Genomic DNA, 72,089 nt, shown 5'->3' on the forward strand with positions numbered 1-72,089 from the left:
ATCCTCTTTTCATCAATCAAAGCTAGTTCCTCATATCTCTTCTAGGCTCACTCATTTTCTAGGATCTTAGCCTCTAGCATCACTCTTAAGGATTTGACCTCTTGCTTAATGGATAGCACTACTTTAGTCTCATACACTAAAGAGAATGGGGTTGCCCTCGTGGATGTTCTTGTAGTACTACGATAACTTTAAAGAACATAAAGGAGTTTTTCATGTCAATCCTTATATGTTTTGAATAATTTTTTTTTTCAACTAGAACCTTTCCATTCATATGGAGACTACACATTCCTGCATGTACTTCTTTCATTTTTTGCTCAGCCTATTTTTCTATCACACATAAGAGTTTGTAGAATTGCCCCCCAGCTAAAGTAAGTTGAGTGGCTAATCTATGAATTGTTGCTCTATCTCTTTTGTAGGCTTATTACGAGTATTCTCTCACTTCCAGAGACCTCCTTATGTCTTCATATCATTTTCCTTCTCCCTCTAGGTCCACATGTGCTACTATTAATCCTTCATAGCATGAAATTTTACTCCTCATTAGGATAACTAGCTAAGTCAACTTTTGATCACTCTTTTCCTTTGTGGACATCAGCGTGGCTTGGGAATCAGCCATCTAATTTTAAGCTCGAGGCATGTGCTTCTTGATACTTTGTTAACAAGGCTATAAATTTATTTCTTTCTTCTTGGGTTAAATCTTCAACTAACTTAATGTCTTTAGGATTATTTGGTGTACCCAAATTAATAGAGATTGATTTTGATGCATTAATAGAAATAAATTCTAAATGATTATGAATGCCATGCATACGCCTATTAGAATAAACATCAAACAAGTAAGTAAAAGGATTGGTTCTGTTATTGATCTTTGCCTCAAAATCTTTATCAAGTACATCAGAATTGGAAACATCAGTATCACTACTGTGAGCATTACAAAAGACAAACTCAAACTTAAGAGTGTAACTTTAGGTTCTTGGCTTCCATGGAGTCTTTAGATCAATGGTGCTGATTTTCTGTTCTAATTCTTTCACATGTGATAACCCCTAATCATATGTCAAGGTAATTGCCCCCTCTTTCAAGAACTTTGGAGATTTTGACTCTTTTTCCTCTTTAGTTGGCTCATAGCCCAAACCATACCATGTGATCTACCCCTTCATCTCAAGAAAAACCACTAGGCCATCTATACTTTCTCTTAAGCCTATGCTAGGAAAAAACTTCATCCTTTTCTTCATAGTAGCCACCTTTAGATCCATCTAGTTTTTATAGATCCCAACAACTTGAAAATCAAACACTAGTGGAACTGAACCATCTAGTTGTAATGCAACTACCTCCTCTTCAAAATTGATCAAAACATCTAAAGGACCCTCATCATAGCTAGAATTATCACAAATATCAACAACCATTATAGACTGAGATTCATTGGGCTTTTGGATGGGTTGGATAGGTTCATTGGGCTTTTGGATGGGTTGGATAAGTTCATTGGGCTTTTGGATGGGTTGGATAAAGTCAATAATTCTGTTAGGGTTATTTGGGGTGATGGAGATTATGTAAAGACCTGGTGTAGGTGGAAATTTTGGCTAGGCATGAGGCTTTGGGTTGATTTTCTGGGTCAATTATCCTTTTGGCATCAATTAGGTCTTAGATATCATGCTTAAGTTGAAAGCATCAGTCGGTGTCATGACTGTGGGCTTGGTAGAACCAGCAACATTGGTTGATATAATAGCTAGGTGGGAGTGGATTTGGTAGTGGACTGGGTGCTAAGAGCTGTAGGAGGTCTTGAGCTTTGAGACACTCCAAAACTTCAGATAAGGGTTAGCTGAATTGGAAAAATCTCCTTGGGGTGTGAGACACAATTTGAACCTCAGTAACTTTAATGCCACTTAATTAGCCTGTCTCGGGGCCTCTTTCTAAAGTTGACCACAATTTTGTCTTCTAGCTCAAACATTTTGGCGTTCAATATTTCATCAAGCACGGCCATAGTTTCTTCCATCTTAAGCAGTGCAGGTGAAATCCTTACTAATCTTTTCCCTTCCATAACCTAAGTGACCTGATAGGAAGTCTTTTTTGTGTGTTTCGAGGCTATGTTTTCTCAAAAAATAGGATTTTAGGGTTAACCTAAACATGCTATGTGCATGAGTGCAAGGCATGAATGGACCATTTTTTTCTTTTTTTCTTTTTTTTTCTTTTTTTTTTTGCCTTTACTTTTAAAAAATCAAAACCGAACCATACCAGTATAACCAAAATTGAACCAAAAATCGGACCAAAAACTGAATCAAAACCGAAAAAAAAAAAAATCTCCAAAACTGAATCTTCGGCCCCTTATACCTTCAACTCTCACGTGCAGGAAGAAAAAAATTCTATCCTAGGCTATGGTACACTGGACACACCAACAGGGGGTGGTCCAGGACGATCCTTCCCTCACGAACAAAGGATTTATATCCTTAAAGTTTAACCATAAGTAAGCATCCTCTTGCTTAACATGGGTTTTGACATGGACTTGGGCCTATATACACATTGGGTTTATGCATAGGCCTAGGTTCATCTCAACTACCACTAGAACTTATGGTTTGAACAGTAAGGATACGAATCCAGCACAACAAAAATCTATGGGGTACCTAGGGTTGAAATCTATGGCTCATGGGTTTTATTGGGTAGGAAAAGGGCCACCCATGCGAGAGCTTGTCCATTAAGCACAACGGCCAGAGCTGTGGCTCTTTTATATACTCGAGGGTACGAGCATGGGGTGCTAGCATTCACCAATTCGTCATAGCTCAAGTAGAACCATGATCTCCTTGGCTAGCACTAACAGGGCTAAAAGGGTAAGGGTGATCCGTGTGATAGTGTAGTGCAGTGCAAAAAGTTTAATAAAGGAATAATATTAGACTAATAGAAACATGTTGGAGTAACTATCCATTTAATCCCCAGCGGAGTCGCCAAACTATGGGAGGTGGGGGGCGTGAGGCGAAATATCATCCATTAGAATTATATAAAATGCACCAGGTAATGCCCAGGAAAGATGGTGGAGTCACAATGGTCTCACTTAAGTACCACCTCCTTAGACAGCATTTCCTAGACATGCACTTCATACAATCCTAATAGAATCAAACCACTGGTAAGTACCGTCTTCCCATAACACTACCACGGTACTAAGGATTTATGCCACGAAGGCATAGATAGACAGGAGTCGCCACCCGGGTAATAACCGGGACATATTCAGTGTTTCTTCCGAGGGTCATGGATGGCAACTTACTCCTTGCAGAGTTTCCACAACCGTCATTACCATAGCCCAATGTCTAGGTTCGGTATAGTGGGTAAGTAAGGGGAAGGTATTAGGCACCCCTTACGCCTGGTCTAACCTCGTTAATTCGAGTGCCAGTCCTCTACTAATGTTTCTAGAAGTCTTGTTTATTATTCCTTTATTAAACTTTATCCTAAAAAAATGCAATTCTAATCTTACACACGCAAGTAATTCACAAAAAGGTTGTTGTTTACACACAATTTTCATGCACAAGTAATTCTTATCTATGGAGTTGCTAATTATTTAAATGATATTTACCAGATGACTAAAATTAATTTATTATTGGGAATTTAATTTACAAAAAAATTTAATTTCAAATAACCCTACGTTTCTATTTAACCTAATTAATTAATTTTCCCCAAGTTACCCTAAGGATAATTGAACTAAGTTAATTATGTACATGTGTAATTTATTCTAATATCACATAAGTCCCAAACAATCACAACCTAATAAAGATTTCTAACATGCAAATTTATTTTACAATTACCAAGTATTAAATTAAATTTATTTTACATGCCAATGTTAGTTTAATTTACAAACAAGATTAATTTTAATTTACAAAGTATTTATTTAAATTAATTACATGCAAAAGTCAGTTAAATTAAAAACAAAGTTAATTTTAATTTACCAAATAAAAGTTCTATTATTACTACAATTTTATGCCAATGGTTATTTGAGAAGTTTAGAGCTACTTACCTATTGGTAAATGCAGTTGCCATTGGGGCAAGCTACCCTTAAAAAAGGGTCTTCTCTTCTACTATGGCAATGATATCCCTGGCTTACTCCCGTTTAGCTCCATATAAGCTCCACGCAAATGCCCTCTTTAGTACTTACCTTAGGGCTACTTACCAATTTTGTTTGTAATAAAAAAATAAAGAAACTAAAGAAAATAATAAAAGTACGAGAAACAGAAACTAAACATGTGCAGAGTTGTGTATCCCCTCAAATTAAACATGATTACATGATCTATATGAACATATAAAATAAATTGAAGACAAAGAGCATAAAATTAAAAAATTGTGTGGCATAGATCTTGAAAAGAAAACAATAAAAACTGACCTTCCAGAAATCTTATATGAAAATCTTCTTGAAGAAAAGAAAAAAAATAAGGAAGAACTCAAAGAATCTTAAATATCTCTAAATTTCTTATAGCTCTGAATTTTCTCTTCCTCTTTCCTCCCCATCATCCCCTTCTTCCCTTCTCTAGTAGGGTATTTATAGCGTTTTGGGAGAGAGGTGTGATAGGGTTTGGAGTCTTAGGATGATAAAGTTTAGATAACTTAAACAACTACAATTGCAGAATTCGAATAAGACTGGGATATGGGTGAGGTGTTTCAACCAATAGGAAGACAGGAAAAAATGGAAGGCACCAATAGGGAATGAGGAAGAGGTGTGATAGGATTTGGAGTCTTAGGGTAATAAAGTTTAGATGACTTAAACAACTACGATTGCAGAATTCGAATAAGACTGGGATATGGGTGAGGTGTTTCAACCAATAGGAAGACAGGAAAAAAATGGAAGGCACCAATAGGGAATGAGGAAGAGGTGTGGTAGGATTTGGAGTCTTAGGGTGATAAAGTTTAGATGACTTAAACAACTACGATTGCAGAATTCGAATAAGACTGGGATATGGGTGAAGTGTTTCAACCAATAGGAAGACAGGAAAAAATGGAAGGCACCAATAGGAAGTGAGAAAGAGAGTGGGGCCAAGGAGGAGAGAGATATTTTGTTATTTTAATTTTTAGAAAATAATTAAATGGGTCCCATTTAAAATTCGTAACTAGGCTTTCTTAGGCCCATAGAGCCCAATTAAACTTAATTAAATCCATTTAAGAACTACCCATATTAAATTTAAACAAAACAAAATTTTATTTAAATTTAATTAAATTAATTTCCCCAAAACTTTATTATTATTTTTATTTTTTCAAGATCATGCCACGGAATTAATAATTCAGCTCCATGCCTCCAATTATATCTTACAGTCATATAATTTTTCATCATCGGATTTTCCACGGCCTCAATACACATACTCATCACAAAATAAGGGTTTACACATGTCATTTCAGCAAAGGAGATAATTGTACAACTTGACTTGACATATGAAGAAGAGCCGATAAGGATCTTGGCATGAGAGATAAAAGAGCTCAGAAATAAGAGAATTCCACTAGTGAAAGTTCTGTGGAGACATCATAACACGGAGGAGGCGACATGGGAGAGCGAGGAGACAATGAGGTAGTAGTTCCCTCAGCTCTTCACACTAGGTAAATTTTGAGGATGAAATTTTATTTTGAGGGGAAGAATTGTAACGCCCTCACCTTAGGTAGTCCATATATTATGCTGTTTCAATGACTAATGTTTATTTGGACAGCTAGAATATCTGGAACTACACTTAAATTATAGTGAGGAGATATAAAATGATGAAATAAAGGCTAAGAAAAATTAAAGAAAAATATAAGAAATAAAATGCAATAGGTTAAAGGAGCTGGGACTCCGGTGATTGGTAACCGTACTGGGAAGCAACTGTGAGGACAGTTCCGACCCCAGACCCATGAGGAACCCTATGAAATAAATTTTGGAAACTTAATTGAAGGTTTACTCAGGTATAAATGACATTAAAAATATCAAAGAAAATTTAAGAAAATTTAGTTAATCGGTACAGACAAATATAACCCGACAAGTATAACGAAGAGCATTTTGGTTATTTCAACCCCAAAATTAAATTTTGACCTAAATGTCAATTAAATTGAGAGAGATTAAAATACATAAAATAAATTAAAAAGTGAAATTATGTATAGAAATGAGAAAAGAAAAGAAAAGAAAAAAGAAATATAATTTATTTGTCACACCTTACCCCTCTGTAAGGCATAACATGATCCCGTAGAATACCTAATGAACTACCAAACTTTAACTACCGATAACTCATTAAGTACCCTACAAGGAATTTTAAAATAATTTTCTTATTTTTGACAAGTGGTGAGCATTTTCTAATAGGTATTTAAAACATGTGATTAAAAGTAAATCTAGTTAATATTTTTAGTCCATTTTATTTTTCCACAAATTTTATAAAAATTTTGACATAGTTCTGTCTGTATTTTGAGAAACCAGTTCTTCAAATACCTGTAAAAAGCACTTCTAAAAATGTTTTCTCAACAACTGTTTCAATTTCACAATCAAACTCAAGCCATTTCAACAACTCCACAATCATTTCAATCAATTTCTCAAGTTCAAAATTCAATAATCCTCAAAATACTAGCAATACGTTTCATTCAAATTAAATAAAATAGTTCCACTCATATTTCATTAGAGACAAAACAATTTATATACATTCTTATAAAATTTACATTAAAAGAAATACAAACTAAACTTTATTACAAACTTCATACAAATTTTGTACAAGCTGCTCAAGACCCATTTACATGTCCATACATTTATATGCAATACATACATTAAAAGAAATATTTACAATTAAGGTATAAATTATACCCGATGACTTCAAGTTGATAGCTCCTCATACCTCAGCAGCTCAGTCTACTGCTCCTCTAGTCTCTATATCTGCGACAGCAATAAAAGCTATCGCTGAGTACTAGGACTCAGTGGTGCACAACATACTAAAATAATCTTTATGCAGAAATAAAATCACATTTATTCAAAATTTGCACTGAACTTGCGAGTTAAACACAAAACATAATTTATGAGATTTTAATCCCAAACAATTTCATTTTGAAGTATCAAATCACATTTCATAAAACCCACAGTTAGATCATGCCATTCGAAACAAATAGAATCTCAATAGCCAGAGGCTAAAGAGAAATCACATAACAAGGCTAGCTAGCTCAAATATATGGATATCCATTCACATCCTCTTCTACTGGCACACCTCAACACTTCTCCAGAGAAGGAATCAAAATTCGAAACTAATTACCCCCACTGGTCGTGCTAGTGAGGTGTTCAAATATATGGTCATGACACTGTGGTTTCAAAACTTATCTTAACAATTTGCTAAACATTGTCATTTCAAATATACACAACTAACTTTCCATAATTTAAATCAAAGCATCATAAAAATTGTCATAATTCACTTATTCAAATTATTCAAAACAATATGCAGAAATAATTTACAAAAGTTATACGTTGTGCACAAACCTCAAACGAGTCGTCTGTTGGCCTTGACTCGACTTCTTGGGTTCTATCCCAGTATTCTTTTCCACTAAAACACACAATTTCACAGTGTTTCAGTACCATAACTTAGCATAAATCCAAAAATAAATTTAACTTCACTTTTACCTAGCTCTAACGTGTTAAACTTGACGTTCTTGAAATTTTGTGTTTTGGGTTACTATTCACTATACTATTCAAGTCAAATTATTGACTTTCTAAGGCTTAATAGGTATGAGAATTCCAACTTTACCCACTACCGCATTTTGGTCACCAAACTTGTTGGTTTTGGTCATTTTCTCAACACTAAGTCTTTTAGGCAAAATTGCCAAATTTTTAGTTTTGGTGTCCCTAGTTGTACTGTTTCATTGGTCAGTTTACTGTTGAAATTTGGCAAAACTTTCTTCATAGAAAATGTTCCCTATTTTCTTAAGTTTATTCTCCTTTTTGAATCACCCTAATTGGAGTTTTGTAGCCCAAGTTAAAGCCAAAATACAGTTACTGTTCATGCTGCAGAATTTGGTTCTGCAGATTTATTGATCCAACTTCGTTCAGCAATTTGATCAAGTTAAGTCCATAATTTGGTCTAATTTCCTTCATATGAAATGTTCTACTATGTATTAGGTTTTTATCAGTTTAAGAATCACCTAAATCGGAGTTTTCTAGAGAGAGTTATAGCCATTGAAACTTTACTGTTCATATGACAAATCTGCAGTTCTGCAAGTTCAGGTCACCAACTTTGCTCAGTAATTTGATTGGGTTAATGGCATAATTTGGGTTGGTGTTCTTCATGAAAGTTTTAGATCTATATGTCATCTAATCACTGGTAAAATTTCAGGTCATTATGACTTGCCTAGCTGGAGTTATGACCAAATGAATAAACACTGTTCATTTGGTCAGTTTGTGCAGAGGCATGCTGTGATTTCTCAACTTTGGTCAATTTGTTCACTAGGTTTTAGTCACTTTTTGGGCATGCTTCCTAAATGAAAATTGTGTCATTTAGTGCCTATTTTCATTCCCAATTTGTCCCATACCAATTGGACTTGTAAAATTTCATTTTTGGTCCCTCAAAGTTGACTTTTGGTCATGGTGCATACCCAATCCGAATTTGGCTTTGATTCAAACACTTCTAACACCCTTAATTAGGTCACAAATGGCCATTTCTTTCCTTAAACTATGTCAAATACATCATTTAGCACTTTTTTACATTTTTGGTCTTTAACCCTAATGTTCAAAACCCTAATTCACACTAATTGTTGCATTTACTTGATTCCATGCCTTAATCATAGTCATTCAACTAACTAAGGTTTATATACCCCTTTCAAACCATTCAATTCATGCAAATCATCCTCATAACCAAGCTGGCCGAAAATTAGTTTAGTCCCTCAACCAATTTTTCTTTTCATTTTAAGTTAGTTTCTATGTTCTTGATGCTACACATACACTAATTAAACTAAAAACTTGAAGTTTGCATTACTAACCTTGTTAGGTGTCTTTGAACTTTCACTTCCTCTCAATTTTGTTCAATTTTTTGATGACCAATCTTCCTCTCAAGTGATTAAATCAAGTTTTTATGGGAGAATTTGGGGTAAGGTAGGGTCAAATGGGTGTTTAAAAGCTTGTATTCAAGCTTTCATGGAGGATCAATGGTGGAGTTTGGGAAAACCTTGGTTGCCGAAATCTTGAGGTAGGAGAAGGGTTCTATTTTTTTTTGTTTTTATGTAATTTAAGTCTTACTTTATGTATTTGAATGGGTTAAAAATTGTGGAAATTAAAATAATTAATTTTGACATCATTTTGATGTCATAAGGTGATGTAATTAACTTTTTCTTTTCTTTTCCTTTTTTTTGTGTTTTTCTATTAGTTCTTTAATTTAATTCCCGACTCTGAAATTTTATTTTCTCCGATTTTATTGGACAATTAGGTCAGGAGTAAGCTCTCGGGGTCAATTGACCAAATTGCCCCTCGCTGGTTTATCCCGGTTTGCAAATAATCCAATATTTCTTCTGACTCCCTGACCTAATTATTTGACTGGCTTAAAAGTTCTTTTTCATGATTTTCTCTTTTCCACTGTGTTCATAAGGGTCCTAAGGACCGCAGCATCACATTTTACGGTTCGAAATTTGAGTTTAAAATGACTTCGCAGTCGTTCCCGAGAAGGTCACCCATCGCTGTGATTCTCAGCTCGTTTAACTTCTTATGTTCTGTTTTTCTTATTTATACTTAACTAATTGAACATTACTAATTTTTTGTGTTTATGGCTTATTTAGTTGTCTTAGATGTGGTTCCAATCCCCTTAATTGTCCGGACCGACACCAGTCACCGGAACAGTGAAATATACCAGGCTATACAAATGGGGGTGTTATATTATTACCTAAGCATGATGTCACATCATTACAATTTACAACCAATTAAAATTGAATAACTATATATATAAGAGATAAGAAAGAGTAAAAAGAGACAAAAATGAAATAAAAGTCATCATTTTCTTCCTTATGTCTTCCATGGCCGAACCACACACCTTGAAGGCTTCCACCATTTTTCAACTTGCAAGCTCAATTTCTCTTCCTTTCTCATCCTAAAACTCATAAATCCCTTCACTAAAAATTGTCTCCATACCTTGAGGGAACTAGTGGCAGCCAAGAAAGAGAGAAATATTGAAGTTTCTACAAGCTTGGATATCTCTTGAACAAGGGTAGTGTAAGATTACTCTCCCTCTCTTCTTTAAGTATGTTAATCATGCCTAAGGGAGTGGAAATTGAATGAAATTGAAAGGAATTGTTGACTAATTGCATGACCCTAATTTCGGTCAGCCTAGGGAAGTGAGGGATGTTGAATTTAATTGAATTAAAATTTCAATCCTAGCTTAGATAACATGAAAGATATGATATATGTGTTTAATTGTATATGGTATGCATAAATTGAAAATTTTGAGTTAGGGTTTTGACCTAACTTTGGGGCTTTGGTGTTATTACTTGAAACTGGTGTTGTTAAGACTGATTGTTGCCTATTAGAAGTGCCATGTATGCTAATTGAAGTATGGGAGTTGAAGGAAATTGAAAATTTGGGAGTGTGTTTTCATACAGGTTTTAGGACCAATGAGTCCAGTGGAAAAATTGAGTTATAACTAGAGTTGTGTTACTCCAATTGGTATGAGGCCAATTAGAGATGAAATTAGGATCAAAATTCCCCATTTTTCATGAAGAAACCATGCCCAAAAATTATCTCCAAATTAACCTAAAAACTACTTGAATTCGGATGACCATAACCTAAACCCAGAAAAATGACCAAATGTTCATTTGGCCATAACTTCCTATAGAAAGATCAAAATGACCAGATTCTTATGGCATTGGAAAGGTTAGACATAGAAGCACAACTTTCATGAAGAACACAGAATCCAGAATTTCCTTTAACCAAATTAAATTGCTAGCACAAATTAAGTCAATAAAACTTTCCAGAACTAAACTGCCCAGAAATTCTGGACTTAGGCCTACCCAACCAGTTTTGGCAAAAATGACATAATTTGGTCCAAAAAATTTCAAATGCAATGAAACTAGTTTCAAATTTTTCATAAGACATAAATTTACAATATTGGTGTTTTGATCAAAACCCAGAACCCAAGGAAACATGGTCAAATTGCTAGAAAAACTTGGCACACCAAAACTTGGAATTGGACTAAACTATCACTTGACCACAGAACAGTATTTATAGCATATCTCCCATTAGGAAACTCCAATTGGGATGAGCCAAACTATTCTGGAAACCTAAGAAATAGAGATCCAACTTTGGTTCAGCAACTTCCCCCAAATTGTGAGTGTAAGGACCTTAAAATAGGTGTCAAAGGTACTGACCTAAACCTGAACCCTGATGGCACAGGTTACATGAGTCCAGGCCAGTAAATTGGCCATAACTCATTCTATACAACTCAAAAAATTGTAATTCAAAAATTTGAGTGATCATAAGACATAGGGTAACAACTCCTATGAAGAAATTAGGCCTAAAAGTAGCTGTAACATGTCCAATTAATTAGATAAAGATTTACTTCATAATCTACCTAATTTTGGACTCAAAAAGAGACAATGAACCAGTTGTGGTTATTTGACCATAACTTGAGTTCTAAAACTCCAAATGATATGATTAAAAAAGAAAAACAAAGACAAGACATAGAGGGACAACTTCCATGAAGGAAGTGTGGCCAAATAGTGGCCACATCTTGACCAATTTGCTAGGTAAATACAGTACACCAAATCTAAACCTAAAGAAAGGTTTAAGAAATTGTTTAATGCATAATATGTAAATTAATTACTTAAATTTCCAAATGCATAAATTACATAAAATTGTATGTGGGACCTACCTCCCACTACAAATTAACATAAAATTTGTATAAAGTAATTAATAATACTAATTTGCCCAAAGTATACATAGACTTATGTATATAGCTTGAATACCAATTAGGGACTACAGATTGCAGTACTGCTCACATGAATGATAATTGATAGACAACATATGTCTGAGATGTGTTCTACTGACTTTATGCCTGCCCGTTGGCCATAGTTTCTATTATTATTGCTGACTTTATGCCTGCCCGCTGGCCTTGTGCCTGACATGACCGATGTATGCTTGATAGACATACGAATGTCTAACTAGTATACTTCTGCATATCTGGCCTTTATAATTTGTTATAGTTTACTTGAGCACTGATATGAATTTAAGTAAACAGAATATGAGAGGAATTAGTATAAAAGACCCCGATAAATTCAATAATTTTCAAAGATCAATAAATATGTAAAGGACCAAAATTTTATAAAATTATACATAAATTAATTATGTTAGATTATTTTGTTACTTTTATTTTAAATCATGCACCACTAAGCGTCATGCACCACTAAGAGTCATGCTTAGCGCGTTGGTTTTCCCATCGTATAGGTACTGGAGACCAGCCACAGCAACAGCAACAGCAACAGCCGCAGCAGTAGTGCTCTGATAGAGTTTTGACTAGATCTGCCACAGTCTGAGAGTCACCTCTGCATTTTGTTTTTGGTGGGGCTCATGTATTAGATTTTGTATTTTTGGATCATTGTACATAAATAGAGTGTAATTCATTTTGATATTGTAAATTAATTGTAAATGGTTGTATATGAATCTTTTCTGAATCATATATTTTCTTGAAATTTTATGAGTAACCATGATATGACATGATGACATATGGAATATGAAATAGATATGATATTGATTTTGACAGATGAATAGTGGAACCCACCATATGCTAATATAACAGAGAAAACTTTATCCAGATTTCCACAAATATGAACTGTGATAAAAAGGAAAATTTCCACACATGGATAATATGAATAAAAAGGAATTTAACTTAACAATGTACATGACAGATAAGGTAGGGTGCTCCGGCACCGAATGTGGCACACCTTGCTTGGCTACACTGTAGATGGGTAAGGGGCGTCACAATAACCTTCATATTGCAGCCTTTTATGCCTTATATCATTAGTTGTGAATAAAATGCTTTTACAAAAAGAAGGCTAATATCAGATAATATTCTTTTCTGCCATGAAATTATGCATTATCCAAAGACTAGACACAAAGGCAAGAACTATGGGATGGCTTGTAAGCTGGATGTTAGCAAGGCTCATGAGTGTGTGGAATGGAATTATCTCAATCACATCCTGTAAAAATTAGGGATTTACAACTAGTGGATTTCTTGGATCAAGAGTTGCATTACTTCTGTCTTTTACACTCTCCAACTAAATGGGCATCAGGTTGGATTCATTAACCCCTATAGAGGGTTGAGATAGGGAGACCACCACATCTTTTTTTATTCTATGCAGAGACATGTTGTCATCTTCTAACATACATAGGATTTTTATTACCAGGCATAGTCTAGCTGTTACTCACCTTATGTTTGCTAGTGACTCAGTTATTTTCTCGAAAGTTACTACTAAGGCAATCCAACATATTAGAAATCTCTTATAGACATACTCAAAGGCTAGTGGAAAATCCATTAATTTTGCAAAATCTTCCATTTTCTTTAGTAAGAATACCCCTCAGGAGATTTGGGTAAGCATTTCCCATACTCTTCAGATGGCTAATATTGGTGGTCAACATAAGTTCTAGGATTGCCATCCATAGTCTCAAAATCTAAACAACAAACCTTTGTTGTTCTCTTGGATAAAATTCAAAAGAAGCTTGCAAAATGGAAAAAGCAACTATTGTCTCAAGGAGGAAAGGAAACTCTTCCTAAATCCATAGTATCTACTATGCTAGTTTTATGCGATGTCCTGCTTTAAAACGTCTACTTCTCTCTATCATTCTATCAATAAGTTAATGGCAAACTTTTGGTGGGGGGGGAATCAAAAGATGAAAAGAAATAACATTGGATTTCCTGGAATGATATGTGCCTAGGCAAATTTGTTGCAAGGTTAGGGTTTAAAGACTTAAAGAGTTTCAATCAGGCCTTCCTGGCCAAACAAGAGTGGCAAATCATATCTAACCCCCAATCCCTCCTGAGTAGGGTTCTTAAAGGAAGAAATTTCCATTCCTCATCCTTAATGAAAGCAAAGATGGGAGGAGATCCATCTTAGGGTTGGAAGAGCCTTCTTTGAGGTAGAGAGATTCTATTGAAAGGCATTAGATGGCAAGTGCATAATGGTCACTCTATTTTATGCAAAGAGGATAATTAGATACCCAATTCATTTCCCAACCTTCCTCTGGTCAAGGAGAATCCAAATCCTCATCTTAATTAGGTGGTCCAACTCAAAGACCGAGATAGATTCTAATGGAACATTCAAGCTTTGATGGAGGTCTTTCAATGAGGAAATTTCCAATATAATGTCCATTCCAATTTCTATGGTGGAGAGGGATGACTAATTTGTTTGGCACAGCATGCAAAATGGGAAATACTCTATTCAATCTAGCTATCACTTAACTCACAACATTAAGATTGCCAATTCTATGGCATCATTTACTGGTTCAGGTCCTTCCCAACATGCAACTTTGGCATTCTGGAGAAGAATTTGGAGTATTCAACTACCTCTTAAGCTATACATCTTCTTCTAGAATTGGTTCAGAGAAAGACTTCCTTCAAATTCTTTTCTAAAAATTATAGATTTCCTCATATGCACGCGTAGTGCTCTTTTTATGGTAAAAGGGAAATTTTACTTCATCTATTTTTCTCTTGTCCAACTGTAGTGGAGATTTAATTGCATTCCCCTTTCAGATTGAGTTCATCCTTATTGAAGGGTACATTTACAAAGGATTGCTAGTTGGAGATATCAAACTCTTTTGTGAATCATGAAAATGGTAGAGAGTTGTCCTCACAATATATTTTATTTCTATGGCATGTTTGGAAAAACAAAAACCGCAAAGTTTTCAACAACCAGCCATTACTTTTTCATCAAGTAAATTGTGGTAGCAAATAATCATTTTGAAGAGTTTCAGGAATCACTTGGTCCCCTAAGCCTATCCATCTATCTTCATCTCTAGTCTAGGCATGGTATCCTCCCCGCCCCCCCAACCCCACCCCCACCCCCCCCACCCCGGCTAATTATGTTGAAATTAATTTTGATGTGTCACCTAACTCCAGAAGCAACATGGGTACAGTAGCAGCTATTGCTAGAGATTGTGGTGGTAATCTGCTTAGCTGGTCATGCAAGAAAATTCAGCACATATCAGACCCCTTTGATCCTTGAAAGACTTGCATGCCATGAAGCAATGTTATGGTTGTTGCCAAGGGTTTCATAACATCATTGTGGAAAAGGATTCTCTTTTAGTTATCAGTAGTGTTAATGGTGCCTTGGTTCCTTAGCAAATTTATGGAATTGTTCAAGATGTCCTCTCTTTTACTTCTAATTTTAGTGCATTTTCCTTTCAATTTGTAAGAGAGATAGGAACTAAGCAGCCCATTTTTTAGCTGCCAAAGCTATTTAGGATGATTCGTTCTTGTTAAATCCTATAGCTCAGCACTATTGTGTAATGTCTGCCTTATATTCCGAAGGCTTCAATGAAATCATCATCTTTAGTCAAAAAAAAAAAAAAACTATTGTTTCATGGATCTCTCTTTTTTAAGTGTCAATTATATTTTTTCTTACCATAAATAAATGGGATAAATTACATAAATAGTACCTCAACTTAAAAATATATAATAATAAGGTACCTAAACATAAAACCTTCCTAATTTTTAATTTAAGTAACATAAAACACCTTATCACCTTCAATAATTGATTTCTGGGTTATTTTTGCTGACATAACGCTTGTTAGATTAAGAATATATATATATATATTCTTTATTAATTTGACACTTATAAAAAAAATAATTGTTCTTTCTCTACTCACAATTTTGGTGATTTAATTTGCTTAAATTGACCCTTTAACAACCTAGAAATTGTTTAACGAAACTCCCAATCCATGAAAATATATATTTTTTTAATTTTATGAATGACACGCTAACATAGATAACTTAAAAATTAACTGCTAAAATTCACAAGAGTTTTATGTAACAAATTAAATTTTAGGTACTTTACTGTTACAAACTACTAAGTTGACGTACTATATGTATAATTTAACCTAAATAAATGTTTAAAAATATTAATAAAAATTTAATTTTTTTTTTAAGAAATAACAACTTAAATAATATCAAAAAAGATAAAATTCATGGAAACAGAGGGTTCTGCATGATTTTCAGGGATCCCAAATTGAACCGAAAAAATTGTACTGAATTAGAACCAAATCAAGAACCGAATTTATATATATATTTTTCTATAATTTTTTTAGATGTATTATATACTTTCAATATAATTATATATATTTATATATGTATATATGATTATAAACTAAATACAACTTAATATTATATTTCTTTTGTAAACTTAGGATTATATAATATACTTAATCCTAAATTATATGTGTATATTATATATGTATTTTAAAGTTAAAAATTATATAATTTAAAAATAATTAAAAAAATATATTATATATTAATTTAAATATAACTTTTTAAATAAATAATTATATGAAATTATTTTAAAAACCTAGAATCAAGTAAAACTATACCTAACCATACCGAAGATTAAAAACTATAACGAGCCGAAATTGAAATGATAAAGGATCAAGCTATAATTGTACTAAAATTTCGATTCGATTTTGATTTATAACGTAGATCAAAACCGCACACCCTCTACCCATGTAGGCTTTTCACGTGAAACAAAGAGCATTGCAAGAACAGTAGCAAGCGCATTAGTTGTCAGGGTAATGATCAACAGCTGGACGATAACCCTGCAGAAAGATCCATTTGTTCTGCGGAATTGTTTCTTGTCCTTACCACCTTTTGAGTTTACCTTCCAGCCCTTCTTTCCAATTTTCTTGTAGTAATTGTTGCTATCTTTGTCTTTACTAAACTTCCTCTGCTTGCTTCTAACAGTGCGTGATAACGTATTAGGAATTGGATCATACACATCAGGAGCCCAACTCACATGCAGCTTCCTTGGGGATGCTCCCAGCTTTTCTCTGCTTCCTTTCATGGCAGAGACAAGCTTCAAAGAAAGAAAACATCAAGTAAACTGTCAACAGAAAGTTCTGGGAAATTAAACAATAGTAGGACATGTATTGTGAACAAAGCATACAGGCAATGCAGGCTGTGTGGGTTCCACAGAGAAAAGCAGTGGCAACGTTTTTTCAGGTTCATCATCTTCTTCAGATAGCAATTTTGCAGTTTTTTTTAGAGACTCCCTAACGAGTTCTCCCCATATGGCTCAAGCTTTTCGAGTTCCTCCTCTGCATCAATGGCATCATCTACATGAGATGCACGTGTTTCTTGTTTTACATCTTCTACATGCACAAAATTGCGAAAATTGCTTTCAATTTCATCTACCAGAGCAGCACCACCAACCGCACATCGACGGGAGATCACTTCCATTAATAACACCGCCAAACAAGAAACAGATAAACTGCAAAACAAGAACGTATACGTCGAGTGTTTTACAAAGAAAATCCATCAAAATCAACGATAAGTGAGTAATTGAATTGCTGATAGTCTCAATCAATATCATCAATAGAAAACAAATCAATAAATATTATGGGGGCTAAAAACGTTATGATCATATGCAAAATTGTCCGTATTAAACGCAATTAGATCAAATCACAGGCTTTCCCATATATTCATCAAATTAAATTTCATTGATCAAGAACAAGATGCGCACATAAACCCATCAAACGTATAGTGTCTAATACCACAAAGACACACAAAACCTCTTATGATGTCCCTGAATAGCTCTTATCAAGTCCAACCAAATCATCCAAACTCCATTTCTCAAACCCGATTATGTCGACAGATAGATGCTAATCGTAGAAATCCAGAAAGCCAAAACCCAAAAAGGAACGAATAGAGAGAGAGAGAGAGAGAGAGAGAGGACGAGACAGAAAAACCACAAGAGAATAGAGATTAGAAATAAACGGAAATTGATAGGGGATCATGAGAGAGAATCCATTGGCCTGGATATGGAGAATTTTCTGGGATAGAGGAGAGGAGTTTTGGATGAGTGAAAGAAAGATGAACAAAGGAGAAGTCTTATATAGGAAATAGGAGTGAACTATTAACTTCGTTAACTGAGTAATTCTTAACTATACACAGGAAATCATATATCTCATTTAAAAAAACATGTAAATACATTTTTATTTGTTGGGTGTTTATACACCCTGTGCAGGTAAAAAATTTCCTCGTCGATTTGATTTGTTCTGTCATAAGTATTTTCCTTAAAAATATTTTTATTTTTCTTAAAAATATTTTTAATCAGGAAAACCTGTCACGCTTTATATTAGATATCAAGAAAAATCAATTCCAACTTCAAATGAGCCTTTTCTAATTGTGAAAAAATTTTACAAATCAAAGAAAAAATTAAATAATTTTTTTTTAAAAAAATTTTCTTTTAAAATAAAATTAATTTTTATTTTTTAAATTTTAAAAATACTTAAACATACTTAATATAAATATATATTATTAATTTAATATTATAATTAAATAATAACAAATATTTTTATAAAAAATATTTTTCATATATAAATTAATAATAAAATTTAACTCTCTTATTTTTTAATTTAAAATAATTTAATTTTTGAAATTTTTTTATTAATAAAACAACTTTTTCATAAATTTTATATTTAAAATTATAAAAATATTATATATCTTTTTTATAATTATAAATATTTAATATATATATATATATAATTAAAATTAATTAATTAGATATTAATATCCTTTTCCAAAATATTATAAAATAGTTAATAATCAACAATACGTTTTATTCCTTTCAAAACAAAAACAATATGTTTTATTGAATTTTTATATTTTTATATTATAGTCCATAATTTTATAAAAAAATTATTTTAGTTATAGTTATTTTTTAATTAAAAAAAATTATAACAATATTTTTTCATAATTTTAAAGAAAAAATTATAAAAATATTTATTTCTGTATAATCTTTCACAGTATAAATCATACATAAAACCGTATGTTAAATTAAATTTTGATTTCAATCAAATTATGTAATTTTTAAACAATTAATATAAATGAAAATTTACTTTAAAATACATTTTTATAATATTTACAAGTTATAAATAAACTATAAATTTAAAAGATTCATGTATGTACAATCAAATAAATTTTGTATTCAAATAATTATACATTTTATAAAAATACTAAATAATTTTTACAATTATAAATATTTAAATATATAATATTAAAATTAGTCAGTTAAATATTAATATACTTTTTCAAAATAATATAAAATAGTTAATTATGTATTATTAAATTCTTAAATTTTCTTAATATAGCTGTAGTTTTACAAAAAAAAAATATTTTATTTATAACATATTTTCACTGAAAAAATATTTGTAAAAATATTTTAACAATTTTCAAGAAAAAATTATAAAAATGCTTCTTTTATATAATCTAATATAATTTATTTTAATAATATATAATCATACGCAATATATTTAAAACTATAACTTATTTATAAATTGTAAATGTTTTTGAATATAAAAAAAAAAAACTACCTAAAAATCTAAATATTGTGTTTAATTAAAGTTTACAATCAACTAACGTCACATGAATATCAAAAACAATAACCTAAAATTCCCATGTCAATAATCGGATCAGATTTCTCAACAATCAATTCAAGAACTGGTAAATTTGGTAACTGCTTTTGTCCCCTCAGATACGGCATGCTTTGCAAGTTCTCCGGGAAGCACCAATCGGACGGCTGTCTGAATCTCCCTGGACGTGATCGTCGGCTTCTTGTTATATCTGGCCAATCTTGATGCCTCTTGAGCAAGCTTCTCGAAAATATCATTAATAAAACTATTCATGATCCCCATGGCCTTGCTCGAGATCCCGATATCAGGATGAACCTGCTTTAACACCTTGAAAATATAGATCTTGTATGTCTCACTGCTCTTCTTTATCTTCTTCTTCTTCTTTTCTCCGCCTTCTTTCGAGATCTTCTTCTCCGCCTTTGGTCTCTTCTCAGCCGAGGCTGGAGATTTCTCGGCAACTGGCTTCTTCTCCGCCGGCTTCTTCTCCGCCTTGGGCGCCATTTCTAATCAAAGAGAATTCTAGATTGAGCGAATAAGAAAAAAGGAAATCAATGGATTTTCTGTTTGTTCGGCTCGTCAGGTACCCAAAGAGGCCCAAGGAGATTCATTATATAGATAAGAGAGGTTAGTTATGATTGGATGATTAAGTTTTCACGCGGATTAGTGAGCTGGCTTTGATCTAAATCGTTGAACAATTCAATCAAGTAAGAGAGGAGGAAATGGGCGGTTTAGATTGCTTTTTAGTGTTTAGCAGCTATAAATGTGGAATTTGTTTATAAATTTAAAATTTTATAATTTAGTTTAAATGAGGATTTGTTTAAAATTTTTAATAATTAATTTTATAAAATTTATTATAATTAAATTAAATTTTATTAAATTATAAAATTTATAAATTAATTTTAAATTTAAAATTATATATATTTTAAATGATAAAATTATTTTATTATTATATATTATTTTATTTATTAATTTTAAACATAAAATTTATTTATAAATAAAATAAACTTTATCATACAATTAAATTAAACAGGAAGAAAGAGTCGTACTCTTGAGGATTTTGGAATAACAACAAGTACACGGTACGCGTGGTGAAGGGGTTTTCGCTTATAATTTCAACAGCTTTAATTGCACAGCTAACCTCACAATGGGCCGTTTGTGGGCCTTTTGCATAAACATTGGGCCTGGATAATTGACTTTTATAAAATATAGAAACATTTTAATTAAATTTTTTTAAAAATAAAGGTTATGAATAAAATTTGATAATAATTTTAAAAAAATTATATATTATCACCTCTCATCCATGGAGGTATTCTAAATTTTGTAATTCATATATGTGCAGTATTCATCTATCTAAATATAGGTGAATATGATTTAAGTAATATTTTTATAAAAAAATCCTTTGGAGTGCCAGCAACAAAAAAAAAAATGTTGATTTATAACAAGTTAAAATTATGACATTAACGTCATAATGATTCATTTTATTTTATTTCTGTTTAGAATCATTTTCATGCTAAAATTCAATTTAATTCAGTTTAGATAGTTTATTAATAAAATTATGTTTGATGAATTTGTATTTTTTAACTAACTTTTTATTTTATTTTATTTAATGAAGATATAATGTAACATTACAATTAATAGACTATAATGAGAAGTGACTTTCCCTTTTTTTATCTTAGAAATGAATAATTTTAGAAAACCTAAATGAAAAGACTTGACATAAAAATGATGAGACCGCCACACTTCTTATACTATTCACATATAAGAATATCAACCAGACTACACCCGAGATTGACTTTTTAACTGACATTTACACCCGAGAATAGCAAATTATTTTTTGACTTAATGTTTTTAGTAACAGTTTTTTTTTTATATATATTTTAATGTATGATTCACACTATTTCAAGTAGTTATAAGATTTCATTCAATTAAGGATGCTTTCGTTACTTATAATAATTAAGAAGATATTATGGTTTACATAATAATGAATTTAAAGTTTAGAATAGCGTCATCAAGACCTTAACTCGATTATTAAAAATTTATTTTTAATTATTTGAATCCTTTAAAAAATTATTTTTAATTATCTGAATTTATTTCAAACTCAATTATTATTATTATTGAATGTATTTAATTCTATATATTTAATTAGTAGCCTACATAAAAATTATTTTTTATTAATAATTTATAATTTAAAAATTTTATAATTCAATAAAATATTTAAATTTTATTTTATTTAAAATAAAATATATAAAAATTTGTAAATATTATTAAAAATACATATATATTATGTTTAATTAAATATTTATATAAACAAAAATACTTAAAATGTAAAATCCGAACTCAGTCCAAAACCTATCACTTATATTATTTTTTAAATTTACACTTAATAGTACAACTTCTTAATAATTTATACAATAGAAAGAAGTTACAATAATCAATTTGATTAATAAAATTGATAAAGAGGATGTCTGAAATCATTTAGAAACACTTGTAAGAAGTCAATTAAGGTTATTACATATACTTTTAAACTCAAAGAAGATATGCGACTTAAAAAATATACATTAAAATAACATATATCAATGAGTACAAGACAAAAAAATGCCTGAAAAAATATAAAGGGAAAATTTTGGGGAAAAAATTGACAAGCACAAATTAAAATTGATCCAAACAAGACTTTCTTCTCTTAATTTTCAACATTCACTATAGCAAAGATTTAACATAGACTTCATCACTTTGTCGTCGTCATCATCATCTTGGATTATAGCAAGAATACAACCAATCCATGTAGAAAATTTACCACAATCACATATTTTTGCGATCAATTCATTGACATAAGGGTGATAGAAGACTATATGTAGTTATCTTATACAAGTATGCTTGAAATCACCGCCTCAAGCTCTCCACTATGTAGTCAGCATAGAGATTCCTTCAAAAGGACGAAAAAAAAAAATGAATAGATGAGAATGAAACAAATCAAAAAACAAACAATCGTAAAAACTCTGATTCAAATCTAACAGTGGACGAGTCATGTTTAGGGATTTTGTTATGGGATAGGCAAATATATGGCATGTTTTGACATTTAAAAAATAAATATAAAAAAAATTGAAAAAATGCACCAATTACCAACTAATTTGATGAATGTTAGACACTCATTCCCCTTGGCAAACGAGAATTGCAGCATGCCAAATTCATATTGCTTGCTTTTGGGATTATCACTCTTCATCTTTTTTTTGCAAATTTCAAGATTCATCAGTTTATTTTTTTTCATTGACCAGTTTAATCAACCAAGAAATAACACAGGGAAAAAATAGTTGCTCATCTAGTCTGGAATAAATGTCTTGGCTTATCTGCTCATATAATAGTGAGTATTTGGGCTGGGGTGGGGGATTGGTTCAAAAAGAGGTCTATTACTTACATGGAATGCTGGACTGCTTTATAGGCATCAGAGGCTGGAAGGAAGTCATTAACTGCAACTTCTTTGTTTTCATTTTTCTTGTCTGAACATGTTATTAAGGAAAAAATATATATATATATATTTTACTTTCGTAGCCTTCATAAAAGGAAAAATTCATGCCTAAAACTTTTGTAGTGCACACACAGGCTCCTTGCTAAACAATATTAAAATATAGAGATGAACCCAGTCCGGGTTTGGGCAGGAACTGGATGAAACGGATTGATTTTGACACGTTTGGTCCAGTTCCAGATCAAAACCTGGATTTTTCACTTTTAATTTTTTTTTTTAAAAAAAAAAATTGACTGTTGGATCAAATAAAACTGGATGAACTGAATGGAATTGAAACCAAAACTAAACGAAAACCAAACTGAAACCGAGGGAACCTTTCGGTCTCCAGGGCCTCCAACACTTATGAGCAGAACTGCTCCAAAGCTTAAACAAATACTTCAAAGGATACAATCTTCAAAGAAGCGACGGATCTCAGCCAAGCGATGTGGCGGGAGTTCCTTGATATCATTGTAGTGGCGATACTCAGGATCATCAGCACAAACAGCAATTATCTTGTCATCTTTTTCACCCTAGTTGGTCAATATGGAAACATATTGATAAATGAGAGCACTTCTATCACCCAACTAGAATATTGGAAGACAAAAAATTAACAATAGAACAACTTTTCTGATTTCTCCAGAAGGGTATATGTACCTGATCAATCATTGGCATAACTCCAATAGCTTTAGCCCTAAGAAAGCACCCTGGAAGGACTGGTTCCTGTATACAAATTTATTTGTTTTTTCACAAACAACATTCCACATTAGCGCTGAGCAAGCATGCAAAGCTCTCACATGAGAAAAATGATTATCAAACAAAGCACCTGCATGATAATCAAGACATCCAGGGGATCATTGTCCTCACATAGAGTACGAGGGATGAAGCCATAGTTGTGGGGGTACACAACTGAGGAGTAAAGAACACGGTCAACCTGACAAATAAGAAAATTTATCAGCTGATTGTAAAATGAGAGGGGCATGAAGAAAATGAGTTTAACACACAATTACCTTGATGAGTCCAGTTTTTTTGTCAAGTTCATATTTAACCTTGCTTCCTTTTCCTATTTCAATCACCTGCATCAATTACGCATATTTTACCAAAACCCTTGTCAAGTGAGATTTCAAAGACATTGCAAATTTTATTTATTAGTTGGTCAAAATTTCCATTTATTCTAGATTACAGAAACCTGCATATTCAAATTGAACTGCAAAAGTAATATAAAAGGTAACTGTGCTAAACTAACAAATTTTATTTTATAATCTCATGTTTTTGAGAATAGAAGTCAAAAAGAGCAGAAAGCCAAAGACAAGTTACTTTCATGTCAATCATACAAGTTGAAAAGGAAAGGAAAGAAATAGACATCTTAGCCATCATGCTTCGTTATATTCAAGCTAGTTCTTTAGCATCCAACATACAAGGCAACAGAGATTAAACAAATAGATAATTAATGGGGATAAAGAGCTGGTAATTGTCATGGAAACAACCACTTTTAAATTTCTGTTGACAAGGATAAATTGAGATTCTATAATTTAGTAGCATGAGTATTCCAAATCTTAAAACAGAAAGACAAAACAATATTATCTAATCACAGCATGCACTACTGCAAATACAAGTTCAAAGAACATTGCATGGCAGATGGTTGCTAAGATTCACTATACTTACACAGTTGAATATCTTAGGAGCTCCAGGTCCTGTATTGAAATTGCAATAAACAATCACTAAATCAATTAAAAAAGGAAGGATAAAATATAAAATCTACATGGTTTACCATGAAATTGCTTACCTATCTCTAGATCATGCCAGGGGTGTGCAGCCACAGACCTCCTGGTCATTGATGAAAGTATCCTCTCATTAAGAGGTGGATGTGAGGACTGTTGAGAGACATGAGTCTTGTCTGGAGTCTCAATAGGTGGAACCATATCTGCAACCTAAAAACACTAGGAACAATAATCAGTACGCTATCACATTGGGTATAAACCAACAACTATTAAATATGGATGATTTTGCAATCTAGTTTCATCAAACAGAGCATTACATCCCAAGCAATGATACCTTGTATTCTATGCACAGAGTCTTCAAAAAAAGCCTCTTACACTTAAAGCACTGCATTGAACAAGGACCAGGGAAACCACATAAAAACTACAAACATCAAGTAGAAAAGTGAAGGATGATAATGTCCAGGCTTCACGTTTTCAGGTCTGCCTGATATGGGAAAAAATTCAATAGAAGGTGCCTGTCTTTCATTTTAGGACATTTCATTTGTTTGTATGTAGGTTTTTTTTTAAGTGAAGGTAAGGTAAGGTAATGCAAGATAAGATATCAAAACCCTCCCAATTCACCAATTTAGTAGAGTTGAAAAAGTAAAAGTTTTGAAAGTTTTAAAACCTAAAAAAATCTTAATCTCCCTAAAACATCTTGCTCCCAAACAAGACATCCATGTATTTACTACATTAAAAAAAATATATCTTACCTCTAAAAACTTCCTCACCCACAAACATAGCGAAGCTCCCACCATCATTTAACTCTAGTTGTCTTTCTGTTTTACCTATTTTTTAAGTACCAAAGAAAAATAAAAAGATGTTTGGGGAAAAAAAATTGAATGCCTAAGAGGCCACTTTTTGTAGATCAAACAAGAATAATACATTTGTTTTACATGAGAACTAATCATCTCATTTGCCAATCTCACAAGTTCCTTCCACCCCATGTGTTGCAATGCTTAACACTGCAGCACACGAATATTCTCGACTTAGCCACTTGGCAAATTAGAAGTATTACGCTCGTGAAATGAAAAAGGAAAAGGATATAATTTTCAAAGTCGTGCAAGTCTAAATTTTTCTGAGTCGGTGTTGTGCTTCAAACGCCAAACTTGCCTTCAGTTCTAAAAATCAACGTAAGCATCTCCATAATGCAAACCAAACAAAAAATTAGATTCTTAAAAAATTTCCACAATAAAGTCCAGCCTAAACAATTGGGAGGAAAAAATACAAATCCCACGTCATAAAATCTAACAGATAAAAGGAACACGAGAAATTTTAGAATATACAATGAACTTATTATAGTCATTGATAATGGTGGGTTCCATCACAATGAACACGAGGCCTTAATTCCTCATATATTTGGTAAACTAGCAGGCAAACATTAATCAAGTTCTAATCAAATAATTTCAAGAAAAACAATCACACAAACAAATACACCATCCAAACAGTATCTGAATCGAAGACTGCTCCAAAATACACGGCAAATATAAGCAGGGATCTAGCAAATGATGAAGCTAAGTTCATTACAAATAGAAAAAATCAAAAAAAAAAAAAATCAGACACGTGAGGGCGTGGGGGATTCAATATACACAGAGAAGTAAGCAAATACCCTAGAAAATGAAGATCTGAGTATTGCAGAAGCAGATTGTGAAACTCACCTCTAGCATTAACAGCTTCTAATCTCAAAATCAAACACCTCGCAAACACGCAGATCTCAAAAAGGAGAGGGAGAGAGAGGGAGAGAGAGAGAGAGAGAGAAGTAATGGAGAAGTTAATGATGCGTATTGGGGGGCCGTTTGGGGCAGAGGAGAGGAAAGCGAAGAGCTGTATGCTTTCCCGCTTTCTTTCTGCTTTGCCATTTAAAGGCAAAATGAGTAAAAATAAAGGACAAAATTGAAAATTCATACATTTCCGAATGCAGTGAAATTGTGATTTGCTTGTGGAATTCAAACGCATATTCTTTTGGAGCGAATGATTCATGGTTGCCAGCTGTTTGCTGGTGTGTACGTGTTGACTCCTTATTGGCTTAATTTGGCAATGACTCCCGGACCCACCGATGGACAGAGACGGAGTTCCAAACGGTCGTGCGGTGCACTTTGGTCCACTGCGCTTTCGTGGAATGGACGATGAAAAAGTCTTTATATTATTTTAGTTTGTAGAAACATAAATTCAAAAATTTTATAGAATATTTTAAGTTTATTAAAAAATAATGTATAATCAGTGGCGAATTTTTTTTAAAAAAAAATCAGAATTAATACATAAATAAATTATATAATATATTCAGTATATTAAAAAATAATATATTTAATATTTATATAAAAATAGTTAAATTTTAAATTTAAAAAAATAAAATTTATACCATACATTACAACATTACAAACACATAATAATTTACTCAATTAATTGATTTTAAAAATACATTCTCCATAAAAAAAATCTAATATTTAAATTTATGAGAAATTAATTTAAATAAATATAGAAAATATAATAGTAATTTAAGAAAAAAAAAAGAGATTAATCAACTCCTCTTTTATTTAAGTGAATCTACCTCTTAGATTTACGTGCTTATTAATCTATTATACAATAATTTTTATTAAAAGAAATAGTGTATAATAAATTTATAAAATTTTTTATTATTTATAAAATATGTAATATTTTTCATTACATATGTATAAGAGAAGAAATATATTATAAAATTAATACAGAATTTAATAAAAATATTATGTGAATAAATTACTTTATAAATTGTTAATGTATTTTTTTAGCTAAATTGCTCCAGTGGCGGATTTAGTTTAGAAAATAAAATCAATTGACCCTCATTTAAATATATTAATTCTTAATAAATTTAATTATTGAATCCTCTTTATGATAAAATTTAAAATTAATTAAGACAAGAAAATATTAAGTATACTTTCAAAATTTTACTATAATTTTTTTAATCATAAACTTTTTTAAGATAAAATAATATAATTATACATGCAATAAATTTGTATATGTCCTTTTAATTATTGTGTATATATTTGATAACATTATATTTTTTATTTTTATAATATTTTATTATTTATTTTTTTATATTGATCTCGGAAAAAAAAAATTTCTTAATTCACCGCTAAATTGCTCTATATCTATAATATGGGAGAAGTGAGATTATAATGGATTAAATTTAAATTTGACATTATTTCTGAATAATATCAGTAATCATCATTTTTAAATAATTTATTTTTTATTATTAAAATAAATTAAAACCATTCGACTTTTTAAAAAAAATAAAATCATTTGTGAAAATTTAATTTTAATATATATATATATAAATAATGAATTTTAAAGATTATTAATTCAAATATCTTCATAATGAATCATGAATATTAATGATTAGTAATTCAAATATCTTAATAATTTCATTCTTTAAAATTTTATGAAATACAAATAATAATAATAATAATAAAGACCCAAAATTCTCAAATTGCTTAAGGAAAGAGTTTGATTTCAAATTGGCCTAGGATTCTTTAGCTTATTTTATTTGTAGCCTTAGTAATGGAAAATACTTGGCTCTTAGCTCAAATTAAAAATCAAAACTACTTTTTTAAAGGTGACAGGGGACCTCATTTAAAAATAATAATAATAATAAAAGAAAGAAGAAGAAGAGGAAGAAGAAGAAGAAGAAGAAGGTAAACACATGCACATGAATAGCTCAGCAACAGTACAAACCCATCTCGGGTTGCGTTGGTGATGACCTCACTCAGCTCACATAATTGCGACCTTAAGCGGGAGAGTTATCCTATGCATTTTAAAACGATTCGTTTCTTCTTCAAGGGTCACCAAATTTTTCACTTTATTTTTTTTTTATTTTTATCACATATTTTAATTCTGTTAACTCTAATAGTATATTTGAAAATTTTTATTTTTAATTATGATTTTTCGATCAAATATTAAAAATAAAAGTAACATTTATTTATTAATAATTATTATATCAAAGAAAAAGTTTTTATAACCAAGAAAAAATTTAAAAAATTATCATGTAGAAAATGATTAGTTGCATATATATTTATATGCAACTAATCATGTAATGTGTTTAATTAAAGTTTATATAATTAAAAAATAGATAAAAAATTTAATTTAGAGAGAGTTTAATTAATTTTTTTTTAAATGTAAAAAATGAAAAAATCTTAAATTCGAATTTCTCCAACTACTAATTTTAATATAATTCACTTTTATAATAAAAAAAAATTATTCCCTAACCCATAAAATTAATTATTATAAGTAATTAAATTATCTAAGTTATTTTTAAAAACAAATCTCATTCCCTTCATTTGTATCTTAATATTAAATAATACAAAAGTTAAATTAATAAAAATTAAGTTTAATTATAATTAATTGATTGCTTTAAGATACAAATAAGATCATTTAGAAGTAAATATTAATATTGAAATTTAATTATTACGAATTCGATTTACATGATAAATAAAATGTTTTTTTTTTAAGCAATCAATCAATTTCGAATTCTTTAATTTAATTGTAAATGATTTATTTTTTTTGTTAGTAAAGAGAAATGAATTTCATACAATACACGTAAATGTCTATTCTGTACCTAAATTTTAAAGTAGAATATTTGCCTTTTACTTTGAAAAAGAAAAAAAGAATGGAATGATTCGTATGAGTATTCAAAGGGCATTTAGAAACAAGCACGATATCTGAATGGTAGGGAAAGATTAGCGTCGAAGGAATAAACCAACCAATCACGCCGGATCAAATATTCTATCTTATCGTGCAATCCGCGTGGGAATGCCATTTCATTACTCAACCCTCGCATCTCACATGATTCACTTTCCATAAATGATAAACCTACCAGTCTTCTAGGGGAAATTTTTATAGTTGGTCCTCAATTTTACATCCTATTTTACTTTTGTTGTTTTAACTTTAATTTATTATTAAAAAAATTTAAAACTTTATTTTTATTTTATAAAAATTTTTGAAACTTACAATTAGATTTTTATATTAAAAATTTTTTCTAAACTGCATTATGATATTATAAATATGATTTCAGTGCTTTCTGATGAATAATAAATTCTTTTTTTTTTATTAAAGTAGAATTTTATAATGATATTAATTTTTTTATAGGTCTAGATGATTATTGAAACGGTAATTTTATTTTTTTTTAACTTGAAAATCTTAAAAAGATTATTGTGAAATAAAGTTCGAAAATTTTGTTGTAACAAATTGAAGTTAAAGAAAAAAAAAATGAAACACTGGATAAAGTTTAGAGACAAGCTACAAAAATAACCCATCTCCTAAGAGTGCACAAAATTTTATTTAAATTAAAAAAAATTACTATTTGATTTTGCACATTTGTCGGTTAGGGTCTTGAGGTAATTTGTTGACAAAAAGGTGATTTAAGCTTAGCATTGCTAGTAAACAAGGAAAATTGCCTAGATGCTATTAGGTTAAATTACAATTTAACTATGAAATTTAGTAAAACTTACATATTAATTCTTATATTTTAAAACTCATTTATTTAGTCATTAATATTTTTAATAAACTTATAAATTAGTTTTTGCCTAGATATATATGAGTGTAAAAATGTCCATATTATTATTTTTTTATTAAAATAACATAATATAATAATAAAAGTTTCAGTTAAATTCTTTTAATTCAAATATATAGTATACTTAGAATATTCATAAAATAAAATGATAATATTATAATTAAAATAATAAATATTATAAAATACAAGAAACATTTTATAATAAAATTTAAATTATAAATTTACAATATTATTTTATTATAAATAAAAATAATAAATTAAATCTAATAGACTATTCTTTTAATAAAACAAAATTTCAATTACTAAATTATTTCATATTGAAAATAGAGTTAAGGATAGTATAATTAACAATAATTTGGATGGAAGGACTGATATGTAAGTTTTTTAAAATATCCCTTTCACCCAATAACAACCAATTTTCTAGATGGATGGGGTAAGGTATTAATATATCTAATGCCTAATTTAAATGTAGAAATTTGTCAACTAAAAATGAAAATATAGAATGAATTATTGTAATTTATGAAGTTTTACCATCTCCGACCTTTCTAAAGAATATACTAATCATAGGTGTAACGCCCATTCTTGAACTAGATAATATTGTCCACTTTAACCCAACGGAACTTATGGCTTTATCTTTTAACCTCTTCTTTGAGGTCCAAAAGCGCGCTATCCTGGTTAGAGGTTTGCCACTTTATAAGGCCCTTCACTTTTTCCTCTCTTTGTAATGTGGGACTCGGTTCATTCCTGCCCCCCATTTGGACAAAGTCACCAACAAGCCTTATCTCTCCCAGAAGATCGCTCTAGCCGAAATTTTCCTTTTTCCGTACAGGATGTTACAATAGGAAAAATGGAATTTTCACAATAGCTACAAAGCCCATCACTTTTGTTACATTGATGTGGATTGACTCGAGAAATAGCAATAAAACTTTAATGATTAAATAAGTGGGTTCTAAAAATATAAGACTAATATGTAAGTTTTACCAAATCTAAGGGACCAAATTATAATTTATCTTAATTTTTTGAGAGTGTCTAGGCAATTTTTCCTCTTTACTAACAATGCATAAACTAAGCTCAAGATACTTTTTTGTCAAAAAGTTAAATTAGGATCCTACTTGAAAAATTCAAGAAATCATAGGGTAATTTTTTAAAAAAATTTATCCTAAAAATTTTTAGAAAATTGATTTAATTAAAAAATTAATTCAAATTTTATAATATATTAATTAGACTTGATTTTAATTTTAAAATTAAATTTACTAATTCGATTTGATTTTTAAAGTAATTAATAAAATTAAACTAAATTGAATAAATTATTTTTAATCAATTATTATTAAATTTAAAATTAAATTAAAAATATAAAATCTATATAATATATAAATGTGTGAAGGGGGAAATATTAGTTTTGACCAAATTGCCCTTCATTGTTTATAGTATTTGTAATTATATTTTTTAATATTTAATTTAATTTTAGAGTTTATATAAATTTAAAATTCTTAGGAATTCAAATTTAATTGTCTATATAATTTTAGAGTTTATATAAATTTAAAATTCATAGTTCTGATTGTATTTAAAGTCTACTTAATTAAATTTTTATTATAATATAATTTTAAATAAAATTTTATAAAAATACCTTCATAATTCATATTATAAACAAAAATAGAAATGTATTTTATTTATATGAATAACTTTTTTAATAAATTCTAATAAATTTTGATCTCTATCTTATAATTATTTATGTAAAATTATTTTAATACAATTATATTTGAATTTACATAAAAGAAAAAGAAAAAAAAATAATTTTTGCCAACCAAACATATGAATTCTTTTATTAGCGTTTTTGAAATTTTCATTTAATTTTATTTCTTATAAGGTCATTCAAAAATATTTCATATAAAAAAATTATTTTTCTTAATTATAGATATATTTCTAAAATTCTTAATTATTACATTAATATATAAATTAGTTCTAATTAAAATTGAATTTATAAATTTTATGTAAATAGATAAGATATATATATATATATATATATATATATATATATATATATATATATATATAACAACGGGAAAAAAAATCCATATTCATTGATTTATAAAAAATATTTAATTAGTATGTAATATATATTTAAATTATATAAATCTAAAAAGTTTATATAATATATAATTATATACAAAACATAAAAAAAAATGAATTATATTTATGAGAAAACACATTTGAATAGATAAACATATATTATTGAAAAAATTAATAATTAATAGAATATTTTAAATAATATATAATTACATACAAAGCATACAAAAACAAATTATATATATGAGAAAGAACATTTATATATATAAACATATATTATTTAAAAAATTAATAAATGTAACACCCCTAATTTTTAAATTTATTATTTTGTGGGTAAAAATTAATATTTTATTTTATTTGAATTTTTATTTGAAATTTTTCGGATTTTAGAAATCGAGTTCAATTTTCCGAAAATATAAAATTTTGATAATTTTTAAAAATTAATTTAAAGACCACGTGGCAAAACTAAAAATATACTTGAACTCTGCGAATTTTTTTGAGTTTTTTAGAATTTTTTCAGAATTTTTGGGTCTCATTTTCGATCCCAAGACAGAGTAAAAATTTAAATTTTTGTATCCTGAATCGGACCGACCGAATCGGACTAGCCTTCTTCTTCTTTTTTCCTCTTCCCCGCGCGTTCCCGTCTCTCTTCCTCTCTCTTCTGTTTTCTCTCTCCTCCCTCCTCCCCACGCCGTGTCGCCGCCACCCCAGCCTCCCCACCTCGCCGGCGCGGCACCCAGCTCTTCCCCGTCGCCGGCCGACGCTCCAGACAGCCGAAAACAACGCGAGAAGCTCCCCCTGCGTGCGTGCACTGTCTCGGATTCCCGGCCAAAATTCAGCCAATCCGGCTACCGTTTGGGCCGATTCTTGTGTCTAAACTCATCTACACCTCGAGAGCTTTCCATAAACACTAAGAACATCAAAATCCATTGAGCGGTTTGCCCAATTTTTGTCCAGAAAGTTTTAGCCCATTTATACTTTTGGGCTAGATTTCTCACAAACCGTGAACTCCACGAGAAAACCGAGAGTACCAGAGCACTCCACTTGTCGAGAGCTTCGCCGCAATATAAATTTCAAAATTTTTTGACACCGTTTTTTAGTAGGTCCCACAAAACTTCGTAGTATTTTTCTGAGCACTAAATGAGCTTAGAAAATTTTGTAAAAATTTTGTACTAACCCCCGTGTTGTGGGCTTCGTGTAGGTACCTTCAATTCGAGAAAATTCGATGGTTGCCCGGGTCTGTGAATTTTCAACCAAACAGACAGGCTACCGAAAAAGTCTTAAAATTGGGTCGAGATTTTGGCTAACCTACCGTTGTCAGACGTCCCAAGCGCGTCCCCAGAGTCGGAATCGGTATAGGTAAACCCGAACCTTGCTTTTTCTTAATTTTCTAGTGCTTGAATTAGATTAAAAATTCATAAAATATTCGTGGTAGCTCAGAAAATTATAATTCCTTTTGCATTAGCTTAGTAATGACGCTAAGGACCGCGGGGCAACGTTTTAGAATTTTTAGAACTCATTTGGGTAGTTTTTGCAAAAGGGTTAAATTATGAGGACTAAACTGTAATTTTACATATTATGATTGATGACTGTTTGGATGGGCTCAGGAAAGGCTGTGTGATGTGATTGAGTTGTGGGTATATGGTTTGTGGATATAGAAGTGCATTTTAAGCCCTTTTGCAGGTTGGGTAGGTCCTAGATATAGGGGAGACTCTGCCGGATTTTCGGCACGACTTATGACATCTTTGGTCTTTTTCTTTTCTTGTATTGAGTCAAATGTACTAAATAATTGTAATAAAAATTGTCAGGTGAGTCGGGACAGCCTTCCTCCTCTGCCCAGCGGCCACAGTGACTTCGGTTGAGTCTATGAGTAAAATATTAATTTTAATTGTAATTTCGATATTATTGTATGTTCAAGCATGCCCATGCATCACTTATATATATATATATATATATATATATATATATATATATATATATATATATATATATATATATATATATGTAGTTAAACTCTAGGCATGTTTTATGTTGCATTCACAACTGTTAAAGTGCCATGGATATTGTTTGTGGTAATTTAGAGCAGTGTGCGTGCGTTGGCGTGCATGTGGTATAGTGTTGGACATGGACAGGACGGGTAGACACGGCTTGAGATCTTCGCTGGGACCCGGTCCTTCGGAGTAGACATGGCTTGAGTTCTTCGCTGGGACCTCGTATTTGGTTTATTAAGCGAAAGTCCGGTTTAAGATCTTCGCTGGCATAGGTTGGATTAAAAGGGCTGTATAGGGGATCAGCTCCCATATATGTATTGTTTGATACTCTCGGGTGTGTGAGTGCTCCAAATTGCCTTTTTAATGTGATTTGTATGAAATTTTTGATGATGTTGCATTTCACTCTACAGGGTGCATTAGCTTTAGATAGTTATAGAGATTATGGTTAAAATTGATATTTTACTCTTTGAGTTAAACGTTCACTCCTGTTCATTATTTTTCCAGGCTACAGGAGATTTCTCGTTGAGTTCTAACCTGTCTCTCTCTTGCAAGTCATCTATTAAAGTCTGTAGTATTTGTATAATTCAGTTAACTCCTAGAATTTTTTGCATGTGTTAGAAATACTTATTTGGTTGGGTCTATAATATAATTGTCATGTTGGACCTGTAAACTTATTAAATGCATGTATAATTGGATTGGATGAGGGAGCCGAGCTCCCATTTATTTTTATGATAATTTGATTATGAGGAGGGTGAGCTGAGCTCTCCAATTTATTATATATTGTGTTTACAGGTCGGGTGAGTCAAAAACTCCCCGTTAAATGGTCTATGTTATGACTGGACTCTGTCCGATTGAATTCTTGAAATTGGACCCAAATGGGCCTTAGAGTTGGGTTGAGGAATAGTTAGGCTTACTACAGCCCTCGAGGGCTTTAGGTTGGCCCAGGTCCTAGTGCTGGTTTAGCCCATATGTTGGGTCGTGACAAATGTGGTATCAGAGCTTAGGCTCCAGATTCATAGGGAAAAGTTATCTAAAGTGTTAGGAAGAGTCTAATAGGAGTCACATGAGGAAAATAGGGTCCACATTTGTCTTGCATTGTTATCTTTGCTTCTAGTTTCTGCCTTATATAATTGTGTGTAAATATGAATCTATAGAGCAGTGTAACATGCTGTTTTGAAATTTTGAGGGCTAATGCTGCTGAATTTCAGGAAAATGTGTAGAGGCAGGAGAGCTGCCACTGCACCAAAATCAGATGTGCCTGACAAGGTGTCGGCATAGGATGAGGCGCCTGCCTCGAGGAGGCGGGGTAGGAGGCCTAGAGCAGCTCAAGTAAAAGAGCAGCTGCCACCAGTTCAGGATCAGTCTTTTGTGGCCCCAGGTCCTATGGACCTAATGGTAGCTACTCTAGCTGGTTTGCAGAGAATCATTGGTATGATGGCACAGTATATGGTTCACCCTCCCCAACAGCAGCAGTCCACCGCACCAAGAGGGGAACTGTACAAACAAATAATAAATTTTAAGAAGTTGGTGCCTGGTACTTATGATGTGTCAGATGATGCTTATCAATTTTTGAATTCCTGCAGACAGGCAAGGATGGAGTTGCAGTTGACTGACAGGAGACTTATAAAGTTTGTGCAGCATGTCATGGGACCTATGCCTAGACAATGGATGAATGACTACATATTATCTCGAATGGAAGGTTTGTCATGGACCCAGTTTGTGAAACTGTTTATCAACAAGTTTGTGCTAGAAAGTTTCAGAAATCAAAAGCAGTGGGCCTTTGAGGCCTTAAGACAAAATGGCAGATCTATAGATGAATATGCTATAGAATTTCTGGAACTGAGCAGGTATGCCCCTACAGTAGTGGCTACAGAAAGTATGAAGGTAAAAAGGTTCCTAAAGGGGCTGGATAGGAGGTATGCAAACTTGGCCATGATGTCTGATCAGTCTTTTGATGTGATAGTTAATCGAGCCTGACAGATTGAGATTAGCTATACTGGAGATGATAGTGGAAGGGCAAAGAAAAATAGAGTAGAGGGTTCTTCATGTCACACCTTACCCCTCCGTAAGGCATAACATGATCCCGTAGAATACTTAATGAACTACCGAACTTCACCTACCGATAACTCATTAAGTACCCTACAAGGGATTTTAAAACGATTTTCTTACATTTTGGAAGTGGTGAGCATTTTAGTGAGAATTAAAAACCATTTATTCAAAGCTTAAAGACTAGTAAAAATTTTTGTCCATTTAAATTTTGCCGTAAATTTTATAAAAATTTTGACAGAGTTCCGTTTGAAACTGGAGAAAACAGTTCTTCAAATACCTAAAAAAAACACTTCCAAAAATATTTCACAACTCCCAACCTTCAATAACTCAATCATCTCAATTCAATGCACCTCAAAATAATTTCACAATACAAATCAAGATTTCTCATCTCAAAATATTTAATATCTCCATTCACAAAGCATAAAGCAGGAAATTCATATGTACAAATATTAAATTTACAGAAGAGAATCCAAAATAATATTATTACAATTTATTTACAACTGCTCAACTACATTGATACATACAACATTTTTATATTTACATCAAGATTATCTACAAGGGTATAAAATAATACCCGTACAAAATGGTCAGAGTAGTCCTCGATTTAATGACTCACTCTGCTGCTTTCTCCTTGCTCTTATCTGCGACAGCAAAATAAGCTATCGCTGAGTATAAAAATACTCAGTGGTGCACAATAAAAATTTAAAATATAATAAATAAATCATTCATTGCCAAACACAATTTAAATATTTGTCAATCATATTTCACAAATATCAAAGTTCATAATAACACCATTTTATCAAATAATCTATTAAACACAGTTTAGTCAAACAATTTCATAAACACAGTATTGCCAAAGTCATACACAACTTAAGCCATGACACAAAATTTCCGATCAATGCCGTGTTGTACACCACGACAAAGCAATCTCAACCCCATTAATCAAAATCAATGAGGGAGGTGGCTAGCTAGCTAATGAGTACTCATCCGATCTACAACCTCAACTGGCAAGCTAGAGAGGGAGGAAAATAAACGATCTCAACCCCATAAATGGAGGAGGAATAATGTGGTACTGTCATGCTAAGTGTGAACATAAAATCTATTCAAAACAATTTATGCAAACAATTTATGAGAAATTTGATCACTTTCCAAAGTCACATTTACGATTATAAAATAGCAACACAATACATAATTAATCAAAGAAGTCAAATTTTTGAGATTTAAAATATTTAAACAATTATTATTGTGCACAAACCTGACTGGAGTCGCCTTGAAGCCTTGACTCAGTCTCTTTGAGTTTCCAAGTCTTTTTCAGCTGAAACACATAGTTTCACAGTGTTTCAGTACCATAACTTAGCATAAATCCAAAAATAAATTTCACTTCATTTTTACCTAGCTTTAATGTACTAATTTCGACGTTCTCGAAGTTTTTGTGTTTCGGATTACTATTCATTACACTATTCAAGTCAAATTGTTGACTTTTTAAGGCTTAATAGGTATGGGAACTCCAACTTCACCCACATACCACATTTTGGTTACCAAACTTGTTGGTTTTGGTCATTTTCTCAAAGCTTAAGTCCTTTTTGTAAAATTGTCAAATTTTAGTTTTGGTGCTCTTAGTTGCACTATTCCATTGGTCAATCTACTGTTAGAATTTGTAAACCTTCCTTCATAGAAAATGTTCCTTATTGTCTTAAGTGTATTCTCATTTTTGGATCACCCCAATTGGAGTTTTGTAGCTCAAGTTATAGCCAAAATACAATTACTTATTCACGTGCTGCTCATTCATCTTGCTATTTTGGTTACAGCATTTTTGATCCAAATTCGTTTAGTAATTTGATTAAGTTAAGTCCATAATTTGGTCTAATTTCCTTCATACGAAATGTTCTACTATGTCTTAGGTTTCCATCGGTTCAAGAATCGCCTAAATCGGAGTTTTCTAGAGAGAGTTATAACTATTGGAACTTTACTGTTCAAATGGAAATCTGTGATTTCTGAGTTCGATAACTCAACTTTGCCCAATAATTTGATTAGGTTACTGGCCTAATTTGGGTTGGTGTTCTTCATTAAAGTTTTAGATCTATATCGTATCTAATTATTGGTAAAATTTCAGGTCATTTTGACCTGCCTAACTCGAATTATGACCAAATGAACTAATACTATTCATTTGGTCAGTTTGTGCAGTGGTAGCCTGCACTTATCCAACTTTGGTCAATTGGTTCACTAGGTTTTGGTCAGTTTTTGGGCATGGTTCCTTAATGAAAATTGTGTCATTTTATGTCTATTTTCATCCCCAATTGGTGCCATATCAATTGGACTAGTAAAATTTCCGTTTTGGTCCTTCAAAGTTGGCTTGGTCATGCTGCCAGTAGCATGACCATTTACCCTACAAATTTGACCTCCATTCCAATAATTCCCACACATCTCCTTTGGTCATTATTGATCATTTTTCAGCTCACAATAGGTCAAAGTCATCATTTATGCATTTCTCCAAATTTTAGTTCACAAACCCTAACATTCAAACCCTAACTCATCCATCTCATGCATTTAATCACAATTAGTGCACTTAACCTTAACCATTCAACTAATCAAAGCTTTTAAACTCATTCAAACTCATTAAATTCATGCAATTCATACTCCCTTCAATAGGTCAAAATTTCAGTTTGGTCCCTCACAATCTTTTTCTTTTAATTTTAAGTTAATATCTAAGTTACTTGAGCTAAACACATAAATAAGAAACTAAAATTTTCAAAGTAAATTGCTTACCTTCACTTGAATTCCAATTCTTCAATTTCACTCCCTTTTTCCTTTTTTTTTCTTCAAGTTTTTCTTCTCCTTTTTACTCCCAAGTGATGTATCTTGGTCTAAGAGTGTGATTTTGTGTTGGAGTTTAAGAAATTTATGGGGAGAAACTAGAGAAAAGCAAGCTTTCTAAGTCCAAAAATGGTGGAAATGAAGAGAAAATGAGAGAGAGAAATGGGAGAGAGGGAGTGACGGGTGAAGAAGAAAAAAATTTGAGTTTTAACTTTCTTTTTTTTTTTATCCTTTAATTTTAATTGGTCCCTTTTGTGTTGTATTTATCCATAATTTCCTAAATTTTAATTATAGCTTTATGATGTCATTAATCCTTATTTTCTTTTCTTTTTTTTTATGTCTTTTGTCTTATGGAAGACCAAAAATCAATTTAATTAATTTATTAATTATATGACTTATGGCATCATGCATGATATCATGCATGATGTCATCTTCCTACACCTTTTTAACTTTTTCATTTTCTCTTTTTTTTTTCTATTAGTTCTTTAATTTAATTATCGATTCTGAAATTTTCTTTTCTCCGATTTTATTTGTGATTAGGTCGAGTCGACTCTGGTCAATTGACCAAATTGCCCCTCGCCGGTTCATCCCGGTTTGCAAATAATTCCATATTTCTTCCGGCTCCCTGACCTAATTATTTGACTGGCTTAACAGTTCTTTTTCGTGATTTTCTCTTTTCCACTGTGTTCATAAGGGTCCTAAGGACCGCGGCGTCACATTTTACGGTTCAAAATTTGAGTTTAAAATGACTTCGCAGTCGTTCCCGAGGAGGTCACCCATCGCTGTGACTCTCGACTCGTTTAACTTCTTATGTTCTGTTTTTCTTATTTATACATAACTAATTGAACATTACTAATTATTTGTGTTTATAGTTTCTCTAGTTGTCTTAAGTATGGTTCTAATCCCTTAAATTGTCCGGACCGACACCGGTCACCGGAACAGTGAAATATACTAAGCTATACAAATAGGGGTATTACACTTCAGGTATTCCCCACATAGGTACTACGGATAGCAGAGGCCAAAGTAATTACAGAGGAAGAGGTAGGAATAAGAAGAGTGATTTTAGACACAAATCTCGAGGATTCAGACTAGGATACAGATCTAGCGGTGGTCACAATTCGGGATACAGTAGTTCTGGGTCTGGTTCAGGATCCTCCTTGGCACCCTGCGCACAGTGTGGAAGAGGACATTCAGGACCTTGTATGATGGGTTCAGGAGTATGTTTCAGGTGTGGCCAGCTAGGTCACTTTGCTAGGGAATGCCCCGTGTTCAGCGAGCCACAGATGGGGTCACAAGGTACTGTTGCAAATGTTCCTCGTCAGTTTTATCCTGGTGCTTTCAGCATGGCAGGTAGTCAGTTCAGTGGCCAACAGGGCCGAGGACAAGGAGGATGTGGATTTAGAGGCAGATCAGGAGGTAGAAGTTAGTATCAAGGTTCTACAACGCAAGGTAGGGATCAAGCACGGGTTTTCACCCTAACCCACTAAGATGCTCAGGCTTCTAATGCAGTTATGGAAGGTATTCTTCTAGTCTATTCCTATGAGGCTTGTATTTTGATAGATCCAGGTGCTACGCACTCATTTGTCTCCCCAGTGTTTGCCATGAGATTAGGTAGAAACCCTACAACTTTAGAATTCCCTTTGTCTATAGTTACCCCACTTAGTGACAACATAGATGTAGATATGGTTTTTCCGGGTAGTCCAGTAGTAATGGATGGAAGAATCCTCCCAGCAGACTTGGTTCCTCTACCAGTAATGGACTTTGATGTAATTTTGAGAATGGATTGGTTGGCAACTCATTATGTCACTTTAGACTGCAGGAACAAAAAGGTGTATTTTCACATACCTGGTGTGGAAGAGTTTAGCTTTAATGGTGACCGGAGAGTGGCTCCATATAATTTGGTGTCAGCAATTAGTGCTAGAAAAATGTTGAGGCGTGGATGTCAAGGGTATTTGGCATTGGTGAGAGATACATCTGTAGAAGGTGTCAACATGGAAAGTGTTACTGTTGTTAGAGAATTCATGGATGTCTTCCCTAAGGAGCTTCCAGGGTTGCCACTAGGAAGGGAAATAGAGTTATGCATTGATGTTAAGGCCAGGTACAAACCCCATATCAATGCCGCCTTACAGGATGGCACCAGCAGAATTGAAAGAGCTAAAGGAGCGACTATAGGAGCTTTTGGACAAGGGTTTCATACGTTCAAGTACTTCACCTTGGGGTGGTCCTGTTCTATTTGTGAGAAAGAAAGATGGGTCATTGAGGTTGTTCATTGACTATAGACAGCTGAATAAGGTGACTGTGAAGAACAAGTATCCACTTCCTTGGATCGATGATCTATTTGATCAGCTCCAAGGAGCTAGATTCTTTTCCAAGATAGACCTACGATCAGGCTATCATCAGTTGAGAATCAGAAATGAGAATGTGTCCAAAACAGCATTCAGGACAAGATATGGTCATTATGAGTTCTTGGTGGTGTCTTTTGGACTCACTAATGCACCAGCAGCCTTCATGGACTTGATGAACGGGGTGTTTAAGCCATTCCTGGACCGTTTTGTCATCGTATTCATAGATGACATTTTGATGTACTCTCGGACCGAGGAAAAACACGTGTGGCATTTGAGGATGGTGTTGTAGACTTTGAAGGAGCACCAGCTATATGCCAAATTTTCAAAATGTGATTTTTGGCTAGAAAGCATCTCATTCTTAGGACACGTGATTTCTAGTGAAGGCATTGAAGTGGATCCCAAGAAAATTGAGGCTGTAACTGATTGGCTATGCCTACAACAGTCACTGAGGTGCGAAGTTTTCTGGGCCTAGCTAGCTACTATAAGCATTTTGTGCAGGATTTTTCCAGGATAGCAGCTCCCCTAACTAAGTTAACTCAGAAGAATGTTCCATTCATTTGGAAAAATGATTGTGAAGAGAGTTTCCAGAAGCTTAAGGAGTGTTTAACCACCGCCCCAGTGTTGACATTACAGATGAGTGGTGAAGGATATACCGTGTACTGTGATGCCTCCAGAGTTGGCTTAGGATGTGTTTTGATACAGAATGGAAAACTAGTGGCTTATGCTTCGAGATAGCTAAAGAGGCATAAGCAGAACTATCCCACCCATGATTTAGAAATGGCGGCTGTAGTCTTTGCACTAAAAATCTGGAGATACTACCTGTATTGTGAAGTGTACGAGATATACACTAACCACAAGAGTTTAAAGTGCATCTTCCAATAGAGGGACTTAAATTTGAGACAGAGGAGATGGATGGAGCTTCTGAAGGACTATGATTGTACCATCCAGTACCACCTTGGGAAGGCCAATGTAGTAGCAGATGCTTTGAGTAGAAAATTTTCTGGCAGCTTGGTGCACATATCAGTAGAGAAGAGACTGTTGATTCAAGAAGTACATGAGTTGATGGATTAAGGTCTGATCTTAGATCTTTCAAATAAGGGGGTATTATTGGGCCATTTTTCAGTGAAGCCAGACTTGCGAGATAGAGTCAGAATTTCCCAGCACAGAGGCTAGCAATTGATGAAGATCATAGAAATAGTATAGCAGGGTGAAGGTAGTGAGTTTGGATTTGCCAATGATGGCACCCTTATGCAAGGTTCCAGGATATGTGTGCCCGACATAGACAATCTCAGAAATGAAATTATGTGAGAGGCACACTATACACTATACAATGTCTACCCAGGCTCCACCAAGATGTACCATAATGTGAAAGATAGCTATTGGTGGAATGGCATGAGGAGAGACATAGCAGACTTTGTATCCAAGTGCTTGACTTGTCAGAAGGTGAAATTTGAACATCAGAGGCCGTAAGGGAAGCTGCAAGAGCTCCCTATCCCAAAATGGAAGTGGAAAATGATTACTATGGATTTTGTGACTGGATTGCCTCATACCACGCGGGGATATGATTTGATATGGGTAATTGTAGACCGTTTGACTAAATCAGCTCATTTTTTGCCTGTGAAGACCACATATTCTGTTGCACAGTATGCTCGACTCTATATTCGAGAAATAGTCAGATTGCATGGAGTTCCTACTTCTATAATATCTAACAGAGGGCCCCAGTTCACTTCTCAGTTTTGGAGGAAGTTGCAGGAGGCACTTGGCACACAGTTGAACTTTAGTACCGGTTTTCACCCTCAGACAGATGGGCAGTCCGAAAGAACAATCCAAACACTGAAAGACATGCTTCGCATGTGTGTTTTGAATTTTGGAGATCAATGGGATGATCAGCTACCCTTGGTGGAGTTTGCCTATAACAATAGTTATCATTCCAGCATAGGGATGGCACCCTATGAGGCACTATATGGTAGAAAGTGTAGGTCTCATCTGTGTTGGATGGAAATGGGAGAAGCTAAGGTGCATGATATAGACCTAGTGCAGTACACTTCAGAAATAACTCCTTTAATCAGGGAACAACTGAAAATAGCTTTTAGTAGGCAGAAGAGTTACGCAGACCCCAGACGGAGGGATGTAGAGTTTGTAGTAGGTAATTATGTATTCCTGAAGGTTTCTCCAATGAAAAGAGTCATGAGATTTGGGAAGAAGGGCAAGTTGGCACCTCGGTATATTGGACCTTTTGAGGTTACTGATAGAGTTGGAGCAGTTGCCTACCAGTTGGAGTTATTTCTCATGTTCATCCTATATTCCACATCTTCATGCTCAGGAAATACATACTTGCTCCTTCTCATGTGTTACAGCCAGATGTAGTAGAGCTAAAAGAAAACTTAACGTTTGAGGAGCGACCTGTAGCCATAGTAGACTACCAAGTGAGGCAGTTAAGATCAAAATAGATCCCTATGGTTAAGGTTTTGTGGAGGAGCCAGTCAGTGGAAAAGTGTACCTGGGAGTTAGAGCGAAACATGCGTAGCAAGTACCCTTATCTATTCAATGTGTAATTCTGTACTTTATTCTGCCTTGTGTAAAATTCGAGAATGAATTTTCTGTAGGGGAGGGAATGTAACACCCCTAATTTTTAAATTTATTATTTTATGTGTAAAAATTAATATTTTATTTTATTTGAATTTAAGAAAATAATTTGAAATTTTTCAGATTTTAAAAATCGAGTTCGATTTTTCGAAAATATAAAACTTTGATGATTTTTAAAAATTAATTTAAAGACCACGTGGCAAAACAAAAAATATACTTGGACTCTACGAATTTTTCTGAGTTTTCTAGAATTTTTTTGAAATTTTTGGGCCTCGTTTTCGGTCCCAAGTTAGAGTAAAAATTTACAATTTTGTATCCTGAATCGGACCGACTGAATCGAACTGGATCGGATCGGCCGAATCGGACCGGCCTTCTTCTTTTTTTTTCCTCTCACCCCAGCCTCCCCACCTTGCCGATGCACCGGCTCCTCAGGCCGTGACACTCCGACGGCCAAAAACAGCGCGAAGCTCCCCTGTGCAACTGTTTGACTTCGGCCAAAATCCAACCGATCCGGCCACCGTTTGGGCCAGGTCTTATGTCTAAACTCATCTACACCTAGAGATATATCTATAGACACTAAGAACACCAAAATCCATAGAGCGGTTTGCACAATTTTTGTCCGGGAAGTTTTAGCCCATTTCGACTTTTGGGCTAGATTTCTCGCAAACCGTGAACCCCACGAGAAAACTGAGAGTACCAGAGTGCTCCACTTGTCGAGAGTTTTGCAGCAATATAAATTTCAAAACTTTTCAACACTATTTTTCGGTGGGTCCCACGTGTTATGGGCTAAATGAGCTTAGAAAATTCCGTAAAGATTTTGTACTAACCCCCGTGTTATGGGCTTCGTGTAGGTGCCTTCAATACGCAAAAATTCGACGGTTGCTTGGGTCTGTGAATTTTCGGCGAAGCAGACAGGCTATCGAAAAAGTCTTCGAATTAGGTCGAGATTTTGGCTATCCCACCATTGTTAGACATCTCGAGCGCGTCCCCTGAGTCGAAATCAGCATAAGTAAACCCGAACCTTGCTTTTTCTTAATTTTCTAGTGCTTAAATTGGATTAAAAATTCATAAAATATTCGTGGTAGCTCAAAAAATTATAATTCCTTTTGCATTAGCTTAGTAATGATGCTAAGGACCGCGGGACAAAGTTTTAGAAATTTTAGAACTCTTTTGGGTAGTTTTTTCAAAAGAGTTAAATTATGAGAACTAAATTGTAATTTTACATATTGTGATTAATGACTGTTTGGATGGGCCCAGGAGGGCTGTGTGATATGATTGAGTTATGGGTATATGGTTTGTGGATATAGAAGTGCGTTTTAAGCCCTTTTGCAAGTTGGGTAGGTCCTAGGTATAGGGGAGACTCTGCCGGATTTTTCGGCACCACTTAGGACATCTTTGGTCTTTTCTTCACTTGTATTAAGTCAAATGTACTAAATAATTATAATAAAAATTGTCAGGTGAGCCGGGACAGCCTTCTTCCACTACCCAATCACCACAGTGACTTCGGTAGAGTCTGTGAGTAAAATATTAATTTTAATTGTAATTTCGATATTATTATATGTTCAAGCTTGCCCATGCATCACTTATATGTATATATCTATGTAGTTAAACTCTAGGCACGTTTTATGTTGCATTCACAACTGTTAAAAGTGCCATGGATGTTGTTTGTGGTAATTTGGAGCAGTGTGCATGCGTTGGCATGCGTGTGATATAGTGTTGGATATGGACAGGACGAGTAGACACGGTTTAAGATCTTTGCTGGGACCCGGTCCTTTGGGGTAGAAACGGCTTGAGTTCTTCGTTGGGACCCCGTATTTGGTTTATTAAGCAAAAGTCCGGCTTGAGATCTTCGCTGGCAGAAGTTGGATTAAGAGGGCTATATAGGGGATCAACTTCCATGTATGTATTGTTTGACACTCTCGGGTTTGTGAGTGCTTCAAATTGCCTTTTTGATGTGATTTGTATGAAATTTTTGACGATGTTGCATTTCACTCTACATGGTGCATTAGCTTTAGATAGCTATAGAGATTATGGTTAAAATTGATATTTTACTCTCTGAGTCGAACGCTCACTCATGTTCATTATTTTTTCATGCTACAGGAGATTTCTTATTGAGTTCTAACCTACCTCTCTCTCGCAGGTCGTCTATTAAAGTCTGTAATGTTTGTATAATTTTGTTAACTCCTAGAATTTTCGCATGTGTTAGAAATATTTATTTGGTTGGGTCTGTAATATAATTGTCATGTTAGATCTGTAAACTTATTAAATGCATGTATGGTTGGATTGGATGAGGGAGCCGAGCTCCCATTTATTTTTATGATAATTTGATTATGAGGAGAGTGAGCTGAGCTTCCCAATTTATTATATACTGTGTTTACAGGTCAGGCGAGTTAAAAACTCCCTGTTAAATGGTCCATGTTATGGCCGGACTCTGTCCGGTTGAATTCTTGAAATTGGGCCCAAATGGGCCTTAGAGTTGGGTTGAGGAATAGTTAGGCTTACTACGAGCCTCGGGGGCTTTAGGCTAGCCCAGGTCCTAGTGTCAGTCCGGCCCATAGGTTGGGTTGTGACAAATTAACATAATATATTAAATTTGAATTCAATTATAAAATTAATATAATTAATAGGATAATTATAATTTATAATACTGATTTTTTTTTATTTTTAAAATGATATATTATTAAAAGTTTAAAAGTGTTAATGTTTGTGTATATAAATTTTTTTTTTAATTTTTAATACTATAATATTATTCTAACTTGAAAAATGGTGAATATATGTAAAAAAAAATTAGAAATCATACTTTAAATATATAATTATTATTTTAATTTAATAAATTTATATTTAAATATAAACATAAATTGATAATTTGATTAATAAAAGTCACAATTTTTATATAAATACAAGTATTACATCATTTAATATAATTTTTATTTGTATATATTTAACAACTTCTTTTATTGAAATTCGACGTTAACTCCTAAAAAAATAATTATAAAAAATTTAATTTAAAAATATGTTATAAATTAGTTTAATAAAATATTTAACTATAAATCGAATAGTTATTTATACTTTTTTATTGTAATCATTTCAATTAAAAATAATAATATATTAATATTAGTGTTTTTTTATTCCATTAGCATCGATTTTTTTATGCAAAAAGAACATTTTAGTTATTAATTTATCATTTATAAATAATTTATTAGTATTAATATCTTTTTCAATCTCATTTTAAAAATTTTTCTCTATATCATAAAAAAATGAAATTATGTAAAATATTATATATCAAATAAAAATTAATAATATTGATGTTTATTGATTTGGATGTATACAATTAATTTTTTTCAACAAAATTAAAAAAATCAAATTGAAAACAACTAAAAATATAAAAATCAACATTATATGAAATTATACCAAATTGAATTTATTTTATTATTATGTGTATGAATTCTTAAATAGTATTGAAAAAATTTAAATTTTTCATGTTAATTATATATGTTTTATAAAAATTACAAAATGATAAAAACTAATTAGTTTTGATAAACTCAACACTTATGAATTAACAAAATAAAACACTTATGAACTAACAAAATAAAAAATTATTAAAGTTATATATTTATAAAATATTTATAAGTATAAAATTATATTATAATAATAAATTTTTTATTATAAATTTCACTTCTCTAATTTCTTATTTCTATTAATATACTTTCATTTTTATTAACTCAATCTAAAAATGATAAGTGTATATACAACATAAATATTACGAAATAAAAAAAATATTATATTATCATAAATTAATATATTATAATAATATTATATCATATAAAAAATTAATAAAAAATAATATATAAAAATATTAAATTACGAGTATATATAATAAATATAAAAAACGTGTAACTTATGTTTAAAAAAAACTACTATAACTAAAATTATGTGCATTTATTGAAAATAAATTTGAAATCAATTCAGAAAATAAATTCAAGATAAAGTTCAAATTGGTAAATCAAACAAAATTGAATTAAATTGAAAGAAAATCGATTCATTATTCAAAGTTTTCCATAATTTAATTTAATTTGATATGTTATAATTTATAATTTATTTAAATTTTAAATTAAATTCAACCAAATTCTATAACTTTTTCACCAATTTTCTCTCTTGATAGCCACCGGTGAGTGTTTTTGCCTGTTGCAACCTTTATTTTGTTTTTCTTTTCTAATAATTCTTAAATATGTATTTGTTTAGGATGAATGCTAAAAATATCTCATCAAAATTATCATTATTGATACATTTTGTAAAAATAAACCCTCAACATTTGTCCTCGTTAATCTCAAATGTAAACTTTTAATTGTGTTTTTCTCTATAATAGACTGATTATATGTTTTTGTTATTAAATTACTTTTATTTTTTTAGAAAAGAGTATAATAAAAGGTGAGCTCGTAAAAAGACAATATAATGGATAATTAAAGTGATCAATTTACTTATTGATTAACTATATACTTTATTAATATTATTTATTTTTTTAAAATTTTATTATTATTATTATTATTATTATTATTATTTTTATATGAATGATTAATTTTGTTTATATAAAAATATAATATATTTATTGATACTTTATTTTTGTGCGTAATTATTATTTATGGAATAATAAAAATATTTGTGCTCCGCAGAGCCAACCCCACCCACCGACAAAACAGACCGTCTGGAAATTGAGAACAGGTCTAAGGTCTTTGCTTGCTGTTCTTTCTGTATAAGCCGACGAGAATGGGCCTTTCTTTGAGTCTTGACCTGCAAGCTGGAATTTTTTCTACGCTAGGACCACGTCCTCTGATTTCTTCAATTCTACGCGCGTTTCCATTTTTTTTTTCTTATATATATATTTTAACACGCATTTGCTAATTAGTAATGATCCCATTTCTCATGCATTAATTAATGAAAATTTATTTTCCAAGTAGAATTTTAAGGATTATTTTTTAATTAAAAGATACCTTAAACTTATGCTTGAATGCTGTTAAGATAAATTATAATTTAATTTTTAAATTTTAATAAAATTTACGTAATAGCTTTTATATTTTTAAAATTCAACTATTTAGTTGTTTATATTTTAATAAATCTATATATTTGTATATGCTTGAATGTATATAAAGGCAAAAGTATTAAAATTATTTTTCTACTTTTTTTTAATTATAAAATAATATAATACAAAATAAATTCTTTTAATTTAAATATATAATATACCTAGAATATTGATAAAATAAAATGATAATATTATAATTAAAATAATAAATATCATTAAATATGGAACTATTTTATTATAAAATTTATACTATAAATTTATAATATTATTTTAGTATTTTTGATATAATTAATGATAAATTGAACAATAATGGATGGATTAGTCTGTAGTTTTTTTTTTTTAATGTCAAGGTTTAAATAGATGGATTTTCAAAAATACATGGATTAATACGTAGATTTTACTGAATTTTAGAAACTGAATTATAATTTATCATAACATTTTTTTGGCCATGTCTAGGCAAATTATAATTTCTCTTTAATTAATTCCATAATTAATCAAGGTACTATAGGCATTTGATACGGGATTAACAAGGTTTAATTATTATCATTGTAACTTTTTTTCATTATTAATATTATTTAGGTACTTAAAAGGGATTAGATTAATTTTTCAACTAATTAATATTTTATAAATTCTTGAGGGATTAAATATTATTTTTAGTGTGCTAGGTTTATAATTACCCTTTTTAAATATTAAAACTTACTCTCTTTGTCTATTTTATCTGTCGCATTTAGGTTTTACATAGTGATTAAGGAAATAATCAAATAACATCATTTTTATAAAAATATACTAGTAAATAACTAAATTATCTTTTATTTCACTAATTACTCTTTATATAAATATTTATTGTATTTAATATAGATAAAAGATAAATTAGAAAAAAAAATAATTAATTTTTATTGAATTATTAAATGTGACAGATAATTTTAGATAAAATAAAAATATAAATGTAACATATTTATATCTATGTTATATATAAATGTACGAAAGAGGATAATATTAGCTTTAACTAAATTAGCCTTTACACTTAAAATTAATTACACTTATATTTTTATTATTTAAATTAATTTTAAAATTTATATAAATTTAAAATTCTTAATTCTACTTATATTTAACTTTAACTAAATATGAATTTTTATAATAAGTAATAATTAACTAAAATAAGAAATTAGTAAATAAAAATAAAAAAATATTATTAATCTATTTATTATTTATAAAAATATAAAAAAACACATTTATAAGGACAGATAAATAATTCATCCCTAATAATACATATTAAAGACATTAGCATGTAGCTAATTATATATTCGCCGCTAATACTATTTAGTGATAAAAAAGCATCGCTAATAAAGTTAGCAATTATTGCCTTACTAACACATCATTGTTAATCTTTTAGTGACAGAAATTTTACCGCTTAATCCTTTATGATGCCAAATCTATATTATTTTATATTATCACTAATAACTTTTAACGATGAAATATTTATTATTAAATATTTAATAATTTTATTTTTTTAATATTACAATAGTTAATATAAATTAAAATTTTAATAATAATTATATTTATACTAAATACATATTATAATTCTTAGCATAGTAATTCTATAATTATAATTCTATAAGTATTATTAATTCATTAAAAATTATTTAATTTATTTTAATAAAACTAGTAAATAAGTATATATATTTAATTAAATAAAAATTTAACGTTAACTTAACTAAAATCTTAAAGAATTTTAATAATTTTATACTTAATAATATATATAATTCAATTTTTTCTTTGATAAGCAAATTCATTTTTTTCATTTCTTTATAATTAAATCATATATGTATAAGAATTTCTATAATTAATAATATAAATTCTTCAAAATTTTCTATAATTTATAAATATATGTAATTTTTCTATATAAAAAATAAACAATAAATTTATAAAAAAAAGTAATATATTTTAGTAATAAGAATTTCATAAAATTAAAAAAAGAAAATAAAAAAATATAATATTATGAACTTAATAGAATTTTTATATATTATATTATATATAAAAAATTATATACAAAAAATTTAAAATATGAGTTTATAAAGTGGATAAAATAACGAGCAACGAATATCAAGAAAATTTATTTTTATATATAAACAAATTTTATTTATTGCATTTTCATTAAGAATAAAATAAATTATTTTGTATTCTCAAATTATTGTTCAATATAATAAATTAAAAAATAATTTTTATTGAAAATTTAATGAAATTATTATAATTCTATTTCAATTTTAACTAATTTAGATAAATAAAATAAAATTAATTCTAATTTTATAATTTTAATAAAATCAACTAAAATTTTAAATAAAATTAAAAAAGTGCTTAGAATTTTTTTATTAGTTAGTCCTATTTTCAAATTAATTTTACTCTTTACATCAATAAAATATTATAATTTATAAATATATTAAAAATTTTTAAAAATAATTTTTGTAAAAATTATTTAGATTTTATTTGGATAATTAATTGTTTAAAATAAAAATAAATTTTAATTTTATATTAAAATATGCTTATTCATTTTAAATTTTTATCTATTTATATAAATTTTATATTATTATTTAATGGCTAAATGACTAAAAAAATCAAAACCTTTATAAATTTCTTCAATTTTAGCTAAATCTTTTAATTTTATTAATTTAATCTCAAACTTTTACATTAGTTTTAATGTTAGCAATTAGCTTAATTTGATTACATAATTGATAAAAGTAATTAAAATATTTATATACATTATTAATATTAACTAATCTTTTTATTTTTATATTAATTTTAGCAGTTATTCTTAAGTTGATAAAAAATATTATTTAGTTAATTTATCTATCATTTTGAAAATTATAATTACATTTATTTTAGTTTTATTATTTGTTTATATTTTATTTTTATATATTTGATTTTTTTTCTTTTTTTTTTCCTTAAATTTAAAATAAAAGATAAAAAATGTAAATTAAAATATAAGTTGAAAGAAAGGGGGAAAAAAATTAAAAATTCAGATAGTAATATAAGATATATTATTTATTTATTATTTTTGTCCGGAGTTTGTTAAAATTAATAAAAATACCTAAATTATTGAATATATTAATAAAACTAAAAGGAGTAGCTAAAATTGATGATAAATGAAAAAAATTTGAATTATTTTTACTAATTGATGAGTTAATTGTTTTTAATTAAAATTTATCATTAAAATTGGAAACATTTGAAAAGGTTTAAGATTAAATTGATATACTTAAATGTTTTTATTAAAAATGATAATTGATCGTAAAGGTTTTGATTTTTTTTGGTCTTTAATCTTATTTAATTATGTAAATACATGGATATTTAGAGTTATATTAAAGAATAAAATTAATATATGATATATAATTACAACACTTTGAGTTCTTCTCATTGTATTGTAATTATAACTATAAAAAAAATACAAAAATAAGACACCACAAAAAAAATATTAATTACTTTATAGTCAAATTAAATAACATATTCTTTTTGAAGTTCATCTGCCTCAAAAATATTTGGATTAATCATTATTATGCTTATTGAAATAGTTTGTGCTTATAGTTCACCTGAGTTAAGAAAATAAATAATAATAATAATAATAATAATAATAATAATAATAATAATAATAATAATAATAATAATAATATTATTATTATTATTATTATTATTATTATTATTATTATTATTATTATTATTATTATTATTACAACAAAAGTACTTGAAAACCTTTATACAATTAAAACATCCCTCAAAATGATATTAATTTGGTAGAAAAAAAAACTAAAAATATTTAATTTTTAATGTAAGGCGAATAAAGAAATAATTTTGTTAAAAAACGAAAGTTAAATTGCACATTTAATTTCAAGAAATAATAAAAAGATGTAAACAAAGAAGAAAACAATTGAAAACTTCATATATTTGAGTTTAATTATTTGTTTTAGTTATTTTTTGATTTAAATTTAATTATTGTGCTAATTTTTTAAGTTAAAGTGTATGTTACCTCTAAAAAAGATGGTGGAGATATTGACATAAATTTCTAATAAAATATTTAATAGAATACTAGGAGTTTTAATAACTATGAATTAGGATTATATTAACCTATTATTTTTTATAAATAAAAATATAAAAAACATAATTTTCCTTTTATTTACATTCACAATATTATGTTGTCTTTATGTTATTAATTTAATTATTTTTATATAGTAAATTATTTTACTAATAAATAATTCACTGTAAAAAAATACCTATATAAAAATTTAAACTTCAATATAATAAAAAAATTGATTTTAATATTTATTTTTATATAATTAAAATAATTATAAATTATAAAATATTTGATATAAAAATAAAGAAATCTAAACTAATATGTGAATTACTAATAATAATATAAGAAAATAGTGGTTTAACTTTAAACTGTATAAATATTTATAAAAAGTACTATAATATAGCAAAAAATAATAAAATATATAAATGGTAGAATTAAAGATGATGATTTTAAAAAAATACAGTCTAATTTTATTTAGAATTAACAAAAAAGACATATGAAAATAAAAAAATTTAAATAAACTTTAATAAAAAGTAAAATCAAACTTTAATAAAAAGTAAAGTTATGTCAGAGTAATTTAGTGTTTTGACAATTAATGAAAAGCTAAATTTAATTAACTATTAGTTATTATTATAAGAATATTATATTATATATGAGAAATTAATAAAAAAATTACATATAAAAATACTGATGATTATGTAATTTGATTAAAATAATAATTGTATCTTTTGATTTCTCTTATATAATGTAGTACTTTGTATTATGTAATACTTTTTTATTATGAAAAATTAATATTTTAATTTTAATTATAAATTTCCTTTATTGGATAATTAAATTAATATTTAAATTATTGTATTTATTTTCTTAAATGGAACTTATTATTTTAAAAATATTAAATGAATTGAAAAACTATATGCAAAAATTGGAGAGAAAAATCTACTTGTATATTTCTTGACATCAAATAGCAAAATTCATATGTCAAAAGCAACAAAAGGTTATTTATTTATTTGTACAAATTATAAAATTTTGTTTGATGTTTTAATTTTTAAGTTCATATAATCTTTAATGTGTGATTAATTATTCACAATATAACTTAGTAAAAATAAAAATCATTTTTTTAAAAGAAAGTCAGTTGCATATTATGAACTTGTTTTACACATTAGAATCAGAATCAGCATTGAAGTTATAAAGAAAATGGTAATGTGGAATCAGAATCGAATTTTTTTTGTACTTAATGAAAATAATATAAAATTATTTTTATATATTTTTATATTTTTTATTTTTAATTTTAATTTTTTTATTGATAAATAGAACACATGCGCACAGTAATGGATTGCTGTTAATTAATTATATGAAAATATAAAAATAATATTTTTATATTTTTAATTACTATAATTAATTTTCATTTTAATTTTAATTAATTATATAAAATTGAAAATATTATTTTTTATATTTTATTATAATAATTTTAATTTTTATTTAATAATATAAAAATTAAAACATTTCAATAACTATATGAGTAAAATTGAACATTTAACCTTTAACAAGATAACCGTTTCTACGTTTTGATTTTTTAGGGAGTGTTTAGTACGAGTTAACAGATAGTTGTTACTCTTGTAATTTTTTACTCTCATTAATATTATTTACATACATAAAAAAGAATAGCTTAACTTTTACCTTATTAATATTTATACCTTCTTAAGTTAAAGTTAATCTCGGGGACTTAAATTAATAATGACCACTTTTTAAATATTAAAACTTATAAGGGTAACATTTAACTATTGATTTTTTAACTTTTAGTTTAAAAGATGAATAGTTATGCTCTTAGTTGAAAGGAGAAATAATAATTCTCTTAATCAATTTCCTACTCTATAAGAATGAAAATGGAAAAATTAAATTTCCAAACAGTCAAAAAAAACGAAACCCATTCATTTTCATTTATGAGTTTTTTTTTTTTGTTCTTCAACAAACGGGTCCATATAATAAGAAAATTTCAAGAGAACTCAATACAACTTTTTAATCGTAAATATTTTAATCAAATTTGATGTATAAAATTAAAGAAGATTAAATATCCAAACCAACTTGGATGTGTATGTTGCACAAAAGATATCCGACGTGGAAAATGTGAAACTTGCCAATAATTAAATTTATCTAAATTTTTAATAGTAATCCAATCGAATTCATTAGAGATATCCTTTTTGGGCTAAGTGGTATCAGAGCCTCGTAACATTCCGGAGGTCTCGGGTTCGAGTCTCGCCCCTGCGTAGAAAACAGCTCTGCGCTAAGAGTGGGCCTGAAGAACCCAGAGTCTGCGCAAGTGGAGTCGTGGTGGGTTCCAAAATCATTTAGGCAAATATTGTCATTTGTCAAATCTAGCTATTAATTTAACAATTCTAAAAATAATAGTAAATTTAATATTATTATAATTTTTCACGTAAAAATTATGGTTGATTTGATATTTAGAAAATGAGACATTATATATTCATATTTGGCGGAGTGGCTCACGAAGGAAATGATCTTTACATGGAAATAAAAGAATATGAAATAATTAATAAAGAAAATATTGTAAAATTGAAAGTAGCTCTAATTTATGATTTGATGAACGAAAAATATACTGTGTTTACATACATTTTTCAAATAGGATCCTGAATTTAAGTTTATGATAAATAAGTATTTTGTGATTACGTGTCATTAGCAAAGTGGTGATTTGCAATGACGCGGTTAGCAAATGCTGAAGTTGAAAAAATAAAAACATTTTAAATGTGTATTTTAATATTAAAAAATATGATGAAGAAAACAAAAATCTCCCTATTCCAACAAAAGATACCACTCTGTTTTCCTGTTTTTCTTTAATTCCGTTTGCCACAATAGTACCCTCCATCCCTTCAAGAAATTATATAATACATCTGTGAGCTCCCTTCTTCACCATTACATTCCTCCACTCACCAACCCATTTGAACTCTCTTCTTCACTCTCATAATCAGTATTTTCTTTAATTACTATAACTAGCACAAACAAGATTTAAAATGGTGATAAAAAAAAAAATTTAAGGAGCTTCTTGATAATGCCCAACGGATAGAATTGGAGCAGGAGCCAGAGTCCTCTTTCCCTGATGGTGGTGATGAGTTAATAGAATAAGAGTCTTCAGATATTGATAATATTGATGTAGGAGACTGAACACGAGGATTTGAGTTCGTTGAAGCTGCTAGAATTGAAAGCAATTTCAAAGATGAAAGACGTTACACTTTGCTAGTGAAGATTTAGTTGGAACTACAATAGAAATTGAAAATAGAGAATTCCTTTTTTCTTCCTTGCCAAAACCTTGAGAAAGAATAAGAACAATTAAACTTATGCAATAGAAATCTAAATCGTTTAGCCCCTCAGCATGGACAAGCTGCAGGCAAATTTAAAAAAAAAAAATTGTAGTATCATAAACTCTTTTAACATAGTTTTGGTTAGCTCCTATGCTTCATGGGTTTAGTCAAATAAATTACGATGCTCTTTTTCATTGAGATGTTGTGCTCAATCAAAGCATAAATCTTTTGTTTTTGGCAGTGTCATTAGCACGTAAAGTGATTAAATGGCAAAGCCACTTTAAGAGTTCCACAAAAAATCTTGTTTTTTTTATTCATAAATCATTTGGAGATATCAGTTGACATTCTTGTTGTTTCACTAGCCATGGAATTTCAATTGCATGACATAGGCATTAAGGTAGTTATTATTATTCTTCAAACCAAATACAGTGGAGATTATGGTTCTCATGCAAGTTAAGTTCCAATGATTTCATTTGCAATTAAAAAGAAGAATAAAACAAATCTTGACTCAGAAAGGATAAAAACGAAGAGGAACAATGGAAAGAAAGGAGCTATGATGCACGAAAATAGCGAAGGGTGGCATTTCCCCGTGTTGGAAATGTTTTCGATACAGAAACGGCGAGACATGACTAGGAGGCATTTCGGGGCCGTTTCCACAATTTTCAAAAGCCGAAAATGTGTTTCTTGAGTCGGAAACACATTTCTTTAAAAAAAAAAAGAAAGAAAGAAAAGAAAATAAGTTAACACAGATAGAGTCCTAACCTAGGAATCGCATCAAAGAAGAAGAAGAAGAAGAATAAGGACTTACCAAGCGACAATGCAGCGATGAATCCTTTAGCTTTCCTTTCACATGCTTTGCCTCTTATTGGTTTTTATATTGGGTTTTGAATCTTAAATTCTTGATAAATGGTCCGATTTTGTGGGTTTTAGTTTATATGTCTCCTCTTTGATGCAAATGTTTTCTGGTGGATCACACTGAATATTTCAGGGTTTCTCTGATCAGGTTTCCCGATCATGCGACGGATGAAAAATGAGAGTCAAGGTGTATAATACATGCCATTCCACTATATGGAGAAATTATTAGGTGAGAGAGAGAATACTATTTTTTTATATCTAATAATTAGTTCTATGATTGTGAGGCGCATGTTAAAAACGGCAACTTTAATAATATTTATATATTAAGCATATTTGTTTATGACTATGAAAGTTTAGATTTCATAACATTTTATTATATTTAAGATAAATAAAAAATATTACAAATGAAAATTCACTTAAAGTAGATTGAATTTCAATTCACAAGTGAATTAATAATTTATATTGAGTAGTATTAAAATATTTTTATTTTTATTAACAATAAAAATTATAAAAATAAATGAATAAATAGAAGTGTATGACAAAATCAAATATATTAAATATATATATATATATACTTCTATATTTACGTAGTCTCCCGCGTTTTTTATATTTTTAAAATTTTCATTTTCTCATATTCATTTTCGTATTTTTTTGTGTTTGCATTTCTATTTTCGTGCTATATAGAAAAGAAAAGCAGGGAAAGAGAAGGTAGAAAATTAGGTTTTGCTATTATTTTTTTTAATTTTGTTCAAGGAGGGCCTATTATTATAATAAAAAAATATTTTTAATTTAATATTAAATGTAAGCATTATTTAACGATGTTAAGGAAAAAGTCCTTCTTTGCTAAAGGTATAAAATCACAAGTATCTGCTTGTCACAATTTAAATTACAGGACTTCAGTTAAAAAAGACGTATAATCACAAGTGTTTTTTTTTTTTTTTTAAATTTTCCCTTTAGAAAATGTTTGATTGAACTAATGAAGACAATAGTTCATTTGTATTTATCAAGTAGCTAAAAGTCTATCTGGTAAAACTTATTAGTGATAACAATTCAAACATCTAAACTGCTCTTATGGGATTATTCGATCTATATAGAGGTTAATTATCATATGCGTTCACTTAATTTTATAAGTGCTTTTATAAAAGTAATTGAATTTTAATTTTTATTATAAAACTCACTAAATTTTAATTTGATTTCATAAATGTCACTGTAACCGAAAATTAAGGTTTTTAGATTAATTTGTTAATCTATTAACTATTTTATAAATAAAATTACATAATTAGTAGTTGCTAGTGGAGAGAAATAAAGAAAGGAGAGAAGTTTGATGGCGATGGGGTAGCTAAATGCGTTTTTAACATTCTATTTGTAAAATAAGTAATTTTATTTGTAAAATACTTGACGGGACAGTAGGTTAACCTGAAAATCTTTAATTTCCAATCCAGTAACTTTTATGAAATTAAATTGATATTAAGTAAGTTTTATGAAAAAAAATTAAAATTTAGTGATTTTTATGAAAATATTTATAAAGTTGAGTGACTGTGTGTGATATTTACTCTATACATAAATGTGAGTTGTATGAAGTTAAAATTTTTACATTAAAAAAAGATGAGATAAGTAAAGGGTATATAGGACAATTATCACTTGAGGTCACTCAACTTTAAGAGTTATTTCATAAAAGTTACTCATCTTTAGTTTTTTTTTTTCTTAAAAATCATTTAACTTTAGTTTTTTTTTTCCTTAAAACACATTCAAATTTAATTTAGTATTATTAAATTTATTGTAACAGAATATCACAGAGTTCCAGGTTATATTAAGGTTTCTAGGTTAACCTGAGTTAAATTTTCACTCACATCCACTTAACTTATGTGTTTTTTTAGTACGGTCACACAACTTTAATTCCTTTTATAAAACTCAAAACTCTCTCCTCAATTTGAGTAAATTTAAAGTCCTTATTAATTATCTGTAATTACATGTTACCAAAAAAAAAAAAACTATTTCTCTCTCTTTACATCTCTCCTAATGTCACATTTTTCTAATCAAAATTTAATAAATTTAAAATATGCACACTAACAACAATATATTCGCACTAACTATATCATGTAATATCACATAAATTTAAGAAATATATAATTTATTAGTTTGATTATTTTAATAACATTTTGAGATTTATTTTAAAAGTTGTAAATTTAAATTTAAATTTTTATTATTGGATTTGATTGTATTTAATGTAATGCTTTTTTTTTTTGCATTTTGAAAGAATAAATTGAAATAATTATATTTTTTTTATAGGCTACAGTAAATTATTTCAATTTATTACTTCAAATTACAAATAAAACATATTACACTAAATACACTCAAATTCGATAATAAAAAATTTAAAGTTAGAACTTTTAAAATATATATTAAAATGTATTAGAAATATTTAAATAATTAAATAAAAAATTATATATATATATATATATATATATATATTTTAATAAACCATCAACATTTAAAAATTACTACAAATCAGAGTCAAGTACAGAAGTTAACCAAGAAGGAGGGGATAAACTCCACTCTTGAGGGTCAGACAAAGAAAGAGATGCCGTTGTGAGACTATGAGCAACTCGAATCGCTGATCTATGAACAAATGAAACGTAATGTCAACAAGCTCATGTACAAAAGCTTTGATAGCAACAACTATCTGACCAAAATAAGATAAGTCAAGAGAAGACCCATGTATGGCTTGGACTAGCAAAATACAATTAGTGTCGATGATGACAGAAGACCTTTTTTGCACCTTAACCAACTTAATGCTTCTTTCGCACATAGAGCTTTAGCAACCTATGGAGAGAGGCATCTCAACACTGGTATTGCTTTAGCTCCCAAGAAGGCACCAGATGAATTCCTCAAAATGCAGCCAAAACCAACACGTTGCCCATCTTGAAGAAATGAAGCATCTACATTACATTTCAACCAACCTGATGGAGGAGGACTCCATGGCTCCAAGCGATGAGAAATGTGAACTAAACTTGCAATTTTTAGGTAATTTTGAGCATATTTCTAGTCAAACAGCAAAGTATGAGCAGCTTGCAAAATTTGCGTTGTGGACAAGTAAGTCTATCGCCACACCCTTGCATTGTGATTGAACCAAAGCTGGCATAATAACATGAAAGCATAAGTAACAGAATCTGCAGATTGTGAAAGAAATAGATGTTCAATCCAATCTGGAAACGTGACAGTTGATGGAGCCAATGGCAACTGAGCTGCAGACCAAACTGAAATAGCTATAGAGAATAATAAGAAAATATGCTTTATGGTTTCATCAAATTGACCACAGAGGGGACCTAAGGATGATACATCCATACAGTGAGAGAGCAGATTAACCATGATAAGTAGTACTCCAACAAAAGCCAGATTTTTTACCTTGACAGGGACATTAACTTGCTAAAGTTTTGTCCACATGTAAGGATGGACATGTTGATAGGCCATAGCTACATGACATTGCTCTAACTTGTATAATCACTTTTAACTATGTAAGCGCCTTTCTTATCCCACAGCCACATCCGAAAATTTTCCTGCTATATAAAACAATGAGAAGAAAGCAAGATTTTTAAAATTAATTGAACATCCCTCTGTTGAAAGGTAGAGGCGGTAAGTGGAACATTCCATTTATTCAGTGAAGGCATCATTAAGTCACAAACCATTAGTAAATTAAAGCTGATATGAGCTAAAGTATAAATAAAAGGATCTTCACCATGCGGTAACCATGGCGCATTCCATATTAAAGTTGTCATGCCAGTAGTTATTCACTTCACATAACCTTCAGCAAGTGGAGAATGAGATTCAAGAGTGGACCACCATGCATAACTTCGGTTAGAACCCAATGTGGCATCAAAAAGTTAGAAAATGGAAAGTAGCGAGCTCCATAATTTTTTGCAAATAAAGGTTCAGGATACATTAACAAACTCCACCCTTGTTTGGCAATCATAGCAAGATTAAAATCTTAGATTCTTCTAAAGCCAAATCCCTCATTAGATTTATGATGACAAAGGCGATCCCAGCTTAACCATTTAATCCCACTTGTATTAGAGTCCCACCAGAAGACATTCAACATACGTTCCAAAAAAGAGCAGATGTCAATTGGTAATAGAAAAACACTAACAACATAGGCAGGAACAACTTGGGTGACACATTTAAGAAGAATTTCCTTACTAACGCAGGATAATAATCATCCTTTCCAGCCTTGAACCTTTTGCCAAACTTTTTCAATAACCGAGTTAAAAACATCTTTCTTTTTACATCCAATGAGTGATGGGAGACCCAAATAAAAACTAGGCTAAACAGAAGATATGACACCCAAACTATTACAAATAAAGTTTTTGGTTATCGGATCAGTATTGGATCTAAAAAAGATTAAAGACTTATGAAAATTAACCCTTTGAACTGAAGCATCAGAATAAGCATCAGTGCACTTTTTAAGAATTGTGTTTTCTTGCTGATTAGCTCAGAAGGAAAAATAGATATTGTCAGTGAAAAATAAATGAGATACAGATGGAGCATGCTTGGTGACTTTACAACCATGAAGCAAACTAATACTCTCTTGTCTGTGAATCAAGGACGATAAACCTTCTGCACATGTGCTAAATAGATATGGTGATAGAGGGTCACCTTGACGTAGCCTTCTATAAGGAAAAATATGCCCAAATTTTTTCTCCCATGAATAAAAGAGTATTGCACTGAGCAGACAAAGGACATTACTAAATTAACCCATCTATTAGAGAAGTAAAGTTTTAACATCATAACCCATAAAAATTGCCATTCAATGCAATCATATGCTTTGCTCATATATAAATAGGCTGACTAGTGACCACACACTCGATATGCTATTCACACATATCTGGAAAGCATCCCTACCGCAAACCTAAACTAATGCTTTTTTGTCTACATGTTTTTCTATAGGAATAAAGCTCAAAAAAGCTACTAGATTTTTTTTTCATTTATGTTTAAATAATATCAAAATAAGGTTTTTAACCAACAAAAAAACCAAAGTGTAAAAAAGTACCCTTTTCCCTCCTCCCTCAAGAGTTGAAGAAGTGGGAGAAACTCCTCTTTTGGAAGCCATTGCAAAAGAGGTAAATTTCCTTCTCCTTTTTTTTTTAATTTGAAAATAATTCTAGGGTAGTTTTGTTAAAGAGTTAGTTTAAGATTGTTTTAGGCTTTGATATAAAATAATGAGATTTTAACTTAAAATGAAGAGATTTAAATAAATAAGTTGTATTTATAATTGTTTTAAGTTTAAAATGATGTAATGGACCTAGAATGAGAGCTTAAGACTTGATATTACCTTAGCTTTTTGTACTGTGGATGAATTTTGGGAAATCTCATATTCGACAACCATGGATGTTCAATGGCTGAACCATGTGAACAGTCACGTAAACAATGCATGACAACCTTTAGCCATCAAACATGCTCTTACTGAGAAATCCCAAATTAACTAATTATGTTTAAGTCCTAAATTAAGATCCTCTAAAACCCTTCCCTTATAGACTTGAAGATAAAACGTATAAGGCCTAAAGATAAGGGATTTAAGGGGGTTATTTGGCAATAGGCAAAGTAGAAGAATCTAGCAACCCCAAGTGAGTAGAAATTACTAACATCCTTTTAAATAAATATTTTCCTATTGCATACATATGCATCCAAGCATCATGATATATATTATTAGCTATTTTGCATCCCTCGGATTATCTATATAAATATGTATTATGTTCACAAATATATTGCATAATCTAACTGCATTGTGCTATTAATTTATGGATGACCCATTGGTTTCTATTGGGAAAGAAAAGAAATTAAAAGAAATTGCATGCATGCATTTGAGCTTATTTATGAAAATAAAGGAAAGTGAATGTTGGGCAAGGCAATTTTGTATCTCTAATATCCGGATACTAAGGGTTACAGGATCCACCTTAAGTAAGCTGTAACTTCTGTGCCATTGATATCTATTATGTGTTATATTAAGAGGAAGTCCTAAGTAGCCCCTTTAATGGGCCTCACCATTGTTTATAAAAGAAATGTTTAGGCTTATTATGGGTTTTGGTGTCTTATTGCCTACTTGTACCCTAGCGCCAGTAACTTTCCCGGATTGGGTCGTTGCGAACGATAAGTTTGAATTATTTAATGTAATTTTAATTATTTATTACACACTCATATAAAATAATAAATTAAAAAAATAAAAGAGAAAACAAATAAGAAAACTCTTTTATTTATATTTCACTATTTATCTTTTTATTATTATTAAAATCATATTTGTAATAATCTTAAATAATTTCTACACAAAGAATTATAGGTCATCACCTCTTTCATTATTTGATTTTTTGAATTTAGCTAATGGATTAATTAATTAAAATGCGATAATTTACTATTTTGTTCATATTCAAAGTCAAATGTATTAATTTTTTTATTAAAAATAGTTATTTAAAATTAAAAAATAAAAATTGTATTATTATTATTATTATTATTATTATTATTATTATTATTATTATTATTATTATTATTATTATTATTATTATTATTATTCATGCAAGCATCTTAATTTTGATCTAATGCAAATGTCATGGAAGTGTCTTTAAATATATAAATGATAATGTAACAATTATATAATTTAATTATGCAACTTAAGATGTAATTAAGTAGAGCACATTAGGTTAGAGGATAGAAAGAAAAAAAGGGGTAGACCTAGATTGACTTGGAGGAGAGTAGTACAACATGACCTAGAAGCATTACAAATTTCTGAGGATTTAACCCAAAATCGTTTAGAGTGGAGAAAGTGAATCCATATAGCCGACCCCAAATTTTTGGGATAAAGACTTGGTTGAGTTGAGTATGCAACTTAAGATGTAATTAAAAAATATATACTATTTCAATAAAAATATTGGACTTAAGGATTGACTTTTTCATTTTGCTTTGAACTATTATCTTGTCTCTACCATTTAACAATCCTCTAAGTCTCTATGAGAGTCTTCATTAATTTTAGGAAGATATGGATAATGGAATGCTTGGAGCACTTTTGAAAGCACAATAAGAGTTTTCGCCAACTTTAAAAAGCTAATGAATCCCATAGAACCTTTAGGAAGTTTTTGTGAAGGTCTACGTTGAGCTTTGGAAACTAGAGGATCCTACAATACTTTGGAAGCATAGTAAAGTTCTTCACCGAAGGTGATTACTGAAATCAAAAGGAAAAGAATAAAAATACTCAGGGTCTTTTGTTATACATCTAAGATGTTTTAGTAATGAAAAATTTTAATCCTAATATAAGCCTTATAAAATATGTATAGTTGAAGTTTTATCAATCCTATGTAAAATTTATCTCTACAATAATAAATAATGTTTATATAGATAATATCTATCTATTTACTAGATATAATAAAAGTATAATAGGATTTTGTGGTCTTATCCAATCTAGTCTTTGCATAAGATTTCTACTTCATCTTAATGATTGTTTGGCAAGCTTATTTACAAGTAATAATACAAGTATGATTAAAAACATTAAATGGATCTAGACTCTTTGTCTCAAGAGTGAGAGCCATCGCCTGATGGATTTGATCATGCGACGAAGAAAGTTAAATGTCAGGAAGGCCCTGATGATCCTCTTTGTGGTCTTATAGAGGCTGGTGTTTCGTTACGTGATAGCATTATAAGAGGTCTGGGTAGAGAAGGGGCTATGGTGGATTTGGTTAAGGATGACAATTTTGATTTCTCTGATGATGATATGTGCATTGATCGGTCTGGGAGTATCCTTTCAGTTCAAGTTTCTGAGGCTCTTTAAAAGAATCTTGCGAACCAGTTAGTGTGCAATTGTGGTTAGATTATATGGTCAAAGGGTGGTTTACAAAGCCTAACAAAGGAGAGACTAAAGTGGTAAATCTGGGCAACGATTTTTTTCCTTGTGAAATTCTCTACAGTTTTGGACTATCAAAGGGTGCTGTAAGATGGTCCCTGGACCATGTTTGGCAGCTATATACTTGTGATGCCATGGTCTTTGGATTTTAGGGTTTCTCAGACAGAGATTAACAGCGTGGTTGTTTGGGCAAGATTGCTAGTCCTTCCTCTTCATTTATATAATAAGAGAGTTTTGAGATCTATTAGGGATGTTATTGGGAAAGTTGTTAAAATTGATTACAACACTAGTGATATGGAGAGAGGCAAGTTTGCTAGACTGGCTGTTTCCATTAATTAATGTGAACCTTTGGTTTCTGAATTCCTGCTTACTGGTAAATTTGTTGAATAAGAAAGCTTGCCTAATGTTTTTTTTCATTGTGTGGTGGTCCAGTATCATGAGGCTTTTTGTCTGAAGAAATCATCTCCAGAAGAGGTGACATGTCCTCCTAGGAGAGTCATGGTGGGAATGGACATCTGGAGGATTTCGCATATGGTGCATGGATGGTAGTAGCACAAAAGGGAAGGCATAACAAACTGAAAGAAGAAATGGTTTCAACTCAATTGGCTCTAGATTTGATGTTTTGGCATATAATGATAAGGAGGTGGAAGCTAATGAAAACCCTACAATGGATAAAGAGTCTTTGCATATGAAAGCTACTTCTGCCTATGGACATCACTTGCCAGAAAGGGTGGGTGTTAGAGAATAAATGTTGCACATTAATGTTTGTCCTAGTGATCAGGTTCGAAAAGGTAAGGCTAAATTCCCTTTGTCAAGGCTTGCTAGTGGGCTAGCTAAGGAGAATATTTCTTCGAGATAGGAACTGGGCTTTAAAGGGGATATTTTTGATTATATGAATGGGGTTGGTGGGTCTGGAAATGTTGTGATCGTGCAATGTTCCTTGGATCTAAACTTTCACTTTATCATTCGAGTAATTGAGGATCGCAATATGCTAAAGTCTCATAATAGCCATCCTTTGCATGGTAAGATGAGGACTTCTCATGTGTCTCCTGTGCATGAAGATGTCTCTTTATCTCTGAACAATTTGATTATACCCCCGAATGGGATTTAGGTTTTTGATCTAGATGCGAGTTCTCCTATTCTTGATGGTGGTGTTTCTGGTGCTCCTCCGTTGGGTTTTAGTTATGAGGAAGATAAGAATATGGTTGATTAAAATGAGGAGGAAGGCTTAGATTTTGAGTTTAATGAGCCATTTGATCCCTATTTACGAGATTAAGTTATGTTCTTCTTTTCTTTTTTAGTTTCTTTGCTCATTTCAATAATCTCTGGGAATTGTCAAGGAGTTGCTGGGTGGCCTTTTTTTCGAGCTTTTCGATTGTTTATGTCGTCTAAACATAATCTTGATATGGTAGCTTTGTTTGAACCTTGGCTTAGTGGATCAAATGTTGATAGAATTATTAATAAACTAGGTTTTCCATTCTCTCATCGCGTGGAAGCAGAGGGTTTCTCGAGTGGGCTTTGGATTCTATAGAAGAACCAGTGGAAAGTCGACGTTTTGGTTAATGATAAACAATTTGTGCATCTAAAGATTTATGTTGTCAGGAATCCTTTGATATTTCTTACAGTAGTTTATGCTCATCCTCTCAGTGGCAGATGAGTAGGTTTATCATCCAAACTGTTTAGTTTATGTTCACAAGTTCAGGGTCTGTGGTTGTTATATGGTGATTTTAATGTTATTGCTAGTGTTGATGAGAGACGAGGTGGATCACAATGATGTATAGGGTTTATAAAAGGTTTGTTAATTGGTTATATGCGTCTCAGCTGATAGATCTTAGTTTTAAAGGTCTAAATTTACATGGCAGGGAGGTAGTTTATTTTAGCGATTGGATAGAGCCCTTTGCAATAGTGATTAGAGCCTGAAATTTAGTGAAGCGATTGTTTCTCATTTAGCTCGCATTGGCTTTGATCATAGACCCATTTTGATTCAATTAAGCAGCTTCTAGTATCTTAATGGTAATAACTGCCCTTTTCGCTTCCTTGCTGCTTAGCTCATTCACCGTGAGTTTCAATCCTTCATGGATTCTGCTTGGTTAGGGGATAGGAATATTATGAACTCTATTGGGGATCTCTCTACTAAGTTAAAGATCTAGAATAAAGAAGTCTTTGGGAACATCTTCCAAAGGAAAAATAGAATCCTCACTCGGCTTAATGGTGTTCAACAAGTTACTTAGGCTAGTCTTTCTTGCTCTCTTTTTAGGCTAGAAATGCTATAGAATGAGTTAGATAATGTTCTTGCTCAGGAAGAATTGCTTGGGTATCAAAAGGCCAGAAGTAAGTGGGTTTAGTAGGGTGACAGAAACACTTTTTTACTTTCATTTTAAAGTTATTAAAAGGCGCAAGAGGAATAGAATTTTAAAACTTAAACTGGAGGACTATTGTTGGGTCTCTTATCAATCTATTCTCTAAGAATAAGCTATGAAGTTCTTTTCCAAGCTTTATAAGAAAGAGGTGTTTAATGTTTCTCATTTTCCCCTTCATAGTTGCTTTCCTATTTGTCCAGCTAGTGTATTACCCTTTCTTTCTGACCCAGTGTTAAATGAGGAAGTGTTTAAGGCATTGAAGGAGATGAAGCCTAGGAAAGCTTCAGGTCCTGATGGCTTCCATGTTGGTTTTTATCAAGCTCAGTGGAACAAGGTTAGGAATTCTATTTCTGATGAGATGAATAACATTTTTTGTGGTAATTTTATGCCTTCAGGTATGAATGCGACTTTGATTACATTAGTGTCTAAGGTGAATAGTCCAATTTCTTTTTCTCAGTTTAGACCAATTAGTCTTTGTAATATTATTTATAAAATTGTCAAAAAGGTTTTGGCCAATTGACTCAAACAAGTTATGCCTTTCATTAGTGGTCCTATTCAAACTAGTTTTGTTCCTAGTAGGCATATAACTGAAAATATTATTGTTGTGCAAGAAGTTATTCATTCAATGAGGAAGAAGAAGATAAAGGTTGGACTTCTGACTCTGAAAATTGATTTAAAAAAATCTTATGACAAAATTTGCTAGAGTTTTTTTATCTAATTCTCTTGTAGAGGCTGGTCTTCCTGGGGGTTTTGTTTGGGCTTTTATGCATTGTGTGTCATCTAGTACTATGTAGGTGTAGTGGAATGGTAGTGCTTTTGCTTCATTTTCTCCATCTAGAGGTGTTGGCAAGGTGACCCCTTCTCCCTATATCTATTTGTGATATGTATGGAATGACTCTCTCATGCTATCTCTAAAGCAGTTGGTTGGAAATAATGGAAGCCTATTAAATTGAGCAACAAATGGTCCTCCCCTGTATCACCTTTTCTTTATAGATGATCTTATTATCTTTACTGAAGCTTTGGTAGATCAACTTAATGCTATTAATAAGAATCTAGAGGATTTTTTTTTTGTTATTCAGGCCAGAAAGTGAGTGTCCAAAAATCTCAAATTTATTTTTCTAAGAATGTGCCCCCTACTCTCTTGCGTTCTCTTTGTCAGTCCCCCTCCTTCACTCGAGGGTATGGAGATGTACTTATATTTATATTGTCTAGAGGGTGGAGCAGCATTTGTCGAGATGGAATGTTCATTAATTGTCTCTTACAGGGAGGATAACTTTGGCCCAATCTGTGCTTTGCACTATTCCTTATTATGTTATGCAGACATCTAAGCTTCCTGTGCATATTTGCTTTGAGATTCATAAACTTTGTAGGAATTTTATTTGGTGGTCTGTTGAAGGAAAGAAATGTATGTCCCTTGTTAAATGGAACCAAGTTTAATTGCCCAAGGATGCAGGTGGACTTGGGTTTCGAGACTCATCTTTAGTTAATAAGTCTTTCTTGTTAAAGTTGGGTTGGGGAATGATCTCTTCGCCTAGTGTATTATGGGTTAGAGTGGTTTCATCCAAGTATCATATGGATTTAGAGAATCTCACTATGGGGAATAAGGTTTTCGATTACTCTTCTCTATGGAGGAGGGGGGGGGGGGGTGTTTGGAAAATTTTACTGCTAGGGTTAGCTTGGGCTATTGGGAATGGCCGCAAAATTTGCTTTTGGCAAGATTGTTGGTTACCAAGTGAGGTTTGTTTAATTAATGTGGCTTTCGTCCTAATTCCTTTTTCGATGTTAGATAAGGTGGTTCTAGACTATGTCGATTCCAACGATGATTGGATGTGTAGATTTTCCTCTTTCCTTCCTCTTGAAGTCCTTTCGCTTATTATTGTCTCTTCTCTGCCTTTGGAGGAATGAGGGGTTAATGTTTGTTATTGGAAGTATTCTTCGTCGGGTACTTTTACAGTTAAATTAGGCTATAATGCTATTGCTGACACTTCTCCCCATCTCCATGCTTGTTGGAAGAAAATTTGGAAGTGGAGGGTCCTTAGCATGTTCATACTTTCTTATGGCATGAAAGTCATGATTGGCTTCTGACTAATGTCGAGTGTGTTCGTAGGCACCTATGTGTGGTTGAGGCTTGCCAGCATTGTCTAGGAAATCTGGAAACATCTATCCATGCTTTAAGGGATTGTCACCATGCTCTGGAGGTCTGGCGATATCTTCTGTCTGCTAAGTTGGTTAGTGATTTCTTTGACCCCTCTATCTTTATTCTGGATTGGATTGGTAAGAATTTGAATTGTAGTAACCTTAGCTCCAGGGGATCCTCTTGGCCTTTGTTGTTTGGTGTGGCAAGTTGGAAACTATGGAGTCATATAAATGCTTTTATCTTTCGAAATGCTATTCTTGATATCCATTCTATGGTGCGTGAAATTTGTTATTTAGCAAGAAATTATACTACTATGTTTATTGATTTAGTGATTTATAGAATAGTAGTGTTAGGCGAAGGGAGCTTTGGTTAGCTAGTACCTTCCTCCATTGGGTTGGTTTAAATTAAATACAGATGGTTCTGTAGGTAATAAGGGTCAGATTGCTAGTGGGGATGGTCTGATTCAGGACCATTGTGGCCAATGGCATGGTGGTTTTGTTGTTAAATAGGGTCAAGGTTCTGTTTTATTAGCTAAGCTTTGGTCTCTCTTGGAAGGATTAAAGTTAGTTAATTGAATGGGTGTGTCATGCCTATCAGTTAAATATGATAATTTGCTAGTGGTTCAAATGGTGAATGGGGCTTCCCCTCCATTTGCTTTGGTTAGCCCTATTGTGGGTTTTATGTATAATTTATTAAGAGATAATTGGATGTTTAAAGTGATGCACATCTAGAGAGAGGCGAATGTATGTGCTGATTTTCTTGCTTAGCTTGCGTTCGATTTTCTCGTGAATTTTCATGAGTTGCAGTCTACTCCTCTTTCTCTTCGGCACTAATTTATTTGTGACCAATGTGGTGTTGCTCTTCATAGACATTATCCTATATAATTTCTCTTGTGTTTGAGCTTTTTGCTTTCCTTAGCTACCAAAAAAAAAACAATAATACAAGTATGATTAGTGGTGTACATATTTACTCAAATGAGGGGTCAATTGACCCTTACTTTTTTAAAATTATTTTATATATATATATTGACCCCTCTTAAATTTAAGCACTGAACTCTCTTTTAATGGAATATATTTTTATAAGGAGAAATTAATTGATCCCTATTTTATTAAAAAGTTTTTGGTATCTATATTTATTTAAATTGATTCTTAATAAATTTAATTATTACATCTTTCTGAATAAAATTAAAATTATATATATATTCCTCATCTCACAAGTCACAAAATCACAGTGTAATGTAACGAGAAAAGTGAACTAATTGAACTAACTGAAATTACAGTATAAGTTTAGTTTAGTTCATTTGATTTTCAGTTAATAATTATAAAAATTTTTTATTTCCAATTATTGATTCGGTTACTTTTGATTTATTAATTGAACTAACTGAATTTCTATTAATTAATATATTCATTATAATTTTATTAATAATATATTATTTGAAATTATTATTTTTATAATTTTATAATACTATTTAACTTATAATTATTCTTTTATTAATATTAATTTTTATTTATTTTTTTATAAATAAAAAATTATAAATATATTTTTTATTAATATTTAATTAATTAAATAATATAAAATATATATTTTATTTTTTGATTAACTCAGTTATAACTGGTAAGTGGCCGAAAATTTTAATTTCGATTAATTTTAATTTTCTGTCAATTTTAGTTTGATTAACTGAATACTGACTCTATCCAAATGACTAATTAAATAATAAATAAAAAAAACTTAATAAGTTAATGAAATGTCATTTCTATTACATTTTAAATCCAAAATATTCATAACACCTACGATTCATTTTTGTCCTCTCTTCCATCTTCTCTTTCCTATCTCCATAATATGATTTTTTCTTTTACCTAAATTCGATTCATTATGAATTTAAAATATAAAATGTATCGTAGAATTCACCTATTGAATATATAAATCTCATATACTTATGTCTTAAATTTATAATAGACCACATCTAGATAAAAATTTTTCCTCTGCAATATTTTCTTTTCAATTTTTTTTCTTTACTTGAACAAATAATTAACAAGCAAATTAAGGTATGTATAATAATAATAATAATAATAATAATATAATTCTTGATATTTTTAAGGTATTCATCTACAATTGTAAGAAGTTTTTATAATATTTTATTATATGTCGACTCCAGATTTTTTTTTTTTTTTTCTCTAAATCCGCTACCAAGTAAGATAGGATTCTGTGGCTTTA

At 30.5% G+C, this 72,089-nt stretch overlaps 3 protein-coding genes across 5 annotated transcripts; all 3 read right to left on the reverse strand.

Moving 5' to 3' along the window:
- Nucleotides 1-16,546: 16,546 nt before the first annotated feature.
- LOC110666008 (uncharacterized) lies at nt 16,547-17,369 on the reverse strand. Its single transcript, XM_058147698.1, has 3 exons — nt 17,180-17,369; nt 17,077-17,141; nt 16,547-16,986 (listed from the first exon to the last, which is right to left on the reverse strand). Exons 1-3 carry the CDS (start codon nt 17,367-17,369, stop codon nt 16,615-16,617), a joined length of 627 nt encoding a protein of 208 aa, XP_058003681.1. The 3' UTR covers nt 16,547-16,614.
- A 2,132-nt stretch (nt 17,370-19,501) lies between these two features.
- Nucleotides 19,502-20,239, reverse strand: LOC110666009 (histone H2B). Its single transcript, XM_021826342.2, has one exon. The coding sequence runs from the start codon at nt 20,042-20,044 to the stop codon at nt 19,625-19,627; it is 420 nt and encodes a 139-aa protein (XP_021682034.1). The 5' UTR covers nt 20,045-20,239; the 3' UTR covers nt 19,502-19,624.
- A 1,959-nt stretch (nt 20,240-22,198) lies between these two features.
- On the reverse strand, nt 22,199-26,644 carry LOC110666010 (soluble inorganic pyrophosphatase 4). 3 transcript variants are annotated; one of them, XM_021826344.2, is made up of 10 exons: nt 26,458-26,644; nt 25,095-25,145; nt 24,826-24,970; nt 24,705-24,733; nt 24,050-24,115; nt 23,866-23,973; nt 23,697-23,762; nt 23,452-23,572; nt 22,956-23,037; nt 22,199-22,466 (listed from the first exon to the last, which is right to left on the reverse strand). In XM_021826344.2, the coding sequence occupies exons 1-10, from the start codon at nt 26,464-26,466 to the stop codon at nt 22,424-22,426; spliced, it is 720 nt and encodes a 239-aa protein (XP_021682036.2). In that variant the 5' UTR covers nt 26,467-26,644; the 3' UTR covers nt 22,199-22,423. The 3 variants fall into 3 exon arrangements, with proteins under 3 accessions (XP_021682036.2, XP_021682035.2, XP_021682037.2); XM_021826343.2 differs by lacking the exon at nt 26,458-26,644 and adding an exon at nt 25,513-25,593; XM_021826345.2 differs by lacking the exon at nt 25,095-25,145 and having other exon boundaries at nt 26,458-26,643.
- Nucleotides 26,645-72,089: the final 45,445 nt, after the last annotated feature.

Source organism: Hevea brasiliensis, chromosome 5 (assembly GCF_030052815.1).
Source record: "Hevea brasiliensis isolate MT/VB/25A 57/8 chromosome 5, ASM3005281v1, whole genome shotgun sequence".
Lineage (NCBI taxonomy): Eukaryota > Viridiplantae > Streptophyta > Magnoliopsida > Malpighiales > Euphorbiaceae > Hevea > Hevea brasiliensis.

What these genes read in the sequence shown, in the direction of transcription:
- LOC110666008 (XM_058147698.1), bottom strand. Translation starts at nt 17,369, where the DNA reads ATGGAAGTGATCTCCCGTCGATGTGCGGTTGGTGGTGCTGCTCTGGTA. An exon ending in TGGGGAGAACTCGTTAGGGA is followed by an intron (nt 17,142 to 17,179) that starts GTCTCTAAAAAA and finishes TATCTGAAGAAG; the next exon opens with ATGATGAACCTGAAAAAACG. An exon ending in CCACACAGCCTGCATTGCCT is followed by an intron (nt 16,987 to 17,076) that starts GTATGCTTTGTT and finishes CTTTCTTTGAAG; the next exon opens with CTTGTCTCTGCCATGAAAGG.
- LOC110666009 (XM_021826342.2), bottom strand. Translation starts at nt 20,044, where the DNA reads ATGGCGCCCAAGGCGGAGAAGAAGCCGGCGGAGAAGAAGCCAGTTGCC.
- LOC110666010 (XM_021826343.2), bottom strand. Translation starts at nt 25,560, where the DNA reads ATGATGGTGGGAGCTTCGCTATGTTTGTGGGTGAGGAAGTTTTTAGAG. An exon ending in ATGTCTTGATTATCATGCAG is followed by an intron (nt 23,763 to 23,865) that starts GTGCTTTGTTTG and finishes ATTTGTATACAG; the next exon opens with GAACCAGTCCTTCCAGGGTG. An exon ending in AAAGCAGTCCAGCATTCCAT is followed by an intron (nt 22,467 to 22,955) that starts GTAAGTAATAGA and finishes GTCCTTTTGAAG; the next exon opens with GAATCTCTATGCTGACTACA.